The sequence below is a fragment of the Orcinus orca genome, chromosome 15 (assembly GCF_937001465.1).
Source record: "Orcinus orca chromosome 15, mOrcOrc1.1, whole genome shotgun sequence".
Lineage (NCBI taxonomy): Eukaryota > Metazoa > Chordata > Mammalia > Artiodactyla > Delphinidae > Orcinus > Orcinus orca.
Genome location: NC_064573.1, coordinates 79665552 through 79726499, shown reverse-complemented (window position 1 = coordinate 79726499; position 60948 = coordinate 79665552). Strand labels below are relative to the sequence as shown.

Genomic DNA, 60948 nt, shown 5'->3' with positions numbered 1-60948 from the left:
CAGGCCCCAGGGGCCCAGAAAAAAAATCAGACCCTCATCTTGATCCCAGAAATCTCAGTGGCTTTAGTGGGACCAACACTTTTAATGCCTCCCAGAAGGGCATTTCAGGCCATGAGTTAGATCTGAGTTGACACCTCTCTAGCCCCACCCTGGGCCTCTCTATGGTCCTCTCTATAGGCTGAGGCTGGGACGAATGAGCCCGTTTCGATTATGGGAGTCTCTAGAAGGTTGGGAACCCCAAGAAAATACAATGTATACACCGTGGTAAACAGGCTTTCTTAAAACCATTTTTATTCTGCCTCTCAGCAACACTTCATTTGATCTGGGTAGAAGATCAGGGACTCAAATACAAACAAACAAAAAACAAGGTGTGAGAAACAGAAATCAGGATCCCATATACTGGAATGATGCCAGGATCTCTGTGTGCTGAGAACTGGTGTTCCTGATTCATGTCCTCCTGGGACAAGTGCTGGCTCGTGACGGACGTCTGGGAAAAATGACAGGTGGAATCTGGTGTCCATCAGTGTTTATTTTTTGCGAGGGTCCAGGATATTTAACAAACGCCTGAGATTCACAATATCTAAGAACAATGCTTTGTAGAGCACTTAGAATTTCCCTCCAGGGGCAATCATATCTATCATGGCGATGAATTCTCATAACAACACTCTGAGGTAAGGAGGCAGGCGTTCTTATCTCCATTTTCCAGATGAAGAAATGTGAGGCACAGAGGCTAAGAAACCTGCCTGAAATCAGCCTGCATAGCTAGTTAGTGGCAGAAAAGGCTTTGGAACTCAGGTGTTTTGACTCAGCCTCTTGTTCATTCACTTAGAATAAGCTGCCTTTTCTCTTGCTTAGGAAAGTTATTTTCACTATTTCTAATATTAGTGTTTGAAGTTATTTTTGACATATATACCTATCACCTGTTGTGTTAACCACTTAATATTTTCTGAGTCCACTTCCTTTTCTTAAGTAAATGTATTTGAACAGAAAACAATGTCCCTAAGTAGACAGCTATAAATGGAAGGTAATTAATAAAATACATAGAATGAAAACACAACCCAGTAAGTTATTAAATTCTATCTAAACAAGACTTTGAACCTGAGGCCTGCTCTTTCTTTATTAAGAAGGAAAAAGAACCAAAGGACCCATGAGCACTACACAGAGACTTTCTCTGAGCTGTAATCAGGATTGAAAAAGAATAGAAAAGGGCAAATGTTCTTTGTGATTCGGTGTCACTTAATGTCGTGGCTTTAAATGACTTGAAAATTATCTTTGTGTACCACCAGGTTAGCGTCTTCTGGAAGGCAGAATAATGGTGGCCTTGTTAAACCAGTATAGTCACACCTAAAGGGTTTACATTTGACAGAAAGTAAGTACAGTGGGTGGCATTTCCAGGTGGCCTCCAGGAAAATCAGAGGTCTTGCCTGAGACTTGCTAAAGAGAGAAGGAGGGGAGAGAGAGCTTGAATAAAAGCACATCCTATAAACACAGCCAGCATATTCCCAAAACCGGGATGGGAAAGGTGGCCGTGTACCTAGAATTGACCACTAAGTACATTCTCAGAGTCTGAGTGAAAACTGTGGCTGTGGTCAAGTTCACCCGGGGTGGATGCAAGGAAGGGGTGGGTGGGAGGGAGTTACGAGAAGTGAGATCAAGACAGAAGACCAGAAAGCTCCTTCATCGGAGTCTTCAAAGACGGGATGGTGAACTCTGGGGAACTGACGGAGGAGCTACTGAAGACTGAAGCGAAGCTACAACATGTAGAAATAAAAGGAAACAATCCACAAATTCAGCTCTATTTGATGCCTTTAAACATGCTACAAACGTGCTCAACATCGCAAACACCAGCATCCATTGCTCTTCCCAGAACCTCCCTCTCCTTCCGGATCTGGACCCCTCTCCCCCATTAAAAGTAATGAGATTTTCTGAGGCTTATCTCTGGAGAAGAGGAAAGGACACATGGACACAGTGGCTTTTGATAAACTGAAACAGTGAGACTTGATTTTCTTTCTTAAAAAAAAAAACAACAAAACAATGACCCTGGCTGGCCTGGCTTTGCTGCCTGGTTTTCCTAAATTGTGGACATTTTTTTTTTCTTTTCGTTTTTAGTTCATTTGCCAGGGAGAGCCCTGGAGGAAAAGATCTCACAGTCTGAAGTCAAGGATCCATTCCTCAGAAACTCCTTTGGGGTGTGTGTGGATGAGGTCCGTCCTCCATGCTGGCTGCTGGCTGCTCAGGCCCTGTGTGTACAAGAGATAAAGTGAGGGGCGTGGGGTGGAGGGGGGAGGGAGGAGGGAGGGAGAGAGGGAGGGAGGGAGGGAGGGAAGAAGGGGAGAGAGTGAGGGATGGAGGGAGGGAGAGAGGGAGGGATGGAGGGAGGGAGAGAGGGAGGGAGGGAAAGGGGGGAGAGGGAGGGAAAGAGGGAGAGAGGGAGGAGGGAGGGAGGGAGAGAAGGAGGGAGGGGGGAGGGAGGGAGGGAGAGAAGGAGGGAAGAAGGGGAGGGAGGGAGGGAGGGAAGAAGGGGAGGGAGAGAGGGAGGGAAGAAGGGGAGGGAGGGAAGAAGGGGAGGGAGGGAAGGGGAGGGAGGGAGGGAAGAATGGGGTGAGAGAGGGAGGGAGGGAGGGAAGAAGGGGGGAGAGAGGGAGGGAGGGAAGAAGGGGGAGAGAGGGAGGGAGGGAGGGAAGAATGGGGTGAGAGAGGGAGGGAGGGAGGGAAGAAGGGGGTGAGAGAGGGAGGGAGGGAGGGAGGGAGGGAGGGAGGGAGAGAGGGAGGGAGGGAGGGAGGGAGAGAGGGAGGGAGCAGAGCCTGGTCACCGAGGGCTTCCGTCTTTAAGAAGTACTCTAATTCGACCAGTGCTGGTGTGGACGAGCAGGTCTGCACGCTGTTGAGTCTAAGCACTGGCTTCTTTTTGAGAAATATTTTATTGGAAACATGTTATGTTTTAGGTGTGGCACATGCAGAAAAACCCAAACGATACAGACGTAGGCATACTCATGGTTCGTGAGTCTTTCTGAATCTTATTCTCCTCCTCAAGGGTTAGTAGCACTGTTAGCATTTGGGGTGCATCCTCCAGGCATTTTCCTCTACATTTAAATCCATAAATATTCACTTAGAAATTCGTTGTGTGTGTGCATGTGCATTTATTTATTTACACTCATTCATTCATTTATTCAATAAATATTTATATGCCAGGCACTGCTCTAGGTGCTGGTGTTAATAACAACACCCAGCAGTTACTACCATGTGCCCGGCACTGTGCTTTATACAGTTTAGTCTTCACAGCCCTATGAGGTAGGTACTGTTTTATCTTCATTTTATAGATGAGACAACTGAGGCACAGATTGGTTAAAAGACGTGCCCAAAGGCACACTACTACTTAGATTTAAACCCTAATGGTCTAGCTTCACGGGAAGCACCCTTAAGTGTTATGCTCCATTGTTATGGGCAATGACAGAAATGAAATGAAAATGTTCCTGGAGTTTTCATTCCAGTAGGAGGAAACAGACCATTTTATATATATATAAAATATATATTTTATATATTTATATAAAAAATTATATGCATATATAAACCTTGTCAGGGAGAAGTAAATACTAGGAAGAAAAGTAAAGTTGGTTAAGGGGACACAGGGAAGAGACGTGGGGCTGTGGGTGTTATTTTAGAGAAGCTGGTCAGGGGCAGCCTCTCTGCTAAGTAACATATGAGCAAGCATCTCAAGGAGAGATGGGAACAAGCCATGTGAATATTGGGAGGAAGAAAATTCTAGGTAGAGGGGCCAGCAAGTGCAAAGGCCCTGCGGCATACTTCTGTTGCTCAAAGAAGAGAGAGGAATTCAATGTAGCTGAAGTGGAGGAGTGAGGGGGAGAGTCCTGGGAGATGAGGATGGAGAAGCAGCCACCAGATCCTCTGGGGCCTTATAAAGCCACAGTAAGGGAGATACTTCCATGTTTAAACTGCAGTGTATTATTCCATCCTATGAATGAACCACTGTGTATTTAACCATTTTCCTGCTGATGGACATTTAGGTTGTTTCAAGCTTTCCCCTATTTCGAACGGAGCTTCAATGAACATCATTGCACATCCTTGATTCTCATCCCTAGGCTGCAGGTCAGAATCATCTGTAGGGCCCTAAAACCTACCAATGCCCTGCCCTTTCACTGGAGATTCTAACTTAACTGGTCCAGGGTGCGCCCTGGGCATTGGTGATTTTAATGTGTAAGGAGGAGAACTACTGTTTTACATGCCTTTTTGTGACGCTGAAAAGCAGAGTTGCTGGGTGGGCGGGCACATAAATTTTAAAGTTTAATAGATACAACCAAATTGATCTCCCAAAAGACTGTCCCAATTTACTGTTCCACCGACAGTGTGGTATCCAATTCTTCACACTCTCACCCACCTTGACATTATCCATCTTTTAAATTGTTTCAATCTGGCAGACAGAAAAAAAAATTATATATATATATATATATGAGTATTTTGTTGTTGCTTTAATTTGTGTTGCCCTGGTTACTGAAGAGGTTGAACATCTTTTTCTTTCCTTTATAAAAATGTCTTTCTCTTAAAAACATTTCTTTATTTTTTTGAACATGTTTATTCTGATGTTTTCATCAATGTCCCACCAGCTTACAAACTTTTCAAAGCAAAAATCTGTCCATTGTTGATGACTTAGGTCTTACTTGTCTTTACTGCAACTCATCTGAACCAACGAAGAAAGCCCTTCTGATCTTCTGGAAACAGGTAATGTTCCCCATTTTTCATCATGGAATCATAAAAATTCTCTGAAGACACATCCTGCGCGAAACAATCACCAAGAAGCCTCACACCAGCCAATAATACAGGGAATAAGAGAGATTTGCTTTTATGTTTTTGCAAGACCAAGTCCTTGCTTCTTATCCCCCTTGAGATGTAGGCTTAAGTGTATATGTAAGTAAGTATATGCCTACTTCCCTTCTAATGCAAAGGCAGGATATTTTGAGGTCGGGAAAGGACCTTTCCAGTCTGTTTGTGAGACGGAAGCTTTGCCGTACAGAATGCGTTAACATCTACTAACTCTGAACCTACTAATGGGAGAGAGTCGTGGGATCCTTAAATTTAGAAGTCAAGTTCTTCCTTAATGGAACTCTGGAACATGAAATTTCTTATTGCTAAGAGTGACAAACATTTTTAATACATGGTGGGAGTGTGCCTAGCTGTTTAGGTACCTACAAGAACACCCAGAGATGTAAGGTCAGTGGAATTGCAATATATGTGCATTTACAGAAATCAACTATGCATGTTCCTCAAAGAGAAAAAAGCAACCGTTTAAATGGAGCTTCTGGCCACCAGGTCGCTCGACACTCATGAGTATGAATGGGTACAGGGCTCCCACTGAGCTCGGGACGTGGTTCCAGTGTTTAAACATACAACACAAACATCTCTGCTGAATCTGTCACAGGTGAGGCCTGTGCTTTGTGAAACATGACTACAACAACCTCACTTGCCTGAATCCTCAGACACCAGCAGAAAGTAAAACTCTGTAGACTTGCTGACGTAGGCTGGGCATGTGAAGAAGCGGGATCAAGAACTAGACGGCTGCAGTATTTAAACATCTCACCTCTGTGATCCATTCCTCCACTTTCCCTAGTAACCTGCGGGCAGCGGACTTTATAACTGCAAGAGACTGCAAGTTTCTGATTCCATCTGGACCAGAACACTTCTCTTCTGACGGCTCAGCATTCTATCCCAAACTGTTGACTATTTTAGTTCAATGATTCCCAGTTCTAACGGACCGCATGTCATGCAACTCTTTCTTTGCTCTAAGCACCATGCGGCTCACACAGACAACCTGTAAAATTAGGACGAATGATGGAAAAAGAGATCATATTTGTGGTTACCAGAGGCAGGGGCTGGGGGGAGGGAGAGTTGGATGAAGGTGGTCAAAAGGTACGAACTTCTAGTTATAAGATAAATGAGTGCTAGGGACGTGACGTACGATGTGATAAATATAATGAGTGCTGCCGTACGTTACATATAAGAATGGTTAAGACAGCAAATCCCAAGAGTTCTCATCACAAGGAAAAATTTTTTTTTCTATTTCTTTAATTTTGTATTTACATGAACTGATAGATGTTCACTAAACTTACTGTGGTCACCATTTCATGGTGTATATAAGTTAAGTCATTACGCTGGACACCTTAAACTTACACAGCGCTATACGTCAATTATATCTTGATAAGACTGGGAGGAAAAAAACTAGGATGAATGAGACTTTTTTATGAGTTTGGGAGAAGAGACTATCACGACCTGAGTCTATTCCGAGAAAACAAACTACCCGAGATTCCAGTCACTTGAGGGACAAGAGATTGGTTACAGTTTTCTTAATAAGGATAAGGAATACTTTTTTGAAAGGCAGAACTTCACCATTTTTAAAAGGCAATAGGTGACTTCAGACAGTTTTTTTTAATGAAACGCAGAAAACTGACATATTCAAACCTTTCGGTCTTATCTCTAGGGGAGTTCTTCTCTAAAGTCAGATTTTCCCAGCCCCTCCAAGGAAGTCCTTGCTGCCTTTTAGATTGCTACAAAAGAGCCTCTCTCTGCGGGTCCGTCTCCTAGGCTGTAAAATGACCCCCATCCTTGGCCTTGAGTTAGATATAACATGTTAGGATGACAAGTTTGCTGAGGTAAATGAAAACTGACCACTCTGTTAACGGCTGGCTACTGTTAGTGCCTCTGCCTTTTGGATTTGGGAGGGAGAAAGTTCAGTGCGTTCTGATCACCTGCACCAGAGCCCTAGGGCAGGAGCGGGGAGCTTGGAAATGCAGATTCTTGGTCCTCGCTTCTGGCTTTGTCAGTTGGAATCCTTTGAGGTAGGGCTCCGACGATGTCCACCTCTTTTAAAACTCCCCAGGTAACTCTTCTGCAGCCCAAAGCTTGGGAACCTCTGCCTTAGCAATTCCACATTGCCATTCAGTTCCTGCATTAAGCCAGGCTGGGAAATTTTATTTCTAAGGATTACTGAGAAATCGGCCTTGTTACTGGTCTTAACGGAAGATAGAATTGATTTCATTCACTGAGGCCTAGTTTCTTGCTGTCTCTTACACTTACACACACACACACACACACACACACACACACACACACACACAAACACACACACACCCCAAAGCCTTTAAATTTGAGTGTCTCCATGGGATTCTAACTCTGGAAGACATTTTTGCTTTCTTTGATAACATGGAAGAAAAAGTATCTAAAAGGAAGCTGACCATACAGATGTGGGGAAAATTCTATCCTCACTTTATAGAGAGGGAAATTGAGGCACAGAGAGTTTCATGACACGTCCGGGCGGTCTGGGTGGTAGAACTAGGATTTGAATCCTGCTGCGGGCCAGGCTCTAACAGCTGTGAAACACTTCCCCTCAGGGAGAAGGGGTGGAGAGGGGACTTCCTCTCCTGTCCTTTACTACTACTAACAAAACCTCAATCACAAGCATACAAACATCAATGCTTTATCTCCAGATAGAAACATTTATATTAAGAATGGAGAAAGTCCCCATACATGAAGACTTCTGCGTCCCTAGTAAAACTTCTTGCATGGTGTCTAATAGGCAAACTGAACTCTGAAAGCCAAACTGTCCCCCGGAGACTGCAAAGTAGCTAATGTCCAGGCTGCAGGTGCGATTTTTGTGTTTTTTGTTTTGGGCCCTCACCACGTGTTTAAACAATGTGAACTGGTTGTCAAAATCTAAAAATCCGGCTTCCCTGGTGGTGCAGTGGTTGAGAGTCCGCCTGCCGATGCAGGGGACACGGGTTCGTGCCCCGGTCCGGGAAGACCCCACATGCCGCGGAGCGGCTGGGCCCGTGAGCCATGGCCGCTGAGCCTGCGCGTCCGGAGCCTGTGCTCCACAACGGGAGAGGCCACAACAGTGAGAGGCCCGCGTACCGCAAGAAAAAAAAAAATCTAAAAATCAGATTTTAAATGAAGACCGAGCTTTTCAATGTCTTCTGGAAAATGGGCCCATGAGATCTGCATTCCAAGCGGTGACGAGTAGCCGGAGCAGAGTGCTGGCTGCTCCCCATAAACTGCACTCTCTCCTCGCACCACCGCCCCCACTGCTACCTACTGCTACCTACCTGGTCCTGCGACCAGGCTGCTTCACGCGTGGACATTCCCTGCCTAACCCCTGCAGCCTTTTGATTTGCTACCCTGGGCCCTAACTCATCCCATTCTTGTGGTAGGTTGGAACCTCACCGCACCAGCACCATATAAATAATTCTCGAGTTAGCCACAAGGTGAGCGCCGTCCACTGGCCTTTGTTAGCGGATGTACTAGAAAGGACGTACTAGCTTAGAGGCTGTGCGGTGTTTGGCTGAGGACAGTTTCCAGAGCCAGATTATGCCGGGCTTAACACCCACCGTTACAACTTATTAGCTGTGAGACAGCAGGCAAGTCACTTCACTTCTCTGAGCCTCAGTTTCTTCATCTGCAAAAATGGGGATAATACTACCTACTTCATGGGGTTGCTGTGAGGACTCGGTGAGGGTTAATTCATATAAGAGCTTAGAACAGTATCTGGCATATGGTAAGTTCTATGTCAGTGTCAGCTGCTATTATTATAACCACTTAGCTCAAACACCGATCTGGGCAGTATGTATTTTCACAAGTCCCCAGGAGTCGGGCCAGGACTTGGCCTCGTTCCCCTGGAACACCGTCCTTTGAGCTCGGCTCATATGTACAAAGCCTTGAACTCTATTTAGTAGCATTTTAAACTCTGATGTCCTCCCCCAGTCATGTTGACAACCGTAGTAATAATAGAATAAATGGTTTGTATTTTTTCTGTACTACTAAGGAACAGATGCCAACCTATACACATTCTCATCAGCCTTCACGACAGCTTTATTAAATGGGTGCTACTATAATCCCCAGTTGACAGAGGAAGAAACTGAAGCTGAGAAAGGTAAGCAGTTGGCTGATGGTCTCGCCGTAAGTAAGTGGTAAAGGGGGTACTTGTGTCCAGGAAGTCTGGTCCCAAACCCGCACCATTAACTCCACAGCTCACGGCCGTGTGCTCACACACACAAGCACATTACGCTTTCCTTAAGAGGAAAGTTGGTGTGTTCACATCTATCTTTCAACTGTCTTTTCCTTCATAAGCCAACATCATCAATTTGCCATCTTGCAGGCAAGAAAGTTTGAGGTTCCTTTGATATTTTAGTGTCCTTTTCTCCTCTCTTTGGCCAAAGCCATCTATTTTTTTCCTTTATGATTCTTTGTATTTTGACATCTCCCCCCTCCATCCAACTGCCCGATTGCTCATGGATTTGGCTTGCCTGTTAGGAAGCTGACCTACTGTGACATCCACTACACTCTTGGTTGCCAAGGTGGGGTTGGCTGACCTGGCAGGCTAAAGGGTGTGCCGCTCCTCTCTTATCCACCCAGTGGGCCCTTTCTGAAACCAAGTCAGAAAGACTGATCTTCTCAGCTTGAGGGAAACGGTGTAGGAGGAACAGTGCTGCTCTGACAGAAGAGTGAAAGGATTTCTGAGTTCTTATCTGTTTTGCTAGGAGTTACGCAGTGAGACAGAGATGAATCTGTACTTGCCATTTCCAGGTCTTGGTTGTCCATCACACTACCTTGCCCTCTGGCAAACCTCTGATGGAAAGTATCATTGATTCTGGCAGAGGGAGCCCATCTCAGCTGGTTGGAGAAATCAGAATAAATTTGTCCAAATCCAGAGAGAAACATCAACAGCACCCATCTCTTTATGAGATGAGAGCTCACTGAAAATACCAAACATCTGTGGAGACCCTTCTGCTCTTAAACTAAGAACAGTTAGGCTAGTTGGATGCAATGTCATGTAGCAAATCATTTAGCAGATTAGATGCTAAGGCAGAGCAAGTAATAACCTAAATATTCCACTTACTGCCCTACAGTTCTCACTCTCTTACAGTTTGGTCGAACTATGTGACTGGTGTTAGCCAATCAATTATGAGCCTAAGTGACATGTGTCACTCCAGGGCTGAGGCAGTGAAAACCCACGTGGGATTCTCTGGTTTTTCTGTCCCCTGTCTTAGCTTGAGAAGCCCTCATGCTCTAGATCAGAGGTTGGAGAACTATGGCCCATGGGCCAGCTCCCTGTTTTGATAAATAAAGTTTTATTGAACACAGCCACACCCATCCATTTACAGATTGGATATGGCTGCTTCTGTGCTAAAATGGCAGAGCTAAGTAGTTGCAACTGAGATGCTGACAGTGGCCTAAAATATTTACTATCTGGCCCTTTAAAGGAAAAGTTTGTTGACTCCTGTTTTAGATAGAGCAGCTATAAGATGGTGGAGTTTCAGATAGCCTGGACCCTGAGTGACTGTGTGGAAGAGAGACCTTCCGCAAACCTACAAGGCCCATGGAACAGCAGTGAGGAAAAATCAAAACCTTTTGTTTGGGATTGTTTGTTACCAAGCACAATCTAACCTATCCTAGTTGATTCCAGTGGACATTCAAGAAAGGGCATTTTAGGGGACTTCCCTGGTGGTCCAGTGGCTAAGACTCCATGTTCCCAATGCAGGGGGCCTGGGTTCCATCCCTGGTCGGGGAACTAGATCACACATGCTGCATCTAAGAGATCACATGCCACAACTAAAGATCCCGCATGCCACAACTAAAAGATCCCACATGCCACAACTAAGAGTTCACATGCCATAACTAAAGATCCTGCATGCTGCAACTAAAAGATCCCGCATGCCGCAGCTAAAGATCCCACATGCCGCAACTAAGGGTTCACATGCCATAACTAAAGATCCTGCATGCTGCAACTAAAAGATGCCACATGCTGCAACTAAGAGTTCACATGCCATAACTAAAGATCCTGCATGCTGCAACTAAAAGATCCCGCATGCCGCAGCTAAAGATCCCACGTGCCGCAACTAAGACCTGGTGCAGCCAAATATATAAATTAAAAAAAAAAACAAAAAAGAAAAGACATTTTACATTGGGAGGGATTAAAAAAGCCTACTTACTTTCGTGCGAAGTGAACTGCACAAGAAATAGCAATGATGAGAAGGCCAATAATAATGGAGGCGAAGGCCACCCACTTGGCATTCCTCCCAAGCCGCTTGGATCCTTCGATGTCTCCATCATTGTAGCTGTTCAGAGACTGGAGGACACAAGGGAAGAGCTGGTGATGACAACCCACAGGGAAAGATATGGCTTCCCAGGCTGATCTGAGCAGGTGGCACGGTTACCACTTCCTCCAGGAAGTCTTCCCTGAACTCCCAGTCTGAGTTAACTTCCTCTTCTGTATTTCCTGATTACTTTCATCTTAATATTTACCGTAGCATATTGAACAGACTGATTTGGCCTCTCCCATTAAGTGCTTTGTGGGCAGGGACCATTCCATCTTGTTCAGCACAGTATACCAGTGCCCAGTGCAATATTTGTCATGTAGAAGATGCGCGATAAATATTTGTATGATGAAAGGATGAATGGGTATATCTGTCTCATCCACTGGAAGAGGGGTTTGCAAACTATGGCCCATAGGCCAAATCCAGCCTGCTGTTTTTATAAACAAAGTCTGTATGGAATGCAGTCACAACCACTTATTTACTATTGTCTATAGCTGCTTTTATGTTACAACGATGGAGTTGAGTAGCTCGGACAGAGAGCATACTGTCTACCAAATCCTAAAATATTTACTAGTTGGTCTACGACAGAAAAAGATTGCCCGTTCCTACACAAGAAGGTCAGGGACATTGGCTGAACTGTTCACCTCTTTGCCCAAGCCAAGCTGCCATTCATCTGGCACCTCCTCATACAGCTTTCCCAGCTGTTAAAATATTGGAATACTTTCGTACTGGTTGGTAAACAGCAGCTACCCGTCCCCAATGTCCCAGCCATCCTGGCCTCTCCTCTGAGTTCCCCAGGCTTCCCCATGATCCAGCAACTGCAGGGTATCACTGGGCTCAGCAGATTATCCTTGTGCAAAGGCCCAGAATCAGATTCTGTGCCCCTTTGAGCAATGTCTGGGCCATTGCAGGGACTCAAGAAGTAAGTATTGGCTGAATGAATACATCCATTTCCCTAAAGAATATGAGTTCATTGAGGGCATCTTGGAGTCCCAGGCAAAGTAGAGGTGCTCAGAGAATCCTTGCTGCTGAGCTGGAGGCCAGATGCCATTCTTCTCTCTTCTAATAAGCTCTCTTTATCGTAACTCCCATTGCTGAGAATTCCCCAAAAGTCATGCTGCAGCCCAAATAAGACTGGAAATATGCACTTATAAGTTAGGGGCAGAGTGACCTGATCCATGCCGTGAACTGTAGGTTTCCGTGGGAACTCTATTCTTGATCCTGAAAGCTCAGCCCTTCAGTAATAATCACCCTTCTTCGTCGACTCTTAAGGGGAATGAGGCATATGCAGGCAACTACAAGCCAGAGAAGCACCCAGTATACCACAGAGCTTTCTGCTTCCAGGACCTTCCATTAATGCTTGGACCCAGCCACCTTAGTCAGCAACAGGCTGGGAGATTCGCCTTTCCCAGCGAGTCCTGCTTTTAGGCCTCTTGTGTGAATGGGAGAGTGAGAACTTGCAACGATGCCAGGGACTGCCAGCAGGGTGAGCTCCAGAATTCTGTACGCTGAATTCTTGGAGTTCTTAACTCTGGGTGCCCATTAGAAACACTTGGATAGTATATTTCTAAAAAATACAGATAGCTGGGCCCTATTCTGCAGAGACTCTGATTTAACTGGTGCAGGAACCAGACACCAGTTTTTTTTTAAATTGTGGTAAAATGTGCCTAACATAAGATTTACCATTTTTGGTGTACAGTTCAGCGGCACTCAGTACATTCACACTGCTGTGCAAACATCACCATAATCAATCGTCTCAAACTAAAACTCTGCACTCAATTCAACACCTGCTCCTCATTCTTCCCACCCTCCAGCCCCTGGCAACCGGCATGTTATGTTGTCTCTATAGATCTGACTATGCTAGGGACATTATACGAGTGGAGTCATAGAATATTTGTCTTTTTATGCTTATTTCAATTAGCGTAATGTCCTCAAGGTTCATCCATGTGGTAGCATGTGTCAGAATTTCCTTCCTTTTTAAGGCTAACATTCCATTTTATGGATAGAGTACATTTTGTTTATCTCCTTATTCACTGATGGATACTTGGGTTGCTGCCACAGTATTTGGCAGTCTCAGGACTGAAAAGCTTTGGTCTAGAGAGCTATCCTTAACACCCTGCAAGGTCAAGATGCTTACCACCTTAAGATTTAACCCAAGGAAGTGTGTCACAGAGTATGGGCTCTAAACGCAGAGAGATCTGAGTTCAGATTCCACATCTTATCAGCTGTGAGAATTAGAGCAAATTACCAAGCTTTCTAAGCCTCGGTGTCCTCATCTGTAAGTTGGGAGCAACAGTAATAACACCTCCTTCCTATGAGAGGTGCTAATGAGTTAATGCAGGCAAAGTGGTTAGCATCGGTCCAGGACATAATATATGCTCAATACATGTTGCCTTTTATTGTGAATTGCCACTGCCTGTTTTATTCTTCTTCTAAAGCTGAGATCCTTGGTGTGCGATAGACTCATCTGGGCTACTTATCAGAATTACAGGTGATCAATCTCTACCCCTTGACAGAATAGAATCTGGGGACCCAAGTTTGGGAAACTTTGTTTTAGAGGCTTCACAATCAAAGTCAGTGCATAGAATCCTAGAACCCCAAATTGTGAGTTCATGATCAGTTTAAAATTATGTAGATTCAGACTCTCCCAAAATGATCATTATTCTATCATGCTACCTTGGAAAACCCAGTTTTCAGATTAGTTCTGGTGATGTTTGTGTTTTGCTGTAACCAGAGAAAAAATAATGAGACACCCCCCGCCAGTCTCCCCACAAACATTGTCAACTCTTGGCTGTTTGGATGAAAAGCCAGTTTCATGTTCTCAACAGCAGTGACAACGGAAGTGGGAAGAACAGCCAGTGTGTGCCATGTTGAAGGGTGTGTCTACATCTGTGCATTGCCCATGAGCACAGGTGAGATGGGGGCTACCCAGGCCACTTGACTTGTCTGCTGCAGGTCAGAAGAGTCATGCTGGTGCCTGGTTAAGGGGGATTTGAGTGCAAGACATGAGCAAATCCTGCCCAACCTTCATCACCTGTTGCCAGTCTGGCATCCTGTATGTGACCCTCCTCTCTGCAATTCACCATCCCTCTGGGGCTCATAAGGGAGATGTTGAGTCATTCCAGGAATGGGTCCATGGTTAGCTTGAAAAACAGATGAAAAGCCTCTTTCAGTATTAACTGTGGACTCTTTTCTCCCCAGGAGTCCTCTAATGAATCCGTTTCTTCCTCTGGTTCTTGAAGAAGGGGCCGCCCATGGGTAAATCTGCTGGGTAGATGTAAGGATATGGGGGGAGGGATGAGGGTGGGATATTTTAGAACTCCCAGATTTCTACTCTACAGGACTTCACTGGTGTGGGGCTTGCGCTTCAGGGTCATCATCTAACAATGAAGCAGGAAAGGATTAATTAATTACCCCCCCTCCCCAATTCATTGGCTGTAATTCTTTTCTCTCCCAACTGGAATTGCATATTAAGTGTCTCCTGGCAGATGCTACAGACTGAAGTGGTAGAAATGGCTTTTAGAGAAAATGCACGGTTTATAAATCTTTTTCTGAAGAGCTTAAAAAGCAAACTATCCCATCTGCTGTGGAGGAACTAGAAAGAAACAAGGGATGGCTTCAATATTTAAAATTTATATGATCTTCTTAGTTCTTTCACAAATTATGAATGAAATTTGTGAACATGTAAAGCATTCAAATGCTACAGAAACATATGCAGTAAATAGTAAGCTCTTCTCCCAATTCTATTTCCCAAAGATAACAGTGTGGTATGTTTGCTTCTAGATTTTTTTCCCATGAATAATATGAAACGAAAACAACTGACACTTTCTCCTGTTTTCATTATCACTAAGCACATCATGTATCACAGTCATGAGAAAGAAATAGCAATTTGTATCCTGAGATTAAACCAAGGACAACAGGTTAGTCTATCTAGCCCGCATCCCTCTGATATTGAAACCTTGAGTATATCCCCTAAGTCTTGGCAAAGAATTTCATCCTTGCCTTTTGCTATATGGATGCCTAAACACAGGTCACTTCTTTTGTGGATATGTAATCTTTTGAGAAAGATACTGTTCTGCTTTGCTTTTTAATCATGAACAGATTAATGTAAAACTTGGTAACCTTGGCAATTTTGCATTTGTTTCCTCTAAATACTTGTGCTGTGCTTTTTATTTGGCTGGCTGGTCATTTTGAGGCTGGACTTCCTTGTATTTCTTTTCAAATAAAATTTTTTCTTTTCTAGTTGTTTTGGCCTCTGAGTTTTTCTTTGACAAAATGATAGTAACAGATAACATTTATTGAGCATTTATTATGTACCAGACACTGTGTTAAATACTTTTCAAGGGTTATCTCATTAGTCCTCATAACAACCCAGTGAGGCAGATGCTTTGTTTTCATTTTACTGATGGGAAAATTGAGGCACAGAGAAGTTAAAATGATTTGCCCAAAGTTACGTAGCTAGTTTGGTTCTCTCTCTCACTCAGAGTTTTTCATTTTTTCCTTTTCCTCTTAGTTAAAAATGTGAATAGTATTATACTATATTTGTTCTGAAAGTTGCTTTTTTCCACTTGTTATAGGGTGGGAGGCTTTCCAAGCTAGTGCTTCTGGGTCTATCTTATTCCTGTTTTCTTTCTCCAGTCATGATTTAAAGTATATTGATAAACTCCCTAATATTGCATTATCCTTGATTCTTGGGGAAAATCTTAATTTGTCATGATGCATTTTTGGTGGGTAACTTTTTGTTTTCAAACAACTTCAAACTTGCAGAAAAGTTGCAAGTATAGTTGTCTCATTCTTTTTAATGGGTTTGTAGTAGTCACTTAAATGGTCACACCTCACCAAAAGACATTTCAGTTATTTAAAGTTTGTGGCAGTTACATAATATGCTGCAGTGGACACCCTCATTCATATTTTTTGTACACATTTGAGCCTCTTAGGATGGATTCCTAGGAATGGGATTACAGAGTCAAAGGATAGATGTATTTACATTTGGAGACATAGTCAAATCGCATTGCAAAAAAGCTATATAAATTTATATTCCCACTAACAGTATTTAAGTGTCCTTTCCTCCACAACCTTGCTAACACTGTATATTATCAATCTATTTTAACAGGTGAAAAAGAATCTCTAAATAACATTTCTTGATTAATAATGAAACTAAGTCAAATTCACACTTCCACTCAAATGTCACCTCCTAAGAGAGGCCTTCTCAGATGAGTTTATGTAAAACTCTCCCTGGTGACTAATACAGTGCCTGGAGATCAGTAAATACTTGTTGAATTAACAAATATATGTATGGATGTTTATCTGTCAAATGTATTTCTTCTTGATGAATTTTATACTTGTATCTTTTGTCTAGTTTTCTATTGGTTTGTCTTCTTATTGATTTGCAGGAACTTTTTATATATTATAGATCAGCAGTGTAAAAAAGAAATATAATGGGGGCCACATATGTAATTTAAAATTTGCTGGTAGCCACATTAAAAAGGCAAACTTGGGCTTCCCTGGTGGTGCAGTGGTTGAGAGTCCGCCTGCCAATGCAGGGGACACGGGTTTGTGCCCCGGTCCGGGAAGATCCCACATGCTGTGGAGCGGCTGGGTCCGTGAGCCATGGCCGCTGAGCCTGAGCGTTCGGAGCCTGTGCTCTGCAACAGGAGAGGCCACAACAGTGAGAGGCCCGCGTACCGCAAAAAAAAAAAAAAAGACAAACTTAACTTTAATAATATATATTTTATTTAACCCAACACTCCAAACTATTATCATTAAAAACTACGGCACTATTTCAAATACTCAATAGTCACATGGCTAGTGGCAACTCTATGAATAGCACAGAAGATAGTATACATTAATCTGTTAGGTGTGCTGCAAAATTTTCTCCCAGTTTCTCCTGTTCTATTGTCTTTTTCCCTAAATTATAACTTTTATTTATTTTTTAAACATATATTTTTAATTAATTATTTATTTTTTGTTTATTTTTGGCTGCGTGGGTCTTCGTTGCTGCACACGGGCTTCCTCTAGTTGCAGCGAGCAGGGGCCACTCTTCGCTGCAGTGGGCGGCCGTCTCATTGCAAGGGCCTCTCTTGTTGTGGAGCATGGGCTCTAGTCATGAGGGCTTCAGTAGTTGTGGCACACTGGCTCAGTAGCTGTGGCACACCGGCTCAGTAGTTGTGGCACATGGGTTCTAGAGTGCAGGCTCAGTAGTTGTGGTGCACGGGCTTAGCTGCACTGTGACATGTGGGATCTTCCCAGACCAGGGCTTGAACCCGTGTCCCCTGCATCGGCAGGTGGATTCTTAACCACTGCGCCACCAGGGAAGTCTCATAACTTTTATTTTGATGTAGTTTAAGTTTCACAAAAAGTTACAAAGATAATACCAAGAGTTCCCCATGTACCTTCCACCAAGCTTCCCCTAATGATGATATATATATATATACTTTTTAAAAATAAATTTATTTATTTATTTTTGGCTGCATTGGGTCTTCTTTGCTGCATGCGGGCTTTCTCTAGTTGCAGCAAGCTGGGGCTACTCTTTGTTGCGGTGCGCGGGTTTCTCATTGCGGTGGCTTCTCTTGCGGAGCACAGGCTCTAGGCGTGCGGGCTTCAGTAGTTATGGCACATGGACTCAGTAGTTGTGGCTCGAGGGCTCTAGAGAGCAGGGTCAGTAGTTGTGGTGCATGGGCTTAGTTGCTCCTCAGCATGTGGGATCTTCCCAGACAAGGGTTCGAACCCATGTCCCCTGCATTGGCAGGTGGATTCTTAACCGTTGTGCCACTGGGGAAGTCCCCAATGATAATATTTTAAGTAACCATACTACTTGGTCAAAACCAGGAAATTGACATTGGTATGATATTATTAACTCAGTTATAGACCTTATTCAGATTTCACCAGTTTTGACATGTACTCCTTTTTTTTTTTTTTTTTGGTGCGTGTATTGTTCTATGAAATTTTGTCCCATGTGGATTGGAGTGACCATCACCACAAAGAAATTCTCTCATGGAAGGTGTGGAGAAAAGGGAATCCTCCTGCATTGTTGGTGGAAATGTAAGTTGGTATAGCCACTATGGAAAACAGTATGGAGGTTCCTCAGAAAACTAAAAATGGAATTACCATATGGTCTAGCAATCCCACTCCTGGGTATATATCCAGACAAAACTATAATTCCAAAAAGATACATGCACCACCCCTATATTCATAGCAGCAGCACTATTCACAACAGCCAAGACATAGAAACAACCTAAATGTCCATCAACAGATGAATGGATAAAGAAGATGTGGCAAACACACAGACAGACAGACAGACAGACAGACACACACACACACACACACACACAATGGAATATTACTCAGCCATAAGAACAAAATAATGCCATTTGCAGCAACATGGATGGTCCTAGAGAATATCATACTAAGCGAAGTAAGTCAGAAAGAGAAAGACAAATACTATATGATATCACTTATATGTGTTATCTAAAATATGACACAAATGAACCTATCTATGAAGTAGAAACAGACTCACAGACATAGAGAACAGACTGTGGTTGCAAAGGGGGAAGGGGTTTGGAGAGGGATGGAGTGAGAGGTTGGGGTTAGCTGATGTGAGCTATTATACATAGAATGGATAAACAACAAGGTCCTACTGTATAGAACAGGGAACTATATTCAATATCCCATGATAAACCATAATGGAAAAGAACATAAAAAAGAATGTATATATATGTATGTGTGTGTATATATATATATATATAACTGAATCACTTTGCTGTACAGCAGAAATTAACACAACATTCTAAATCAACTATACTTCAACTAAAAAGAAGAAATTCTCTCATGTTACCCTTTGTAAGTCACACCCTCTCTCCATGTCCATGTTCATTGGCTTTTAACTTAGATTTGTGGCATTTGGATATTGCCCAGAGTTCCTTTCCAAGCTGTGAGACTTCCTCATAATTTCATAAACCGATGACCCTTATTTTAAGGTGCTAGATAGCAATTCGCTGTCTCTGTTCACCCTGCAAAGTAAGTTAGAAAGAACCTATAGAGGGACTTCCCTGGTGGTGCAGTGGTTAAGAATCCACCTGCCAATGCAGGGGACAAGGGTTTGAGCCCTGGTTGGGGAAGATCCCACATGCCGCGGAGCAGCTAGGCCCATGCGCCACAACTACTGAGCCTGAACTACAACTATGGGCCTGGGGCCTGTGCTCCGCAACAGGAGAAGCCACCGCAATGAGAAGCCACCGCAGTAAGAAGCCCGTGTACTGCAAGGAAGAGTGGCCCCCACTCGCCGCAACTAGAGGAAGCCCGCGCACAGCAACGAAGACCCAACACAGCCAAAAAATAAATAAATAAATTTATTTTTTTAAAAAAAATGAAGGACCTTTAGATTCTTTCCGGTTTTTATCTTCCACTGCGAGTCAAATGAACGTTTCTCAGCATGTAGAACAAATGGGCTGTCCTCACACATTTTATAAGGTGCTCGAGTCCCCAGTGGTGCCTTTTCCCTTTTCTGTGAGCCTGGGCTTGTGCTGGCAAAATACAAGTCATTACAAAACCTAAAAAGAGCTTCCAGGTCTCGGTCAGCTGCCTCGAGCCAGCAAAGGTCACACTTGGACAGAAAAGTGGACAAGTTCCTTTCTCCTGTAGTAAATACTAGTGACGTCATGCTCACTGCGTCTAGTAATTTCAAGCTTATTTACACGTCCCTCCCCTGGATGGACACATGATACGCAAATACCCTGGCAGGAAAGTTGTTCAGGAGCCAGAAATGAGGGAGACTGTCTCTATGCCCAATCTCAGGAAGACTGCAGCGGGGACCAGCAAGACTGTGTTGTGAGGCCATGCAGCCAAGCCTCCTGGCTACCTGTCAGAATGTACAGGTAACTTCCGGCATCCACACTTCCAAGGAGACACCCAGAATAACCCCGTAAATTGTGGTAACTGGAGTTGAACACCAATGGGTCCAGTGTTCTGGGAATTTGTGGCACTTTACATCAATGATACAGCTGCTCTCTTGTCCTGAGCCAGGAAAATACGGAAAGTACTTTGTCTATTCCCTCTGGTCTTTACCGCAGAACTCCTGCTGCATTCCACATGATGATACCAGCTGAGACAGCATCACCTATGGGGTGGCTGCCAGGTGAAGATTTGCACTGAAACTCTCTCAAGTTATACTTTTTATATTCCCTATATTGGTGGCTGTACCTTAGAATTGCCTATGGTCCCAAAAATGCCCATAAAAATTCCTGTGCCCAAGCTCCATCCCAGATCAACTGAATTAGGATCTCTGGGGATAGGACTCCAGAATCAGTATCTTTTGGAAAGCTTCTCGGGTCATTGTGAGAAGAGTTGAGAACCACTATCCTGATGGACAGTCATTCATTCATTCATTCATTCACTGAAAAGCTACTTATTAAGCGCCAGCTATGTGCCAGGCACTGTTCCCTGCCCTCATGGAGCTTACATTCTGGTAAAGACTGAAAATAAATACTCAAACATGCAAATAAACAAGATTACAGAATATTACTAAGGTAAGAAAAATGGGGTGGTGGGAGGAAGGGAGGGAGAGAGAGAGAGAGAGGAAGGAACATGAGATGAGGCTGGAGGTGAAACCAGGGGCTATGATAGTTACAATAATGAATTATCATGCTAAAATAATAGATAATATTTATGGAGTGCTTATCCTCTAGAGTGCAGGCTCAGTAGTTGTGGTGCACGGGCTTAGCTGCACCATGGCATGTGGGATCTTCCCAGACCAGGGGTTGAACCCGTGTCCCCTGCATTGGCAGGTGGATTCTTAACCATCGTGCCACTGGGGAAGTCCCCAATGCTAATATTTTAAGTAACCATAGATTAGTACAGGCCAGGTCCTGACCTAATCACTTTATGTGCATCATATAATTGCACCTTCACAGTAACCTCATGGGAGCAAGACGTTTTATCCTCCATTTTACAGATGAGAACACTGAGACTCAGAGAGAGGGAAGCAAATAATGTTTCTGTTGTCAAAGGCAACTTGCTAAGGGGCTACAAACTTAAGCAAAAGACAGTAAATTCACTGACAAAGCCCTTACAATAACTACTTCATTATGTCCCCCAAAACCCAAGAGCTAGATTTAATGCATTATTGATAACCCAGCACCAGAGAGCTGACTTGATTCTAATAAAAATTTGGCCACTGATTAAAAAACTGGGGCAAATATATCTCTCATCTGAGCTACTGATCTCTCTGACAAAAACTCATTCATTTTCTTTTTTTTTTCTAACACCAAACGTGCTCAGAATTTCCACGTTCACCCTCAAATAAAACTAGCCCCCAAACACCAAATAATAACAATGGAAGACATTGTCAGTTATTTTTTATTTTGGCTTCCTGGTCATTATGGATTCAGTAAATTAATGCACGTAGGTGCTTAGACCAGTGGTTGGGAAATAATACCAATAAGTATGAGCTATTATATTGATATTATTATGTCATATGCCAACTGAGGAAGATGAAAACAAATGAGCTATTAAATATACTTTGGTAGAGTCCACATCCCCTTGCCCAGTTGCTCTCCTTCATGATTTTTCCCAGTGTTAAGAAAAAAAGACCTCAATAAAAATCAAGAGTTCCACCATTAAGTCCCCCTCCTCCTTGGTAAGGCACAGAAGGTGCATTTCTGTCACTTGGGACAGGTAGCAGAGTGACGCCTTAGCAGTCAGTGACACCTTAGTGGAAAGTGGCTTTTCTGGAAAGCTCCTGATATCTGATAGCATGTGAGGGGATGGGACTGGAAGCTCTGAGCGGCCTCCCATCGTTGGCTCCCCTTGCCCCTGGGGAGAGACTCATATTCTCATTCTCAACTGTGGCCTTCCAAGCCCTCCAAGGCCTGGCCCGTGGCATGCTTCTCCAGCCTCTTCTGGAGCCCTCCTCCCTGCTCACCCCCTACCTCCTTCCTGGCCCTGGTCCTCGTCTGGGTTATTTCCTCTGCTTGGAGCTCTCTTCCCTGTCCGTCCCATGTGGCCAATGTCTGCTCATTCTTCCTGTCTCAGCTTACAGGTCAACTTCCTCAGGGCAGCCTTCTCAGGTCACCCCATCCTAAGTAGGTCCCTTGATCTAGGCTCTGACTCAGCCCTGGTCTGTTTCCTTCTGGAAAAGCACAATCAAAATGGAGCTGGTATTGCTAAGAGAGCTCTCAAGGCCGCTAAGAAAGTGTGGCTTATGCACATCTCAGCCTGGATGGAATCTGAACTTTGACCACTTATGTCTTTTTTTTTTTTAACAGTCATGCATTTTATTTAATCTTTCTACCTCCTTTGCATTTGAATTATTTCATAATATTACTTGTTTAACCATATCCAGGTCAATTATCATTTTTCTGAGAACAAAGACATAATCAACATAAACAACGCATAATTCCCTATTCTTAATGTTGTTTGCTAATATAATACCTTTTCTCAAAGAAGGTGATATTTTTTTAACATCTTTATTGGAGTATAATTGCCTTACAATGGTGTGTTAGTTTCTGCTTTACAACAAAGTGAATCAGTTATACATATACATATGTTCCCATATGTCTTCCCTCTTGCGTCTCCCTCCCTCCCACCCTCCCTAACCCACCCCTCTAGGTGGTCACAAAGCACCCAGCTGATGTCCCTGTGCTCTGCGGCTGCTTCTCACTAGCTATCAGTTTCTTTACATTTGGTAGTGTATATATGTCCATGCCACTCTCTCACTCTGTCCCAGTTTACCCTTCCCCCTCCCCATATCCTCAAGTCCATTCTCTAGTAGGTCTGCGTCTTTATTCTCATCTTGCCCCTAGGTTCTTCATGACCTTTTTTTTTTTTTTAGATTCCATATATATGTGTCAGCATACGGTATTTGTTTTTCTCTTTCTAACTTACTTCACTCTGTATGACAGACTCTAGGTCCATCCACCTCACTACAAATAACTCAATTTCATTTCTTTTTATGGCTGAGTAATATTCCATTGTATATATGTGCCACATCTTCTTTATCCATTCATCTGTTGATGGACACTTAGGTTGCTTCCATGTCCTGGCTATTGTAAACAGAGCTGCAATGAACATTGTGGTACATGACTCCTTTTGAATTATGGTTGCAAAGAAGGTGATTTTTAAAAAAAAATTTTTTTTTAAATTTTTATTGGAGCAGAGTTGATTTACAATATTGTGTTAGTTTCAGGTGTACAGCACAGTGAATCAGTTATACATATACATATATCCACTCTTCTTTAGATTCAACCACTTACGTCTTAATGTAGCGTCCAGAACATCTGCCTGCTGTTCCAGAAACTCCAGATACTTATCAGACACTTACCCTAAAATAACTCATGTCAGTGCATCCCTTCAGGACAAGCTATTTCCTTTCTTGAGTCAGAATCAATCATAATTCCTGCCAGACAGCTTTAACAGCCTTGTGGCTTTTGCCTTTATAAGTCCCTGACTCTTTCTCTTCCCTGGAACATTCTTTCAGTTTCATCTGAATCTATGTCTCCTGAATTGCAATTCCTAACATCCCAATGAACTCTTTTCTTATTTGCAGGCTTCTGCGTTTTCTTGGTCAACAGCTCTTGGTGTGACTCACGGTTATTGACTCTGTTGCTTATTGACCTGAGTGTGTGTTACTGTGAGCTCCATGAGGGCAGACACCACGTCTCTCTTTACTCAGCACTCCATTTCTAGTCCCTAATGGAGGGCACTTAGGGTTCCTTTAATTCCCTTATATGAGGTCAGAAAACCAAACAAATCCACAAGCAAAGCAGACAGACCCCAAAACAAAACCATCGGCCAGCATAACTTTCTGACCAACCAAGACGACCTGTTATTTTGGTACTGGCAGAACAAAGGGTAAACTGAGTCACCTAACTTTCTGTGTCAGAGTTCCGAAGGGTGGGCTTCTGCCTTAGAATGGCAGACACGGGTTTGCTGTCTGAATGACCAGAAGAAAGAGTTTTGGGCTCGAGGTCAAGCACTCATGAAGGAATTTTAGTTCTTTAGCCTTCACTTTATAGGCCAAAGTCACTGGCGATTTTTCACTTAAATGGAACCTCCCCTCCCAACATTTGTATGTGTGTATGTGAATTGTGCTCTGCCCAATTTTATTACAGACGTTATACAATAGATATATGGATCCTTAATATGGTAGCAGCTGAACCTAAAGGAGAATAAAGCCTTGGAGGGATGGATCTGAACCTCAGTTTTCCTCACTTGCAAAATGGGGATAATAGTACCTACAACACAGGTTGGTGGTGAGACTTAACTGAGATGAGTATAAAAGGGCCCAGCATTATCTCGCGTAATTCTGAAAACAATGCAAAGAGGTCTGCGTTAACATTCCTGTTGTAGAGGTGGGAAAACCTAGACCCAGAGAAATTAGGTGAAGGGATAGAGCTGGGACCTGAACCCAGGAGTTGAGCACAGAGCCTGGACCCTCACAGTGTCTGCCTTTGAATCTACTGCCAGCCTAGTGTTCACATCGCAAGGCAAAGGAGAGAAAGGCTACAGGCGAAAAAGGAAGGGTTTCGCTAAAAACTTTGCAACACGCAGACAGTTCCCTCCAACAAGGGTCACAAAGCAAGTGAAAGAAACTAGGCCCAGACCACCCACTAAAAGAAGAGAAAATATGTGCAAGTTAGATATCTGATAAGGGACTTGTATCCAGAATATATAAAGAACTCTTACAACTTAACAATAAAAAGACAAACAATTAAAAATGGGCAAAGAATCTGAGTAAACATTTCTCCAGATAAGATATACAAACAGCCGATAAGCACATGAAAAGATTCTCAATCTCATCAATCATCAGGGAAATGCAAATCTAAACCACAACAAGATACCTTCTAGGTTGGCTAGAATAACGAAGACAGGCGATGCCAAGTATTACTGAGGATGTGGAGAAACTGGAAGCTTCATACATTGCTGGTGGGAATGTAAAATGGTGCAGCTGCTTTCGAAAAAAAAAGCAACTGACAGTTCCTCAAAAAGTTAAACAGAGAGTTACTCTATGACCTGACAATTCCACTCCTAGGTATATACCCAAGAAAATGGAAAGCCTATGTTCACACAAAAGTTGTACACGAGTATTCACAGCAGCATTATTTATAACAGCCCCCCAAATGGAATACTCAAATGTCCTTGTTTCTTTTAAAATTTACTAGCCCAAGCCCAAACCCTGTTCAGATTCTTTACTAACTGAATACCCAAAACCTAAGTTTGTCCTGTCGCTTCTTCACAAATTTATTGTTTCTTTGTCTGAAAGGTATAAAAGCTGCCTACCTTGGCCACTTCTTTGGTCCCATTTCTAGAGAACTCTGTGTGCACGAATTAAAATTTGTTTCTTTTTCTCCTGTTAATCTGTCTTGTGTCAATTTTATTATTAGTCCAGCCACAAGAACTCAAGAGGGGTAGAGGGGGAAAATTTCCCCTCCCTGACAAAGCCAAACATGAAAGATCACATGATGTATGATTCTATTTATATGAAATATCAACAATGACTAAATTCACAGAGACAGAAAATAGATTAGTGCTTGCCAGGATCTGGGAGCACAAGGGGATGGGGAGTGACTGCTAACGGGAATGGGATTTCTTTTAGGGGTGGTAAAAATTTATTGGAATTAAACAGTGGTGATGATTGCACAACCTCGTGAATATACTGATACCAAAACCCACTAAGTTGTACACTGCTTTGTTTTTAAAGAAACAAGACCAAGTGACAGAGCTTTTGCACAGTGAGGGCTCCAGTGGCTCAATGATGGAGCCCAAGGAAACTGGCAGGATCTGGCAAGAGATGGTGGCAGGGCTTAGAATCAGCATGGGGGTGCCTGGCGGTTACCCCAGAGCCCACCGGAAGCAGCAGCCAGGCCTGCATGTGTTAATGGCAGATTAGACTTCTGTGTGAGCATGTGAGAAACATCTCCTAGAAATATGGAAAGAAATTCTGTGGGGAGTTGATTTAGCAGGGAGGGATAAAACCCAGTGAATCCTGGGCTATTGTGTAGAAATGTAAGCCCCATTTAAATGCACAGGTCATTAATGCCTAGGGAAACTGGGATCCAGACAAAAACAGATCGAGCTTCAGTGACCAAATTAACTTTGAGTAATTGTTCTAATTTGGAATGACGGTCGAAGTAAGAGTAAACCAAGAATTGATGCTAAATCTGGGAGCAGGCTGGCTTGAGACCAAAGCAAAGTAATGGTCTGTTAAGAGCTCTTGTGTGACATCCCACTGGATAACAGAGCCCTACCTTTCTTTTTTTCTTTTTGCAGTACGCGGGCCTCTCACTGCTGTGGCCTCTCCCGTTGCAGAGCACAGGCTCCGAACGCGCATGCTCAGCGGCCATGGCTCACGGGCCCAGCCGCTCCGTGGCGTGTGGGATCTTCCCGGACCGGGGCACGAACCCGTGTCCCCTGCATCGGCAGGCGGACTCTCAACCACTGCACCACCAGGGAAGCCCCCTACCTTTCTATTTTGTGGCCTATTCTGGGATTCCTTCCTGGGGGAGTTAAATCCATTTTAAGTGGATGACATAGATGTCATAGCACATGTCCCTGGAACACACAAAACTTATTCCACCACAGGGCCTTTGCACCTCCTGGCTCTGTCCAGGTCTTTCCATGGCTGGCTAGTTCTTATCCTTTAGTCTTTGCCCATCACCCTTTCTAAAGTAGGTTTTCCTCACCACCTGCCCTCACTAATCCTTCTCTCATACTTCCCTGTTTATTCTCTTCACAGTGCTTATCACTCTGAAACGATCTCGTTTATGTGCTAACTTGCGTATGGTCTGTCTTCCCCGACTCGTATGTAAGTTGCCAAAGAGCTGAGACTTTGTCCCACTCGACAAGCAGGGGAAGGCGGTGGTTGTCCTGTGCTGCCCATGGAGGATTGGGTAATTCTGCCCAATTTGGGGGCAGAGTAGATCCCTTTGGTTGTGAGTCTGAAGCCACATGCTCCAAACATCTCCTCTGTTTTATTTCCTGTGTTTTATTTCTTAAGTGATTCAGAATTCTTGAGGGGAAGCAGTGTTTAATTTGCTGACCTAACATGTAGACTGCTTTTAGTCACGAGAACCTGTTAGCTCACAGATGTCCAGAGTGTCAGCTGTGTTTATCTACCTGGTCGCCACAGTGTCTGGCACATAGTAAGTGTACAAAAACTGTTGAATGAATGAATGTGTGAGAATCCCCGTTCCCTGCTTTCTACCCTTGAGAAATGTCAGCTGAAAATTTCCCAGGTCCTGTGCCACCTTCTCTAAGGGAACTGAGCACACTCAAGTGATGCTTCTTTGTGTTGACTTAAATCTCTCCTCCCTCATCTGAATTCCTTCTCCCAGCTTTTCTCTTTGAACTTCAGAGCTAACTGCCACGCAATTGGCTTCCTACCGTGGTGGCAGGGGCGAGGAACGGCCATAAGTGGAAGAGAAGCCTGGCGACCCAGGTTTTCTCTGTCTTTGGCAATGCAGATGCCTGTTTGCCACATCCTGCCTCCTCTGTTTTCCTTCTCATTGATAACGGGTCTTGGACTTTGCCACAATCAAGCACAGATGTGGAAGAGATTTTTTGGGGGGGTTCATGGGATGTCTGACGTGACGGAGACATCCTCTCTGGTGTCTGCTATTTCCTTCTGTTGGTAGATCCTTACTGAGGAGACAGTGTGGCTCAAGGGAAAATATTATGAACCACGTGTCCTTCAAAAGCACGAAGAACTCATCTCAGGAGCATCAGGGGCCTTCTAAGTGGGTGAGAGACAGAACAAACAAATGGGCTTAACTATGGAAAGCAGTATGGAGGTTCTTGAAAAAAATTAAAAATAGAACTACCACATGATATAGCAATTCTACCCGTGCGTATATATTCAAAGGAAATGAAAACAGGATCTTGAAGAGATATCTGCACTCCCATGTTTATTGCAGCATTATTTGCAAAAGCCAAGATAGGGAAGCAACCTAAGGGACCATCAATAGGTGAGTGGATAAAGATGTGGTATATATACACACATACAATGGAATACTATACAGCCACGAGAAAGAAGGAAATCCTGCAACAACATGGATGGACCTTGAGGACATTAGGCTAAGTGAGATAAGTCAGACAGAGAAAGACAAATACTGTATGATATCCCTTATATGTGGAATCTAAAAAAGCCAAAGTCACAAAAACAGAGAGTAGAGCAGTGGTTACTAGGGGCTGGAAGCTGGGGACCTGGGGAGATGTTAAGTGTACAGATTTGCAACTAGTAGATAAATAAGTCCTGGGGATCTAATCACAGTATTGTGATTATAGACAATACTGTATTATAAACATCAAACTTCTAAATATCAAAGAGACTAGGTCTTAATTATTCCCACCATGAAAAAAGAAAAGATAATGATGTGACATAATATAGGTGTTAGCTAATGCTATGATGGCAATCGTATTGCAATACATAAATGTATCATATCAAAATGTTATACATGTCAAACTTACACAAAATTACATGCCAATTATATCTCAATTTTAAAAAAAAAAGTGGGATTATATTAGTGGAGGTGAGCTTCTGCTTAGGTAAAACCCCAGTAAAATCAGACCCAAAACAACAAAACTGCTATTTTCTAACCATTTCCTTTGGGCAGAAACTGTGCTAAGCTGTGCTTTCTCTATCCTTAGAGATTTTCAAGACTAGAACAAAACATCAGAATAAAATAGCATTTGTCTTGACTGAGCTACAGAGCTGACCATTTCAGCTGGATAAGAACGTATGGGGCTTCCCTGGTGGCGCAGTGGTTGAGAATCTGCCTGCCGATGCAGGGGACACGGGTTCGAGCCCTGGTCTGGGAAGATCCCACATGCCGCGGAGCAACTAGGCCCATGAGCCACAACTACTGAGCCTGTGCGTCTAGAGCCTGTGCTCCGCAACAAGAGAGGCCGCGATAGTGAGAGGCCCGCGCACCGCGATGAAGAGTGGTCCCCGCTTGCCGCAACTGGAGAAAGCCCTTGCATAGGAACGAAGACCCAACATGGCCAAAAATAAATAAATAAACAAACCAATGAACCGACATTAAAAAAAAAGAATGTATGATGTAGAAGTAGCACCACCTTCAAGGTGGAGAAGGATTCACTTATCTCCCACTACCCCTCTTCCTTCTTGCTGAAGATTTTTATTGTCTTTAGAAAAATCCTTATTTCTGACTAGAAATGAAGTCTAAACATTTATTATAGAAAAATTGGAAAATAGTAAAAACTTATTATAGTAAAATCTGAAGTTATAATAGCCAAGATTTACCAAGTACTTTGCATATATTATCCTATCGCATTCACAGGGCAACCCCTTGGAGGTAGGTGATATATATTTTTTTAAATAAATAAATTTATTTATTTTTGGCTGCATTGGGTCTTCGCTGCTGCGTGCGGGCTTTCTCTAGTTGCAGCGAGCAGGGGCTACTCTTCATTGCGGTGCACAGGCTTCTCATTGCAGTGGCTTCTCTTGTTGTGGCGCACAGGCTCTAGGCGTGCAGGCTTCAGTAGTTGTGGCACGCGGGCTCAGTAGTTGTGGCTCGCGGGCTCTAGAGCGCAGGCTCAGTAGTTGTGGCGCACGGGCTTAGTTGCTCCGCGGCATGTGGGATCTACCTGGACCAGGGCTCGAACCCGTGTCCCCTGCATTGGCAGGAGGATTCTTAACCACCGCACCACCAGGGAAGCCTGGAGGTAGGTGATATTGTTTCCAATTTACAGATGAGGAAACTGAGGCTCGGAGGTTAATTAGCTTCATCAATGTCACCTGACAGCAAGCAGGGAGCCAGGAATCAAACCCTGGTGGACCTGATAATAGCATTTGTGCCCTTAACCTTTACAGTTATAACACTGTCCATATTCCTGCCACTTAGAATCATTGTAGACATTTTGGAATGCTTTCCATACTTTTCCCCCCATGCATGTTCATGTGTGTGTGTGCATATAGGTGTGTGGATACTTTTAACTGACAGAATGTGTAAGAACGTGTGCTCTTACTGCATACACAACTTTATATTGTCTTTTTTCCCCACTTGATCTTTTACTTTAAACATTCCCCTGCATCATAAAAATTCCTCAAAAGCATGATTCTAACAGTTATAAAATATTCTATGTTCTAAATGTATGTATTATAATTTAGTCAATCTCTTCTGTTGGAATCAATCTTTATCTCCATCTTTAATCTTTCACATTTAAACCACAACAATGACAGACATCAATTAAGCAGTTACTCTGAGCCAGGCACCATGATTCATGTATATTAACTCACTTCATAATTCATTTCATAACTAATGCTGGGACGAACATGTAATATGTAACGTTATGCCTCTTCATTTAGTTAATTTTTTTAACATCTTTATTGGGGTATAATTGCTTTACAATGGTGTGTTAGTTTCTGCTTTATAACAAAGTGAATCAGTTATACATATACATATGTTCCCATATGTCTTCCCTCTTGTGTCTCCCTCCCTCCCACCCTCCCTATCCCACCCCTCCAGGCTGTCACAAAGCACCGAGCCAATATCCCTGTGCCATGCGGCTGCTTCGCACTAGCCATCTACCTTACGTTTGTTAGTGTGTATATGTCCATGACTCTCTCTCGCCCTGTCACAGCTCACTCTTGGTGAAGCTTTCTTTGTATAGATCTTGCTTGTTTCCTAGGTTTATTTCTGGTATTTAAATTTTTTATTTGCTATTGTGACTTTGCCAGTATTTTGATCTATCGAGTTCCCAATACTGAAATCCTAATTTCAGAACATGTTCCCTTTGCTTCAAAACACCTATTCTCTCTTTCAAAACCATGCTCATCTTTATCATCCCTTTATCTCTAGTAGATATTTGCCTAATGGGAAGTAAGTAAGGTTTTCTCTTTCTGTCTGTGTATGTGTCTCTCTCTCTGCCTGTGTTTCTCTCTCTCACACACACACTCACTCACACACCTGTGCAAATTTACATCCATGTCTGAACATAGTCGGAGATACTTCTGTCCAGGTGTAAGAACTCTCTTTATATAGATCAATATTGTCTTAGATCCCAAACTCCCAGATAGCAGGTTCCATCAAAATAGCCTGATGGGGCTTCCCTGGTGGCACAGTGGTTGAGAGTCCGCCTGCCGATGCAGGGGACATGGGTTCGTGCCCCGGTCCGGGAAGATCCCACATGCCGCGGAGCGGCTGGGCCCGTGAGCCATGGGCGCTGAGCCTGCGCGTCCAGAGCCTGTGCTCCGCAACGGGAGAGGCCACAACAGTGAGAGGCCCGCGTACCGCAAAAAAAAAAAAAAAAAAAAAAAAATAGCCTGATGGATGTGGGTACTCGGTAAATATTTTTAGTAATAATGTCTGAGTTTTCAGAGGACTCTGGGGTTTCCTGTTTAGATTTTGCTTGCTCCTAAGTTTCCTTGCCTAAAGGTAGTGCTGGGAATTCAGAAACTAAGCGTTTAGATCATAAGGCACAGTTCCTTGTCATCACCATTCATCTATTCATGCTAATCTGTCTCCTTCTTGGGCTTCTGGGCTGTTTCTCTCTATAAATATCTTCAAGGACAAGTGAGAATTGCCCTTTTGCCCGTCTATCACTAAAATAAAAAAACTAGAGAGAAATTCTGCCAGGCTTGATGGAGAGTATTACATGAATGTTTCTTATATCAATGGAGCAAGGCTATTAAAAGAAAAAGCTCTCAGAACATCAAAGCTGTGTTCCTATCCAAGGGCAAGCACAGTCATCTGATTATAATGCTTCAAGAGGCCAGACGGTAAACTTCATGGGGGTGAGGACTGTCATGTTTGATTTTGTCCACTAGGGTCGCCTTTCAGAGCCTTGTTTCCTCATGGATAACCGGGGAGAACCGCTTTCGTCTGTGTCTCGCTGGAATTTTGTGACGAACAAGTGGAATTGTGTCCATATGAAAATGCTTTGAGAAGTAAATACATATGGAAAAATGTAATAATACTAACAATACTAACAGCAATAGCACACTATCAAAATTATCCAGAACAAAGAACAAATGAAGTTATCAGAAGAGGCAGTTAAATATAGGAGGTGTCCTTTAGTTTGGGGAATAGAAAGCATGAGGTAAAGGGTAAAGGAAACAGAAAGACAAATTTCTGAATTCCACCTGTAGAAAAGAAGCTAATGAGGGAGGAGGAACATCAGCAGAAGTCTGGCTGGGGGACACATTACAAATATCTGCGTTGGGACTTCCCTGGTGGTCCAGTGGTTAAGACAACGCACTTCCAATGCAGAGGGTGCAGGTTCGTTCCCTGCTCAGGGAACTAAGATCCCACATGCCACGTGGTGTGGCAAAATATATATATATATATATATATATATCTGTGTTGGGCTCAGTATCAAAAAAAACCAAACAAGCCAGTCAAAATATGGGCAGAAGACCTAAATAGACATTTCTCCAAAGAAGACATACAGATGGCCAACAGGCACATGAAAAGATGCTCAACGCTGCTAATTATTAGAGAAATGCAATTCAAAACCACAATGAGTTATCACCTCACACCAGTTAGAATGGCCATCATCAAAAAGTCTACAAACAACAAATGCTGGAGAGGGTGTGGAGAAAAGGGAGCCCTCCTACACTCTTGCTGGGGCATGTAGATGGGTGCAGCCATCATGGAGAACAGTATGGAGGTTCCTTAAGAAACAAAAAACAGAGCTACCGTATGATCCAGCAATCCCACTCCTGGGCATATATCCAGAAAAGGTGAAAACTCTAATTCAAAAAGATCTATGCACCCCAATGTTCATAGCAGCACTATTTACAATAGCCAAGACATGGAAATAACCTAAATGTCCATCGACAGATCAATGGATAAAGAAGATGTGGTGTCTGTGTGTGTCTGTGTGTGTGTGTGTGTGTGTCTGTAGTAGAATATTACTGAGCCATAGAAAAGAATGAAATAATGCCATTTGCAGCAACTTGGATGGACCTAGAGATTATCATACTAAGTGAAGTCAGACAGAGAAAGACAAATATCATATATCACTTACGTGTAGAATTTTTAAAAAATGATACAAATGAACCTATTCGCAAAATAGAAATAGACTCACAGACATAGAAAACAAACTTACGGTTACCAAAGGGGAAAAAGAGGGGGAAGGGAGAAATTGGGAATTTGGATTTAACAGATACACACTACTATATATAAAATACATAAACAAGGACCTATTGTATAGTACAGGGAACATTCAATATCTTGTAATAAACTATAATGGAAAAGAATCTGAAAAAGAATATACATATAAAGCTGAATCACTTTGCTGTACACCTGAAACACTGGAAATCAACTATACTTCAATAAAAAAATAAAAGCACAACATCTGAGCAGGAAAATAAAAAACTGTGTTGGAAGAAAGGTAGAGAGGTGGGTCTTTAGGCAAGAATGTTGGGGATGAAACACCCTGCATTATTACTCTAATAGCAACAACGGATCAACTCATTAAAAGTGAGAACCAATGCATCATTAAGAACAGTATTTCCCAAAGTGTGTTCTGTGGCGTATTAGCCTGAAGATCAAAAGATGCTAGGCCACATGCTTAGTAAATGTCCCATGGTATACTGTTCCAAGAGCCACAGGAAACAGCGGTTGGCCAAAGGCTTCACAAGACCTCCAAGGAAAGCAAACAGTTCACTTTTGCTTAACTTAGCATTTGACTTCTCAATTTTCCCCCGTATTCCCTACCCTTTTTTTATTGATAAAACTTGTTTATATCAGGCAGAACCAGTTGTTTGAGAAGCATGGTTTTGGAAAATATGGTTTAATTCCTGAACTTGCAGAACTGGAGATTTCAGATATATTCAGGCTCCTGCTCTGAAGGCATCATACTTCTGGATGAGCAGCTTTGAACTGAAGAGTGTTAGTTGAGAACAGAAATCAATTTCCAAAGGTGGACCCACTGGCCTGCAGTGTGTGGGGTGCTGGTGAGCTCCAGATGAGCCAGGAAAGCTATCCCTGGGAACCAAGCCTTGGCTAACTTCTCAGCAATGCTTGGCATTAGCCTGGGTCTCCTGGATATTTTCCAAAAAAGTTTTGGCAGAAACACAGAACAGAGAGGGGAAGGGAGTGTAATCCTCAGAGATAAAGGTAGGAACAAATTTCGGCCTCTGGAGCCATTCATTCATCCATCCATCCATTCATTCATCAAGTATACATTACTTATCAACACTGTGCTAAGTTCCTGGAGCTAACAGTGCAGCCGCAAGGGGTGCAGAGAAGGAAAGGCACTCTGAGAGAAATCTGTTCAGAGTATAGTGAGTACAACCTAGGGTGAGGGCAACAGGGCAATCAAGAAGGGCTTCACGAAGGAGGTGACTTTCCAGCTGAGCTTTGAAAGAGGAGTGAAATCTGCATTTTAACAAGAGCTTCAAGTGGCTATATTTTGAGGAGCACTGTTCTAGGATATGAGCCCTCCTACCTGGCCTTCTCTTGAGGACTAGTTGAAGGTGTCCTTCAAAGTCATCGTTAAAATTCATTACAAGTCATGGATAAAGAAAGTGCGGTAGATACATACAATGGAATATTACTCAGCCATTAAAAAGAATGAAATAATGCCATTTGCAGCAACATGGGTGGACCTAGAGATTGTCATACTGAGTGAAGCAAGTCAGAGAAAGATAAATATCGTATGCCTCTTATATGCAGAATCTAAAAAGAAATAGTACAAATGAACCTATTTACAAAACAGAAACAGACTCACAGACTTAGAGAACGATTTATGAGAACAGACTTATGGTTTCCAGAGGGGAAGGATGCAGGGAAGGGATAGTCAGGGAGTTTGGGATTGACATGTACATACTGCTGTATTTAAAATGGATAAGCAACAAGGACCTACTGTATAGCACAGGGAGCTCTGCTCAGTGTTATGTGGCAGCCTGGACGGGAGGGGAGTCTGGGGGAGAATGGATACATGCATACGTATGGCTGAGTCCCTTTGCTGTGCACCTGAAACTATCACAACATTGGTAATTGGCTATACTCTAATATAAAATAAAAACTTAAAAAAATTTATTACAAGTCAGACATAGTTTGCTTATTAACGAATGGCAAACTGCACCTCAACCATGGCCTGCTTTGCCAACTCATCTAATAGCTGCTGTTTTGTTATCTGGGCAATGTTTAACAACTTTGGGAGGGACTTTCTTTCTTCCTTAACAACAACAAAAAAACCTTTTTATTATGTAAACTTTCAAACATATTAAAAAATTAACAGAATAATGTAACAAAACTCCATGTTCCCATAACCCAGCTTCAACAACCATCCATTAGTGGCCAATCTTGTTTTATCTGTATCTCCCATATTATAACAAAGCCATTATAAAATTTTATCAGTAAATTAAAATGTTTTCTTTTTTCTTTTTTTTTTTTTTTTTTTTGTGCGGTACGTGGGCCTCTTACTGTTGTGGCCTCTCCCGTTGCGGAGCACAGGCTCTGGACGTGCAGGCTCAGCGGCCATAGCTCATGGGCCCAGCCGCTCCGTAGCATGTGGAATCCTCCCGGACCGGGGCACGAACCCGTGTCCCCTGCATCAGCAGGCAGACTCTCAACCACTGAGCCACCAGGGAAGCCCTAAAATGTTTTCTTTTACAGGAACACACAGATTATCATCTTGTACCTCTAATAATCTAGGACTCATTAGATTGAAAGGACCTACTGAAAGGATCCTAATAGCAGTTTAAACTCTATGTTCCCAAATACCAAATGTCAGTGGCCACCCTCTGTCACATATTGGGGAAACTTATGAAAGTAGCCATCCAGGCAAGGGGCTGCTTGGGTGAGGCGCATATCTAAAATTTATGGGTATTGGGGTTTCCCTGGTGGTGCAGTGGTTAAGAATCCGCCTGCCAATGCAGGGGACACAGGTTCGAGCTCTGGTCCTGGAAGATCCCACATGCCGCGGAGCAACTAAGCCCGTGTGCCACAACTACTGAAGCCTACGCGCCTACAGCCTGTGCTCTGCAACAAGAGAAGCCACCGCAGTGAGCAACCTGTACACCGCAATGAAGAGTAGCCCCTGCTCGCTGCAACTAGAGAAAGCCCGCGCACAGCAACGAAGACCCAACGCAGCCAAAAATAAATAAATAAATTTATTAAAAAATAAAAATCTATGGGTATTTATAATAGAGCTTTCCAACAAAGCTGACACAATTCAGGCAAGGTCTCTGTCACCTGAAACCATCTTAACACTCTTCAGAGCTTCAAGCACAGGAATTCATAAGAAATAAGTCATAGGTGTCCATAATATTAATAACCTATTTCTCAGATGACAATGATGTGGAAAGAGCCACAGAAGGAAGAGAGAAATCACACTGAGAGACCCAACGAGCTACAATATTTAGAGCTTCAACTTGTAAGCAATGTAAGCCTCCTGGGTCAGCTACCTCGACCAAGATCTGTTATTTCCAAGTTCTGCCTTGGTCACTGAAAACAACAACAAAACCCAAAACAAACAAACAAAAAACCATCAAACCCCCCAAAAAACGTACACAAAAAACACCCCCCTTCTAAACCTACTGAAGTCCAGTTGAAACACAGCGTTGACGGATGAGCCCTGGTAGAGCCTGGGTCAGATAGAAAGAACGCCCAGTTTGGTTTGTCTTTCATCCTGTGGATATTTACTTTCTTTTTGACCACAGACCTTGTCGTCTACAGCAGGTGTGGTCAGGCTCTGGGCAGGACTGTGGCTTACTGTGCCAGCCCATGTCCAGATAATGGATTTTGACAATGGCTTCAGATCAATCATCCATTATCAACTGCATCTTCTGCTGGTTTATGAGACCTGTTGCCTTGTTTTGAGGATTTCTCTTTGCCTTTTTTTTTCTGTGCTAGAGCCATTTTCTGGATCCTGTGTCTTTCTCTTTCCTGATTTACCTCCTTGTATTCAGGGAGCACATCCTCCCATAGTTTTCTGAGAAAAGGTATATGTCAGATGTTTTTTTGAGATCTTGAATGTCTGAAATTAATATTTACCTTTAGACCACAGCAGTTATTTATTCCAGTGACACATTTACTGGTCACTGTTTTTATTTTTTATCAAATTTTGCTAGTCTCAATAAAAACAGAAAAACTGCTACTGCTACTGGAAATGGGAACGGCTGGTATCCCTAAAATATCTGCATCATCATCCTGATTGAGTTCATCATCATGATCATCAATACTTATGAGTTCTAGCTGTGTTTTGGGTAATGCCATGAAACCATTTAACTTTTATCATTTAATCTCCACAACAGCCCCTGAGTGGGTACTGTCACAACCCTTAGCTTACAGGGTTGAAAAATTAAGCCTCAGAAAGATTGAGACAGCTGCATGAAATCACAAATGTAGCAAAAAGCACAAAAGGATTTGAACCTCGCTGCTTGGTATCTAGACAGATTCTGTTGGTGTGAGGGACAAGTTCTGTTGAAAGAAGGCTTATAATTCACCTAATTAAAACTCATTGGCTATTTTGTATCCGTACTTAGAGTGACTGAATTGGTTCAACTACGCAAAAGACTGTATCATAACATCATAAAAAATGGAGGCTCCGCATGGACTCACTTCCAGTCTCTTGAGCCAGGCAGCAAATTCCAGCTACAAAACCAACAGGCTAAATTTGCCAACACTCCTGCAACTTGCCTGGAACCTTTTTTCTTCCAGAGGGCAGAGAACTTGCCGATCTTATTTACCACTTGACAGAGGTAAAGGAGTATACCAATGCCTGGAATAGAGCCTGGCATATAATAGGTGCTCAATAAATATTTGTAGGATGAGCAAACATTCTTTCTCCAGGGTAAAAGCCATGTGGATAGTCTCCAGCATTCTATCTTTCAGATGGAATAAACAGAGATAGCCAGGGATGAGCGGGACCACAATGCATGAGGCCTGAAAACCACCCTGGGCTTTACTTTCCAAGCCATGTGCTGCATCTGTGTGGAGGAAGGGTGCCATTTTCAAATTCACATGTGCAATGTGGGCTGGCAATGGCCCAGTCTGGGGGAGATTCTTGAGATATGTGTCCCTGAAATTGAGTACAGTTAAGTGCACTGCAACAAACAGACTTTCAGTACTTGGGAGAAGCAAAGACTTTCATGTCCCCGCCTCTGACAATGCTTGACCCACCAGTGTTTCAATACAACAAACCATATTGTACTGATTCTCATCGGTGGTGCACTGCCTCACAACCAGGACTCTATTAGCTCTGCACGGGATGGTTAAAAGAGCACAGATGCCCACAGCTTGAAGAACACTCTTCTCCAATGTATATTTTTCACAGTAGTTTTATTATCCCCTAGCACCTACTTCAGCTCTGGGATTTTACAGAAGACTTCTCAGGCTTGGTTTAATAAATAAAGATATCGATTGTTTTGAGATTGCTGGCTCTTTTTACAGTTCTGGGAACTAGTTATATGGAGCCTTGTCAGTAGGCATCATCTCCCAGTGTTTACTGATCGGGGTGCTATTGAGTTTGGGGTAGGTCAGTTCTTCATTCGGGCGACAGCCTCCAGCACTGTAGAATATTAATACTCTTAGCCCCTCCCCAAATGCCAGTAGTGCCCCAAATCACTGAGATACACAAATACTCCCCAATATGTCCAGGTGCTTCCATGGGGAATAGCATCACTATTTAGTGCCTCAATTTATCACAAATTACAGATGAGTAAGATCTGAAAATAGCCAGGATTGAACATCACAAGACTCCCTAGGGAAAGAACACACCTGGCATTTGGTGGGCCACCTTCCTCTTACACACCCTTCCACTTCCTCTTCATACTTTGGAGTTTTTATTATGAAACCTGTCAAATCGGGATGTGCACTGTTTCAAAGGGAAAAAGCTTCCAGTACCTTAGAAGGAGTGCAATGAGGAGGGTGTAGGAAGCTGTTTCTAGAATTTGGATTTCATTAATTTGATGTTCTGTTTGTTTTCATACATGGCATATGATGTTTCCAGATTCCAAATCTATCCATCTGTCTGACAATTATTGCCCGTACCTAGCACAAAGCTGGTGGCTTGACACGCTTTTCTTCTGTTTTATCCTTACAACAGTTTTGCCTCCACTTAAAACACCTTTTACATTCTCATTTTCTAGGTGAAGAAACCAAGGCTTTGAAAGGGTATGGAACTTGGCCATAGTCAACTTTCTGACTCCAGTGTCTACTTTCTGACAACAGAATGGACTCTTGCTGTAAATCTAGTGAAAAAGTCTTGGTGGAGGGAATGGGGATGAGGGGACCAGAAAAAGCTTTCTATTCGAAACACGTACAAGTCTTATCCCCCAGGACACACCAAGTAGCATCGCTAGCGTCCAACCTGTCACCACCCGCTGGAGTTTTAGCTCATCTCAGATGAATGTGGGGTGCGGGGAGCCTTTGCAGGCAGTTGGGAAAGGGGTAAATCGGCTGTCGATTCATTAATAAACCAGGACAGAGTGTGGACACCAATACCAGCCAGAGAGTCTGCTGCTGCCTGGAGAATGTGGCTGCTGCATCCTCCACCCTGCTTTGCTGCCAAAAACAAAAAGAACCCAAGACTGGATATCTTGGGAGAGGAAAGGAGGAAACTGGCTGGTTGGTCCAAAGGAACCTGGAACGGTGGTCCCGGGGCTCCAGTACAGGATAGAGCAGCAGGAGTAAAACAGACATTGTGATCCATTAACACCATTCATTCAGGCATTCATTCAGGCATTCATTTTGTAATATTTATTGGGCATCTACCACCTGTCAGATTCTCTTCTAGGTAAAGGTACAGCAACAAAAAACAAGCAACAAGCAAATATCCCGGCCCTCAGAGAGCTTATATTCTAACAAGGGGACACACACAGTAAGCATGTTAAGTGAAATAATATATCAGATGCAGACGAGTGCTCTGGGCAAAAACTATCGGGGAAGGGAGAATAGAGCTTGTGGGGGTTTGATTTTAAACAGCGATCAGAGAAGCCCTCAGCCAGTGACAAGTGAGGAAAGATCTGATACCTCCACCATGCTGGGCACTGTGCCAAGCGGGTCACACTTTATCTCATTAATACAACAACCCTAAGACATATGGCTTTGATTATTCTCATTTTACAGACAAAGAGACTGACGTTAAGAGAGATGCATACAGCTAGTTAGTACATGGTGGCACTGGGATTTGAACCCAGTTAGTCAGAACTTCAGCGGCTGAACGCTTGAATGTTGGTGCAGATAGCGTACAAACGGGGTCTGAGAGAGGGCAAGCTGCGCGTGCAAATGAGGTCTTCGCGTGTACCCACGAAGCGAATACGGAACCACCCACGGGCAAGTGAGGGCGGGCTTGAAGGGGGGAGGGGGCCGGCGGCTCTTGATCTTTACTGAGCTGAATCCGGACTCTCCCGGGTCTGTGGCTGGAGAGTTCGGTCAGGAGAGGTGGGGAGGGAGCTCAGTGCAAGGGTTGTCCCGGGACAGTGCCCGACCAGCTGCTCCAGTCAATAAGGTTAGGACCTCGCGGGCGCTCCTTGCCCTCCCGGTGGGGTTCGCACGGAGCTCCTACCTGGGCGGAAGAGGGCGGTGGAGGCGAGCTTCGGAAGGGGGGGACTGGAACGCTCAGAGAGAGGCACGCAGCTCGGGAGGCCAGCGCAAAGGGCGCGCGGAGCTGCACGGGGCGCGGGAGTCCCCAGTGGGTTCCCGGGAGCTCCCAGGCCGTAAGACCCAGCGGTGGAGGGGCGCCTGGGAGCCCTTGGGGGACACCAAGAGAGGCGGGCATAGGGCCCCGCGCAGGAAGTGAGAGAGGGACTACGACATGCTGGGGCAGAAAGAGTAAAAGGTGAGCTCGCACACTGCTGGTGAGAGGGGCACAGGGGTAGCCCAAGAAAGGCCTGGAGAGCGGGCTCACTGGAAAGCGGGGTCAAAGGGTGCCGAAGAGAGCCAGGCAGAGGGAACTGGCGTAGGAAGAAGTGCGAAGGGACGGGAGCCGCAGAGAGGGCGTGCTGAAGTGTGGGACCAGGGGCCTAGAGGACATCGGGGATCGCCTGGGGACCCTCAGAGAATGGCGGAGGCGGCGCTCCGGGCGCGGCAAAGAAAGGACTCCGCGCTAAAAGACAGAGACAGTGCCGCGCCCTGGAGAGGCCGAGCCCCGGCGGGGCGAAGAGCGGCGCGGAGCCTGCGTGCTCAGGGGACGGGGCGTGCTGCTGCCTGTGAGGGTGGCGCGCTTTGAGGCTCCAGAAAAACGGGTTGAGAAGAATCGGATGGGTCCCAGGAATGTCGGAGGAGGCCGGGAAAGAAGCGGGAATGTCCGGGGAAGAACCTCCCCGGGACGGAGAGAATGCACCACGGGCGCTGCTGGAAGAAGTGGAAAGCGGGCCTGGGGGAGGCTTGGGCCGGGCTCTGAGAGCCACAGGGAGCGCAGTGGCGGCGCTGATGGTTGGAGGGAGAGTGCGGAGAGCCCGAGAAAGGTGAGCAGGGGCTGCGGAGGACAGAACACCCCCGGTGCACGGGGGGCTGTGAGGAAGGGAGCGGCGAGGGCGGAGAGTGCGAAGAGTCCCTAGGAGGGGCCCCCAGGAGGGGCTCTACACGCCCAGGTCTCTCCTCCCTGGCTGCTGCGGGCCCTCGTTCACTCACCATGATGGAGAAGACTAAAGCCACGATGTTGATGGGGTACGCGGGGCAAAAACACGAGACGATGGCGAGCCACAGGTAGTTCTTGGGCATGGGCACGTCCTCCTCGGTCTTGTCATTCTCAGTGTTGGCCTCGGGGCTGCTGTCCAAAGCCCTCTTGAAGTCCGAGCTGGGAGCGGACTGAGACATGGGCGAGGCGCACGGTGCAGGGAGGCGGTCGGCGCGGTCTGGGGCTCTGGCCACGGGCTCCCGGCAAGTCGCTGAAAAGCCAGCGGCGCGGGGCTCCAGGGAGACGTAACCTCACCCCTCCGGCGCCCTTCACTTGCACCCGCCTGGCCTCAGGGACCCAGGCCAAGAGCCTCCGCAGGAGAGGGAGGGAGGGAGGGAGGGAGCGAGGGAGCGAGGGAGCGAGGGAGCGAGGGCGTGGGGGAGGAGACAGGGAGCCCGCCAGCCTGAGAAACAGGGGGAAGGCACTCCTTGACGACACACCCAGGGCCCAACAGGCAGACACCCAGACTCACACCTAAGAGTCCGGAGTAAAAGGAGGCTCAGGGAAGGGAATGCAAAGACTCTACGTTGTAGACTGGCTGACCTACAGGCTGAAGATGACCAGCTCATCTTTTTAAGCAGCTGAATTTGAATATATTCAGCGTCACAGCAGACGACACAGCTCTATCCAGTTGGCTATCCAACCCTACCGAGGTGCCCAAAGACTTATTACTTCCTCTTGACTTTAAGGATTAGCTTCCCCTGCCCCATCCTCCTTCTAAGACTTTGAACATTGAGCCCCACTGATTTCCTTAACAGGTGGGCAGGGAACAAGGTGCTCAGTTTGGGGCCGAACCCTTCACACACTGCACAGGGGGCCTCTGGAGACTGGAGTGGAGTGTAGACAGGCAGTGGGCACCACCCGGTCAGGGCCTGCCCCGGTGCCCTCCACTTTCCCCCAAGTGTGGAAACAAGGAGTCCTTCTCTGCTCCACTTTCCCACCTACAGGAAAGAGAGAAGCAGATAGATCTAACTAGTGTAGACAACCCAGGTGGTTACTGGGATGGAAAGGAGAGCCAGGGATCCACTTTGGGAACTGGGGTGAGGATAGCAATGGTACCAGTATCTGGGCAATTTACGAAAGACGGTATGGACCAGAACTGGGGCTCCGAACCCAGATAGAGCTGGGAAGTCATCACATCTGAGTTGAATGACCTCAGGAAAATTCCCTCACCTGACTGAGCTCCGATTTTTTCATCCAAAAGAGGTGGAATAATGAGAGACCCTGCCTTACAGGGATGTTGTAAAGACTATGAGACTGCATGTCAAGCCACGTTATTCTAAGGGCTCAATAAATGTTAGCTATTATTAGAATGATATTTCCCCCAAATATAGTCGTTATACAGTATCTCAAACCCAATATCCATTGTTGCAAATATTTCACGAAAAATCCAGATAGTCTCAGCTGGCAGGGTCACAAAGAAGTGCAAATAATTTTAGTGTGTAGAGTCTCAAAAAAAGTTGCTCACACCATCATACGGAGAGATGAGGTGAGAAAGTATTACTCATCTGCTCGGCTTTCTCAGAACATCACTTGATTATCTGGGATGCTCTCACTCATTTCATGGGCCACGGTGATTTGAATATCTACCTCCCTCACTGGACTGCAAACTCCCTGAGACAGGGAACTGTCTCGCTCATCTTTGTGTCAGCCCTTGGTACAGTATCTGGTATTGTGCTTAGCATAGCTTGCTGGGTGAACATATAAAGATGAAACATCACCTATATGTGGAATCTAAAAAAAAGATACAAATGAACTTATTTACAAAACAGAAATAGACTCACAGATACAGAAAACAAACTTATGGTTCCCAAAGGGGATAGCAGGGGTGGGGTAGGGAGACAGAGATAAATTAGGAGTTTGGGATTAACATATACATACTACTATATATAAAATAGATAAATAACAAGGACCTACTGTATAGCACAGGGAACTATATTTGATATCATGTAATAACCTACAATGGATACTGAAAAGGGATATCTATCTATCTACATATCTATCTGAATCACTTTGCTGTACACCTGAAAAACTAAATTAACTGTACTTCAATTTTTAAAAATGATTTAAAAAATGATGAAACAGTACAACAGTACCTTTCCCACCATGCCTTCTCCCCCATTTGGGTTGGTTAATCAAGTGAGAATAAGCCAGAGAATCAGATTCATCTACTGAGCTCTCGAGTAAGCCTTTGCCTCGGCTGTTACCTCTGCCTGGAATGGTGTTCCCCGAGACTGTCACACGGCTGCTCCTTCTACGCCTCAGCTGTCAACTGAAATGTCACTTCCTCAGAGAGACAGGGAGCTCTTTAGATTTATCTAGTGTAGGTCCCCATAATTATTATACATTTTACCAGCTTTTTTTGGGGGGGGGTGACATGTATCATTATGGTAATTTACTTTGTTTACTGGTTTGCTGTCTGTTCTTTCTCGAGACTATAAGCTCTGTAACCTGTTCAGGGCTGTGTCTCCAGCACTTAGAATTGTCCTGGTACATACCAGGAGTGCAAGCAGTAGTCTTGAATGAATGGATCAGAATTACCTGGGAGAAATGAAAAATGATTTCCGGATCTTGACCAAGATCTATTTGAATTAGAACTTCCCAGGGTGGCACCCCAGAAATCTGTATTTTGAATGCCTGAGAAGTCCGTATTTTTAGAACACTCCCCAGTGATTTTGACGGAACGGAACGTTTTCCCAAATCCCAATACTGTCTCTAGTTCGCAGGATGTAGGTCTGGATCTTTAGTTTTTAGGTTGCCTCTGGTGCCTCAAACTCAGCATGTCAAATGTGAAAATGTCCTCCCCAAGAACCTGCTTCTCAAGGCTTGGTCCTTGGCTAATGGGTCCCACCCATTTCTCTAACCTCCTCCCCGGCCAATCCTCTCCCCTCACTATGCCCAGTTTCAAGGGCCTTTTTTTTTTTTTTTCTTTTCATTTCTCAAGGAGTACACCTAGCCTCTTCCTATCCCAAGGTCTTGGACCTGCTATTCCTTCTTCCCGGACTGTATCCCTCCCTCTCCTCACCTTTTGTCTCCTCATTTTCAGAGCCCATCACCTCATGTATTTACCTCCTGAGAGAGTCCTTCCCTGACCATCATATCTAAAGCAGGCTTCCATAATCTTATTCTCCATCCTTTTATCCTATTTATCTCCTTCACTACATTACCACAACCAGAAACTGTCCTATTTATTTGTTTACTAGTTATTGTCTGTCTCTCCCACTAGAAGGTAAACTCACAAAAGCAGAGATTTTTGTTTGTTTGTTTTGTTCACTGTGGTGTTCCTCGTGCCCAGTTCCTGGCTCTTAATAGGTGTTCAGTAGATATTTGTTGACTCAATAAACTGTGCATGTAGTCATCCAAGTTAGGAACTTGGAGGGCATTATTACTCTCTTTCCTTCAGCTTCTACATGAACAATTCATCACACCCTACTGATTCCATGTCAAACATGACTCTTCACTCCATTCTTTTTTTCCCCATCCCCATGGCCAGTGTTCTAGTTGCAGCTCTTATCAACAATGGAAAGGCTCCAATGGTGGCTGTCTGAGCCATATGTGTGATGTGAGCCTGGTGATATTAGTTGGTGTGACTAAGCCCAAGGACTGGGTACCAAATGGAATTTTGCTGTTTCAAGGTCATGAACTGCACCATCCACTCCAACCCACTTGTGTCATCCAGGGAAATACACACAAAAAAGGGGTTGTTGACTCAGCATAGCCCATCTCCTCTGTCAGGAAAACAACTGTTGAACAGCGGTCCAACACTCTTGGAGTCACCAAACATTTACTGAGCACCTACTGTGTGCACTCAATGCATTCCCTAGATGCATCATCTCATTTAATTCCTACAGCACCATTCGTAAGATATGTGGAGAGGTTTCTTTTTTTTTTTTTTTGCGGTACGCGGGCTTCTCACTGTTGTGGCCTCTCCCGTTGCGGAGCATGGGCTCCAGATGCTCAGGCTCAGCGGCCATGGCTCACGGGCCCAGCCGCTCCGCGGCATGTGGGATCTTCCCGGACTGGGGCACAAACCCGTGTCCCCTGCATCGGCAGGCAGACTCTCAACCACTGCGCCACCAGGGAAGCCTGAGAGGTTTCTTTTTACAGCTGAGGAAACCTAGGATCAGATAGGTAAACTGTGTTGTGTAAGGCCTTATAGCTGAGTGGAGGTGCCAGGATTTGAACCAGGTCTAAGATACTTGTTCAGCTAGCAGGTCCAGGCAAGAGAGGTAGTTTGGCATCTCTGAAGTTTGCTGGAGTTATTATATTCTGCTCAGGGAAGATGGATTAATAGTTTGTTGACTGGTCTAAAATACAGCAGTGAAATTGCAATCACTTGAAACATTTACAATTAGATTGAAAAGAGAGTGCCCATACCAGAAAGTGCAATGTATATGGCGTTGATTCTTGAGGGATGCGTTAGACCACTCAGAAGGGGTTTCTAGCTCTAATTTCCTGAGCTTCACTAATTTTCTCTTGAGAGGTCAATTTATTGCTCTTGAATGAACCCTACTGGCTGATTGCTTAATAATGTGGAAATACCTTCCCTCTTTTAAAAGGAGAGAAGAAAGTGACTTCCTAATAGCCAGCGTAGGAGAGGGAAAAACTCACTCCAGCTTTCTAGATCCTGAGGTAGCAACTTACCCCTTTTGACCTTTGAAAAAAGTTTTACTTCCAAATGTAAAACTAATATACCTTCATTCTAGAAAAGTAGGGAAATGAATAAAAGCGTAAATAAGACGAGATATCACCTATATCCTACCATCCAGTGTTAACCACCATGAAAATAAGGGAATATTTCCTTCTAACCCTCCTACATGTTATATCACTATTAACGTTCTTTGTAGATGTTTTCATAGTCTGTATCGTTTCCTGTTAATTAGATGGATTATTACTTATGTAACCATTCCCTGATAATTAGCTATTTAGGTTCTTTTTAGTGGGTTTCTGTTGTTACACAAAACATGAAAAATGCTGTGATGGACATCTTGTGTGCCCAGTTATCAGCATTTGTGATCGTTTCTTTATGACTCATGATTTTACAGGGTAGACGTTTGTCTTTGAAAGGCAAAGAAAACAGACTTGCTGGTTGAGAAATTATAAGGTATGTACCAAAGGTAAAATTAAAATGTAGGCCAAGGAAACAATCACAGATTCAATGGACTACAGAAATGAGATGACTCAAATGAGATGAAATGAGATGGATTCAAAGAACAACTTCTCAGGCTTCCCTGGTGGCGCAGTGGTTGAGAGTCCGCCTGCCGATGCAGGGGACACGGGCTTCTGCCCTGGTCCGGGAAGATCCCACGTGCCGTGGAGCGGCTGGGCCTGTGAGGACCGCAAAAAAAAAAAAAAAAAGAAAAAGAACAACTTCTCAATGCCAAATGGATCCCTAGATCTACAATATTCAATGGGGTGATGTTGAATGTATGCTTTTTGATGTTAGTTGTATCTAGGATTCCATAATAGAGGAAGGGAGGGAGAGGGAAGGCGGGAAAGAGAGAGGGAAGGAGGGAGGGAGGGAGGGAGAGGGAGGAAGGGAGGAAGGGGGGGAGAGAGGGAGGGGGAGAGAGAGAGAGAGAGAGAGAGAGAGAGAGAGAGAGAGAGAGAGATTGAGAATCTGCTGATCTGTGAAAATGCAAGAGAAAGGTTCCAGATCTTCAGGAATGGTAAGAAGTTGAGTACATTTGCTGCCAGATTCTGCATTAGTCTCAACTACCTGGCTTTAGCAGTCATAAAGTAACTGCTATGGTCTCAGGGCTTTGCTACAAAAGAACAGTGCCTTTTTGGCTAATATTATTAGAAAACCATTTACGTTTCCAATTTCCAACAATTTTGATCCTCTCACAAGGGGGAAAAATGAGCAAAACAGGGGAGAGGGAGTATAAGGGTGAAACAGATTCTGTCCTGTTAATTTTTTAAACCACAACACCTTTTAATGAAACCACTTGAAGACTGAGGGACATAAAACACAAACTCTCTGACTTAAAAATCTTTTTCCCATTCATCCTCCATTGTTCCAGAGAAGAACTGTATCCAGCCTATAATTATATATATATATATATATATATAATAATGATATACACACATACATATGTGTACATATATAGAGAGAAAATGCTGTGTTTTGGACTATACTCTGCAACTCATGGATGCACCTGCTATAAAAAATTAATAAACAGAAACTTGAACTAAATAGAGTTGGGAGACCAGAAGGGGGAGCCCTCATGCCCTGTGATGATAACAGTGCCCAACAGGAAGAAGAAAGATTCCTCTTTTTTCCTGGCAAGGACTCAGCCAATGACAAGCCATGGACTCTTTGTTTCCTAGAGCCCTCCCACTGCCTCTTCCCCTCTATAAAAGCGTTCTCCTTCCCTTGCCGAGTGGGGACTTGCATGTGGCTCGCCATGTTCGCAGGAGGTCTCCTGAAGCAGAATCACTTGCAAAGAATCTGGACTGCAAACCAGATTAGGTTCTGAAAGGCTGAAAACTGACCCGTGGAATGGCAGCCTGGAGTAATGGGTGGTGGAGGTGCTAGGGGTGACAGCTGAGCAGGCTTGATCTGGTGGGGATTAGGAAGACTGAAGAGTAGACAAGGATTGCACCTACATGTGGGCTAGAGAGGGAGAGCTGAGTCTCTATGTTTGGAGTGTATCATTTGGTGCACCTGAGTTAAGGAGACCAGATGTTCTGGTTTTGTCAACCTGTATCACACTTTGTCAGTTAAGTCTTCTTATTCACTCAGTAATATTTATTTGAGAAGCTACCACATGTCAGGCACTATTTCAGGTGCTGGGGATATAGTGGCAAACAAGAGAGCCATGATGCCTACTCTGATGGACAAACAAATGAGATACTTACAATCTGTAAGGAAGGCAATAAAACAGGATAATGTGATAGTGAGTTGGGGGAGTGGAGTATTTTTTTAATTTTAAACTATTATTATATTGAGGTACAGTTGATTTACAATGTTATATAAGTTTCAGGTGTACAACACAGTGATTCAGAATATTTACAGATTATACTCCACTTAGAGTTATTATAAAATATTGGCTATATTCCTTGTTTGGTACAGTATATCCTTGTAGCTTATTTATTTTATAGGTAGTAGTCTGAACCTCTTCATTCCCTACCCCTATCTTGCCCCTCCCCTCTCTCCATTGGTAACTACTAGTTTGTTCTCTGTATCTGCGAGGGGAGTGGAGTATTTTAGATGGGGTAGCCGGAGAAGGGATGCTAGATACATTCTGGTGAACCCTAGAGCCACCCCCCACGTTCTTCCACCCTGTCCTCTGATCCCGTAGATTATCTTGAATGTTCTACATCCAGCCCAAGCAAATATGGCTCAGTGCTTGTTTTTGTTAATAAAGTTGTACTGAAACACAACCACACCCATTCATTTATGTATTGCTCTCCTTTTCTCATGCTACCATATCAGAGTTGAGTAGTTATGACAGAGACTGCATGGCCCCTAGAGCTGAAAATATTACCATCTGGACCTTTACAGAAAAAGTTTGCCAACTCCTGTTACATTTCAAGAGGCTTCCTTGCCCTCTGGTTTCAGATGGGTTTGGTCAACAGGGAATCCTGGCAGGAGAACAGAGGGAGAGAGGAGAACGATTTCAGGGTATTTTCCTCCAGGGCTCTCTCCTTGCTTGAGCTTGGTTGCCTTGAGCTGGTGACTCACTGGACAGAAGGTCAAAGCCCCTCTGGGGGCAGCCCTCTCCATGGAACTCTCCTTTTGGGTCCCAGACAGCCCCTGCTTTCTTCCCTTCAGACTTAAGAGGGGTACCAACCCCTCTTTTGTTCCTGCGGTACTGCACTATTGTTCCCCACACCTTTGTAAACAGTCCTTCCTCTGATGTTCTAATGTGAATGTGTCAGTTGAGGAGTGCTGGGTCCAAGACTGACTTAGAACGCCTCTCTGGGGAGGTGACACTTGAGTGGAGAGCTGATGGCTAAGGAGAAGCCAGACATTTGGAGAGCTGAGGGAAGAACATTCCAGGTAATGCGAATAGCACGTGCAGAGGCCCTGAGGTGGAAAACAACTCAGATTGCTTAAGAAACAGAAAGAAGCCCACTGAGGGTAGGAGAGGTAAGCAGGGCCAGACCACATAGGACCTTTCCAGCACTGGTAAGGAGTCTGGATTTCATTCTAAAACAACAGGAAGCCACTGAAGCCAGATTTTGATGTGAGCTGATTAATGCTTTTTTGTGCTGATCAGTGGCATTAATGAGTTGCTAGATACAGAGAACGATTAAAATTGCCTTTGGGAAATTTATTGGAAGGAAGATTTGTTTCATGAGCTCCAAAAAGAGTTAGACAACCAGGCCTAGGGACAGGCAGGAACTAGGGCAGATCTGGGGACCTTACCATTGGAGTCACTTTCTGTCTGTGTCTATGGATCAAATTCTAAACTCTTGGGAGAGAGAATCTGGCTTAGCTCAGGTCTAGGGTTCCAGTCAGTTGGTGGCCAAGGTAGTGAAGACGTCATCTACTCCTTGACTCATTCACAAACCCTGTGACAAACGGATGCCTGGTACTGTCATGTGTGCTGGGAGTGCATATAACGATGAGCTAAACAGACCTGTCCATGCCCTCATACAACCTTTATTCTAAGGGGAAGAGAGCCCCTCCCACTAGAAAAAAAGTGAACAGGTTATTTCAAAATGCTCTTTGAGGTCAGGGCCTTTATTTGGTCACAGTTTTATACCTAGAGAATAAACAGCCTGGCACAAAGTGTTTAATAAATATGAGTGGGCTGACAGACAGATAATAGCAAAGGACTTACTTAAAAGAATGGTCAAGGAAGGCCTCACTCATAAGTTAACATTTAAGGGCTTCCCTGGTGGCTCAGTGGTTGAGAGTCCGCCTGCCGATGCAAGGGACATGGGTTCGTGCCCCGGTCTGGGAAGATCCCACATGCCGCGGAGTGGCTGGGCCCGTGAGCCATGGCCGCTGAGCCTGCGCGTCCGGAGCCTGTGCTCCGCAACGGGAGAGGCCACAGCAGTGAGAGACCCACGTACCGCAAAAAAAAAAAGTTGTTAACGTTTAAGTTGAGATCTGTAGCGTTAGAAGTAGGAGCAGGGTATAATCCCACCAGGCAGGAAGAAGAGCACGAGCAGAGGCTCCAAATGAGAAAGTGCTTGGAGACTTGGAGACACACAGACACACAGACACACAGACACACAGACACACACACCTTAGAGAAAGGAGGAATTGAGGTGAACTGGACATACTCTCTCCAAAGGGACATAATTCAACAAGTATCTTGGGAAATGGCTGTGACAATCTCTACTTCAGGGCCTCTAGTGGACCGACTGTAAAGTGCTTCAGTTGCCTTGTGAACGACCAAATCTCAGTAACCCTAAAAATGGCTTATTCGTAACTGATTTTAAGTGCTTCAAATTTGAAGATGGAACTTTTTTCCTTTCCACACTCCTACTTGTGGTTTCTGAAATACTTTGAAGCAAAAGCACCCGGACTTGGGGGTCACATGAGTTCCAGGAACTCTTGTGGACTGGATCCTTGCTATCCTTCAACCACAGTGGAGAGCATGCATTTTCATCTTTTCTGGATTTTTTTTTTTTTTTTTTTTTTTTTTTGCGGTACACGGGCCTCTCACTGTTGTGGTCTCTCCCGTTGTGGAGCACAGGCTCCGGATGCGCAGGCTCAGCAGCCATGGCTCACGGGCCCAGCCGCTCCGCGGCATGTGGGATCCTCCCGGACTGGGGCACGAACCCATGTCCCCTGCATCGGCAGGCGGACTCTCAACCACTGCACCACCAGGGAAGCTCTGGATGTTTTTGCTCTTTGGTTCTCTGAAGCCCCTCTTCCCTGCCCTCTTGTCTTTTTGCCTCTGAGCTTCTGTACCATATTCCACTGGTTGAAATAATGACAGACACTTTCCCTAAGGCACCAATCTCCCACTCAGAGGCTGTACACCTGTCCTCCTCTTCTAAATAGCAAGGTCCAAATCATTTTACCTCCTAACTGCTCTCTGCCATTATCTGTACATCATCAGTGCTGATAACAGTTACATTTCGTTCTATATCATAAAGAGAAATTAATTCTTTGAGGCTTTTCTACAAGTTAAATTGAAATCATCAACTGATAGTTTCAAAAGTGTTACATAAATATCATTTACTGCAGAGTCAAGTTGCGTGATTGGACTTATAGAGAAGGACTTAATCCTGTGTTATTACAGTTGTGTTCATCAAAGAAGATACAATTAATAAAAACTGGGTGGAGGGAGGCTTTGCGGGGGAGAGGATATAACATAACCATATACTATTGTTACTTTTACTATATGCCATCCCATTTCATCAAGTTCATCTGGATTCTGTGACAATATATTAAATGATTTACCTATTTTTTTAAGAGCCCCGACTTCCTGTTCTAATTTTTAATTGAAGTAGTTAACTTACAATGTTGTGTTAGTTTCAGGTGTCCAGCAAAGTGATTCAATTAGACATATATATATATATGTATTCTTTTTCATTATAGGTTATTAGAAGATATTGAATATAGTTCCCTGTGCTATACAGTATGTTGTTGTTAGTAGATTGAAATTTAAACGAATCTATTGTTGATGTGCAAGCTGGCAGATGAGGCCACACATCATTCAATTCCCTGTCACATTTATTTATTTATTTATTTATTGGCTGCATTGGGTCTTTGCTGCTGCACGCGAGCTTTCTCTAGTTTCGGGGGGCGGGGGCTACTCTTCGTTGCGGTGCGCGGGCTTCTCATTGCGGTGGCTTCTCATTGCAGGGCATGGGCTCTAGGTGTGCGGGCTTCAGTAGTTGCAGCACACGGGCCCTAGAGCCTGCAGGCTCAGCAATTGGGGCGTGAGGGCTCTAGAGCGCAGGCTCAGTAGTTGTGGCGCACGGGCTTAGTTACTCTGCGGCATGTGGGATCTTCCCAGACCAGGGATCGAACCCGTGTCCCCTGCATTGGCAGGCACATTCTTAACCACTGCGCCACCAGGGAAGTCCCTTCCTGTTCTAATTCGAGCCATTTGTTTTCATGTCCACTGCACAGATGTCATCCTGGGATTTGTTTCTACTGCACCTGCCTTACTTGCTACAGCTTTATAAAACACCTTGATATTTGACAAGACAAACCCAACCACCTTGCTTTCCTTCTCCAAAATTCTCTTGGGTATTCTTGGCCCTTTGTTCTTCCTTGTGAAATGTGTTTTTTGATCTCAAGTGCAGAGGGTAGAGTTAATAACACACTTCTGTTCATTTAACGTATTATAACTGGCCCATTCAAGGCGCTGCCCTTGTTTTATTTGTTGACCCCTCCATTCTCATATTCTTACTCCCCTTCCATGTCTTTCCCACGTGCCCTCACCTTAGACACACACTCAAATGTGTCTGACATATGTGCCTGGATCCATGTGTATCACTGTAAAATGGATATTATTTTGTGTGAATATGTGTTTAAATGATACAAACAACAGAAATAGTTACTTCCTACTTTTTAAAAGTAACATCATGATTTTCAGATGTATTTATGCTGCTGTTTCTACTTCTCGCTAATTCCTTTGAACTGCTGCATAGTATTCCAAAGCATAAACCTGTATAGTTTATTGTTACACTTCCAGCATTGATGGACATCTAGTGGTCTTTAGCTCCCTACTACACAAACAGTGTTGCAATACACATCCTTATATACGTCACTTTCTGGTTGTGTGTGAGAGTTTCTATGGAGTATATATGTTCAGGGGAGGGGCTGCTAAGTCCTGGGGCATACATAGATTTGCTTTCACTAAATACTGCCAGTTTGGAATGACTGTACCTACTTACATTCCCAACAGCAATGGATTAAGATTCCTGTTATTACCTTACTTGCCAGTCCAATGGAAGTAAAGCAGTACCTTACTGTTTTAATGTGCATTTCTTTGGTTACTAGTGAGATTGGGCCTTTCTTCATTTCACTGTCAGCCATTCAGGCTTCCCCATCTGCAAACTGCCTGTCAGTATCCTTTTCTGAATTTTTCTTTTGGAGTTCACATATTTTCTTACTGATTTTAATTGTTTCTTTTATTTTCTAGATGTTAATCCCTTGTCAGTTTTATATGTTGCAAGCACCTTCTCTCAGGTTACAATCTACCTGTTAACTATGTGATTTTTTTTTAAACAGGAACCTTTCATTTTGACGTTCTCAGAACTACCAGTTTTCCACTTACGGCATGAGATTTTGGATTTCATTTAATAAGTCCATCTTCATTTAGAGGCTACAAAAACACTCTCTGACGACTTCTTATATTAGATTTCTGGTTCTACATTTGACATTTAGGTCCTCAAGGAATTTGGAGGTCCTTGTAAAGGTGTGGGTAGGGATCCACCTTCATTTTTGTCCAAATAATGAGCTAGTTTCCCCAAATCATTTATGATTACGGATTTGTTTGATAGCCAGTTCCTACACCAGCACTTCATGGGTTTTATTGCTGTGAGTTTGTATGATGCAGTAAAATATGGTAGGGTGAACACTCATCATCATTTTTATTTGCAAAATTGGTTTAGACAATTCATATTCACTTTTAAATAAGTCTCTTGAAACCCATAATGCACATATATTACATGGATAGGGACCAAAAACATAAAATTTCCAAGTCTTCCCTAATTTATACTTATTTAGGACTTCTTTTAGGTGTTTTTATAATGTTTTATAATTTTCTTCATAAAGGCCTTCTATTTCTAGGTACATTACATTTTTTGTTGCTATTTGAATGGGATATATATATTTTTTTTGACATTTTCTCACTGGTAGTTCTTGGGATATGGAAATTTCACTGATATTTATTTTACACAACAACCTTCCTGAACTTCCTTATTGGCTCTAATAGTTTACCTATAGATCCTCTTGTATCTTCTCTATAGTTAATCATATTTGTTGTAGTTTTTTCCTCTTTTTCTTAAGCATCATTTATTCTTCTCGTCTGACTGGAGGGGTTAAGATCTCAATGACAATTTTGATTATAATTAGCAAGTTTTACTGTTATTATTCCTGACGCTAACGGCGATGTGCCTAGAGTTTCATCAATAAACCTGTTTGTGGTAGATTTTTAAAGAAAATGTTAATCAATTCTTTTTATGAAACTTACGTTTTACAAGAAATTTAAAGTATAACTTTACATGTGTATCATTCAGGTTTGACCAAAACAGACTTCAGTAAACCTAGATAATTCAGAGTAATGTCTTACAATCAGTTGCTCTAGCTTTATTTATTTATTTTTTGGGGGGAGGGGATATCCTTCATTGCGTTAAAAAAGTTTTCAATAGTATTTTAAAAATCATTAGGAAGTGTTGGATTTATTGAATGCTTTTCCTGCATGTATCAAGATGATATTTCTATATATCTTATTTCCTCATTTGCATTTTCTATTCTCATTTTTGGGATATTTTATTAGATGAACTTTGAATCTCCTGGGTTGTACCTTTATGTCTCTTAGCAAAATACCCTACTTTGCATCTCTTTTTCTCCTTACGTTCTGGAAGACTTTCTCAAAATTTTTCCCCGCTGTCCATTACATAAAAAATTTTAGGTAGGAACATTTTAAATTTCTAAGAGCGCCTTCTTATTTACTGATATCTTCAGAATGATTGGAGCCTATACTTATTATTATTATTATCTAAAAATGAATATCTTCTTGAATCTCTCTGAAGATACTAATAACTTTGAGGACATTTTCTTTTATACTTTCTTTTCATCGTAGGTCAGTTGTGCTGCTTTCATCTTAGTTCTCATGTCTGGGGAGCTTTGGTTGTCCATTCATATTTATAATGAAATTGGTTAGCCAAAGCTAGCAGCTATTGTGGATTTCCTCCGCAATATTTCCAATAGGACTTCTCCCCTGAATGGAAGACCATTATCTTGTATAACCCTCATGATAACTATATTTGTTATCTATTACTGCATAGCAAATTATTTAAAAATTTAGCATCTTAAAACAACAAATATATATTATCTCATAAATATGTATTATGTCACAGTTTCTATGGGTCAAGAATCTGGGTGTGGCTTAGACAGATAAACTGTCAGTGTCTCACAGGCTGGGACTCTAGCCGTCTCAAGGCTTGACTGGGGGGCAGTTCACTTCCAAGCTCATTCAGATGGCTGTTGGTATGGCAGCTTGTTTCTCCAGAATAAGAGGGAAGAGGGAAGAGAGAGAGGGAGGGAGAGGAGGGAGAGAGAGAGGGGGAGAAAGTCTTTTTGCAACCTAATCTCAGTAGTGACACACCATCATCATCATAGCTGTATGCTATCGGTTACAAGTAGTCACTAGATCCAGCACACACTCAAGGGGAGGGGATATACGAGAGCATAAATGCTTGAAGGTGGAGACCCTTGAGAGCCACCTGAGAAGCTGCCTACCATAATACCCTAGGTCCTATTATTAACTCCCGGTGAGGAACTGGGGCTTGGCAAGGTTAAGCCACTGGCCCAACATCCCACAGCCAGTGAATCACAGAGTTAAGTCTGGGACCCAAGTGAATCTGCTTCCGAAGTTTGCCCTCTCAATTGCTATGCCACCATCTTCCACAGTGTAGATGCATCCCTGGTGTAAATATAAAATCATATAAGGTGATACAGAGGGTCGCAGTTTGGTGCTAACAAGCCTTTAACTCCTCAAACCCTCATTAATTTCCCATTCAACTGAGACAGGTCTATCCTCAGGCTCTAAGTCTTGGTAAGGCAATGGTATCTAGCTAGACTTTAATAACATTGTTTTCTTTTAATGGTGTTTACTTCCAGTTAAGGCAAGTAGAAGTGGCTATACATTAATGATAGTGACATAACATTTCCTTTAAAAATATATCTTGGGGGCTTCCCTGGGGGCGCAGTGGTTAAGAATCTGCCCGCCAATGCAGGGGACGCAGGTTTGAGCCCTAGTCCGGGAAGATCCCACATGCCACAGAGCAACTAAGCCCATGCGCCGCAACTACTGAGCCTGCGCTCTAGAGCCTGTGAGCCACAACTACTGAGCCCGCATGCCGCAGCTACTGAAGCCCACACACTTAGAGCCCGTGCTCCACAACAAGAGAAGCCACCGCAAAGAGAAGCCCACGCACTGCAACAAAGAGTAGCCCCCTGCCTGCTGCAGCTAGAGAAAGCCCACGCGCAGCAACGAAGACCCAACACAGACAAAAATAAAATATAAATAAAATACATATGTATCTTAAAAGTAGAAAATATGTTAAAGTAAAAATTTAAATAGCGAAGATGACACTCAGATACGGCAAACATAGCGAAGGTGGTCTATGGATTACTCAAGTTTGGGAAATACTGCCTAAGTTATAATGCATCTATCTGAAAAGAACCTTAGGGATAATAACCCCATTCTTTTGGTTCAATCTTTTCCCACATTTTATAAAATGTATAGAACGAAATTGAGAGAGGGTAAATGACTTCCCTAAGGGCACAAAGTCCCCATGATCACAGCCCAAGTTCCATGAGTCTTTTGCCAATGTTTCTCTTTCTCTTTTCCTTCTATTATTTATCATCTTGAAACACTTTCTTTTTACTTTCCCCACTCCCACCCTACTATTTCCAATTCATTTTCCTTTAATCAGAGTTTCTCAAGAGCAGCAGTACTGACACTTTTGGTCAGATGATTCTTTGCTGTGGAGAACTGTCCTGTGCCATAGAGGCTGCAGAGCGGCATCCCTGACCTCTACCCACCAGAATACAATAGCGTCCTCACCCGCAACTGTAACAACCAAAAATGTCTCCAATGCCTCCTCGGAGGCAAAGCTTCCTCCAACTGGGTATCACTGCTCTAAAGCAGTGGGATTTTTTTCTTTTTTTTTTTTTTTTTTGCGGTACGCAGGCCTCTCACTGTTGTGGCCTCTCCCATTGTGGAGCACAGGCTCCGGACACGCAGGCTCGGCGGCCATGGCTCACGGGCCCAGCTGCTCCGCGGCATGTGGGATCTTCCCGGACCGGGGCACGAACCTGTGTCCCCTGCATCGGCAGGCGGACTCTCAACCACTGCACCACCAGGGAAGCCCAAGCAGTGGTTTTTATTTCTACAAAACATTAGGTCCTGTTGGCGCTGCTGGACTGTAGATCACGCATTGAGTAACACTGCTCTAAACTACACAGCCTAATGAGGTAACCAATTTTTTCCTTCCATTTTTGGAGACTTGTGTATATCACAGATGAAATGCAAAATAACACTCCATTCAGTACAACATTTGCTATGAATTAAATTAGGTTTCCTATGTGGAAGATGAAGATTGCAGCATTACAATTTCAGAAGCAAAATTTTCCTGAGGGGGCGGAGACCACACATAATATAATTTTACCTCCTATACTTGGCAAATTAGAAATCAACTGGATAAATTAAGAGGAAATGCTTATCAAAAACAATCTTCACTATTTGTGTTATTTTGAAAAAAAAAGTAATGAGCCTTACCTACATGTTTAGCAATCGCAGTTTGAGAAAAGTTTGCAGAATGAGTACAAGTGAAGTGAATAACTCCTTAGTGTGTTGTCACAATCCATGCAAAGGCTAGGATGAGCTCAGACTCTTCCTAGGCAGCAGAATAACCATTTTTAATTGCTTCAGAGAGCTTCCTGAGATAGCTGCACATTAGCGACGGTTTGGAGTCTGTGTATAAGCAGGAAGGGTTGTATTGCTGCCCTAAACGTCTTCAATTATACATGAAGGCGTGGGCTTTCTATCACAATCCAGCAAAGAAGTCTTCTTGGACTCTTGGGGAATTTTTGTGCATTAAGGATTAAAACTTTCCTGGATCTTTTGGGCCAATGAAGGTACAACACTCTTGGTAAGGGAAAATTTTCTCTATGGTTCTTTTGAGTAAGAGTGAAAGTGGGTTTTAAAAATTCAGAACTAGTCAGTAGAGCCCATATTTGACCTAATCTTTCTTCTTTCTCTTTCTAGCCCCATCGACTTCTTCCTCCCCTGTTCCTCTTTCCACTTCCTTCTCTTCGTTCTGTACCTTTGATCTTTTTGCAAAGTGGATATAGTGAGGCACACATGCTTTTCTTTTATGATTTGCACTCTGAAGTGCTGTGTTTGCTTGTGTTTTTTTTCCCTTACAAAAATCAGAACAAAGCAGCACAGTTCTAGGAAATGGGATGTGATGTTGTTTATCAGCTATAAGAATTTTCAACCATATGGCATTATTGGTTGACACTGGATGACCTCATTTCTTCAGGCAACCAAAGTTTGGGAAGAGCAGAGTTCAGGCAAAGAAGAAAGAAGGTTCCAAATACTAGGTCTGTCAAACTGGTATGTGATCATCTCTCCACTTCTGAAAGTTTCCTGGCACAGGCTGCTTATATCAGGAAGCTCAGGCTGGATAAACCTGACCTCTTCTTTGCTGCTTACCAGAATCACCTGGGGGAGCTTTCCAAAAGAGGCAGATGATTTTTAGCCTTGGGTTCAAATCCTAGCATCTATTTTTTTTTTTTTTTAAATCCTCCCTTGAGACTCAGATGAAGTCAACCTGGATCTGGTCCCAAACGGCATTTGGAACCAGTAAACTGGCAGAACTGAAAGGTCCCTTAGAAGAGCCTGAGGACTCCCTGAGATCCTCCATGATTTTAGGAACTGAGTTAGGTCAAGGGTCATGTACATCATGTGGGGGAGAAGGGCAGCCAATAGAGTGCGGCCAAAGGTAGCATGGCAAACTCCTGGACAAGTCAAATTTCTGTTCTCCCACTTCTTTCTTTAGTGATTTTGAACAAGTCATCCAGTCTCCCTGAGCCTCAGTTTTCTTGCCTGTAAAATGATACCATCCCTAACAAGGTTGTTGTAGGGATTAAAGGAGATAATGCATGTCCAGTGCTTAGCAGGGCACCTGACACATGATAAGAGCTCACTAAGTGTTAAGTACTGGGAATGGAAAAAGGACAAAGTTATTTTTATCGAGAGGACTTGAGGTGGCATGAGATAAGCTAAAACCACTGGGATGCTTCAAGTTAGAGGATGAAGCTTAAGAGTAGCCATGATCCAAACCTAAACTCATGAAAGGGATAATGGAGAAGTTATTTGTTAACGAGAACGAATGTCCTTTCCTAGTTCCCAAATGCTTGGGAGAATTCAGCTTAAACCAAATGACAGAACATACCATTCTGGACACTTACTGAACTTCTGATACTCAGAGCCACACTGAACTTATTTTCTGTTCCTCTAAAAACTCTTGTTCTTACCTCAGGGCTTCTGCATATTCTGTTCCCTTCAACTGGATTATACTCTGATCTTCACATGGTTTTCAATTACATTTTTCAATTATTCTAATTATAATTGTTATTATTTACTTAGTATCCATCTCCCCACTAATACATAAGCTTCATGGTAGCAGGAACCTTCTTTCACTGCTGTACATGAGGTCTTAGTGCCTAACACATAGTAAACACTCAGTAAATATTGATCAGATGAAAGAATGCTGAATGAATATTGATCAAAATAATAAATGAATAAATATGAAGTGACAGATATCAAAGCCATAATTTTATAAAGAATAAAGGGTATCTAGAGATAAGCAGTCAGACTTAAAGGGACCAGTGAGATGATTAACTCCAAAGCATGCATATTTACAGGTGGCGATATCTTTAGAGAGTAGGACCAGGTTTAATATTCCGATATCCAAGCTTTTTACCACCATTTCCTTAGTTACCAAAATTTGGGCATGTATTCCACTGATCACAAGGATATATGCGAAGACAATGGAATTATATACTTGAAATTAGGACTCTGGCTATAAGGGTTGTCCTGACCTGGAAAAATGGAAATAAATGGCTATAGGTCAGTTTATCCTCCTACCACATATCATGACAATGAAAGTATTTCTTAGGGTGGTGGTTGTGTGTCTAAATGTGTTCTACAGGATTTGTGGATTGGTGAGGGTTAATTTCCAAAAGCTGACTGCATTTGACACTTGAAAGCCTCCTTGGCACTTGGAAAATTAGCCTCAAGGTTTAGTGCTGGAATATTGAAGACATCAAAGCAGTAGCCATAACAAGTAGACTGTATTAGCACTAAGCTTGGCTCGCTGGTGTCCCACTGGGGATGGCTGCACCCTCCACTTTGTTTCACTGGCTGAAGAGGAGGGGTCCAGGACCATCATAAATGCCTACATACTCTCCGCTCAGGCATCTGGGCTTCAAACCTTCTTTCAGAGAAGAGATGTTGTAACGGAGGCATCTATCATTCACTCACGCACTCATTCACTTACTTAGCACAGAGTGTCAAATGGGCTGTATCATACCCCCCAACGC

General features: G+C 43.6%; 1 protein-coding gene across 2 annotated transcripts; it reads right to left on the bottom strand.

Moving 5' to 3' along the window:
* Window positions 1-278: 278 nt before the first annotated feature.
* TMEM233 (transmembrane protein 233) lies at window positions 279-42023 on the bottom strand. 2 transcript variants are annotated; one of them, XM_004276748.2, is made up of 3 exons: window positions 41642-42007; window positions 10995-11131; window positions 279-2240 (listed from the first exon to the last, which is right to left on the bottom strand). In XM_004276748.2, the coding sequence occupies exons 1-3, from the start codon at window positions 41825-41827 to the stop codon at window positions 2234-2236; spliced, it is 330 nt and encodes a 109-aa protein (XP_004276796.1). In that variant the 5' UTR covers window positions 41828-42007; the 3' UTR covers window positions 279-2233. The 2 variants fall into 2 exon arrangements, with proteins under 2 accessions (XP_004276796.1, XP_049554172.1); XM_049698215.1 differs by lacking the exon at window positions 10995-11131 and having other exon boundaries at window positions 41642-42023.
* Window positions 42024-60948: the final 18925 nt, after the last annotated feature.

Excerpts from the sequence above, each read along its gene's own strand:
- TMEM233 (XM_004276748.2), bottom strand. The coding sequence starts at position 41,827 with ATGTCTCAGTCCGCTCCCAGCTCGGACTTCAAGAGGGCTTTGGACAGC. Across the intron at positions 11,132-41,641 it reads CTTTAGTCTTCTCCATCATG|TCTCTGAACAGCTACAATGA; the intron begins GTGAGTGAACGA and ends TGTGTCCTCCAG.